Source organism: Hyaena hyaena, unplaced genomic scaffold (genome assembly GCF_003009895.1).
Source record: "Hyaena hyaena isolate Hyena2069 unplaced genomic scaffold, ASM300989v1 scaffold_1114, whole genome shotgun sequence".
Taxonomy (NCBI): Eukaryota; Metazoa; Chordata; class Mammalia; order Carnivora; family Hyaenidae; genus Hyaena; species Hyaena hyaena.
This window is the reverse complement of record NW_024081733.1, coordinates 60,875-132,963: the sequence shown is the minus strand read 5'-3', so window position 1 is coordinate 132,963 and position 72,089 is coordinate 60,875. Positions and strand designations below refer to the sequence as shown.

General features: G+C 43.3%; 2 protein-coding genes across 2 annotated transcripts; both read left to right on the top strand.

The window, feature by feature from the left end:
• Positions 1-6,357: 6,357 nt before the first annotated feature.
• ASB12 (ankyrin repeat and SOCS box containing 12) lies at positions 6,358-8,989 on the top strand. The gene is made up of 3 exons (XM_039222304.1): positions 6,358-6,419; positions 7,481-8,330; positions 8,760-8,989. Exons 1-3 carry the CDS (start codon positions 6,402-6,404, stop codon positions 8,891-8,893), a joined length of 1,002 nt encoding a protein of 333 aa, XP_039078235.1. The 5' UTR covers positions 6,358-6,401; the 3' UTR covers positions 8,894-8,989.
• An 18,126-nt stretch (positions 8,990-27,115) lies between these two features.
• On the top strand, positions 27,116-42,863 carry AMER1 (APC membrane recruitment protein 1). The gene is made up of 2 exons (XM_039222300.1): positions 27,116-27,192; positions 39,328-42,863. Exon 2 carries the CDS (start codon positions 39,427-39,429, stop codon positions 42,829-42,831), a length of 3,405 nt encoding a protein of 1,134 aa, XP_039078231.1. The 5' UTR covers positions 27,116-27,192; positions 39,328-39,426; the 3' UTR covers positions 42,832-42,863.
• Positions 42,864-72,089: the final 29,226 nt, after the last annotated feature.

Here is a 72,089-nt window from a genome sequence, read left to right as displayed (position 1 = left end):
AATCCATGCACAGATTTTTATCACAGTAGTTATGTTTTAGGGTTTATTATTGGGAAGAATGTAATTAGCTACTTTATAGTGATAAATATATATCTATGTATATATATATATATTTTTTTGTTATATAACAAAATTTGCCATTTGAAACATTTTTTTTTTTTAATTTAGGGAAGTTTAGGTCTACAGAAAAATTGAGAGGAGGGGCGCCTGGGTGGCTTAGTCGGTTAAGCGTCCGACTTTCGCTTGGGTCATGATCTCGAGGTTCATGGATTCGAGCCCCACGCCAGGCTCTGTGCTGACTGCCAGCTCAGAGCCTGGAGCCTATTTCAGAATCTGTATCTCCCTCTCTCTCTGACCCTCCCCTGCTAATGCTGTCTCTCTCTCTCTCCTAGAAATAAATAAAAATATTTTTTTAAAAAAGAATAATACTCTACTCTTTCATCTTTAGCATCATAATAGCTTATTTATTGGCTGCTAATAAGGTTTGCACAAGGTCTCAGATAATGAATAGCTGAGGCTCCTAGGTAGCTCAGTCAATTAAGTGTCCAACCTCAGCTCAGATCATGATCTCACAGTTTGCATGCTCAAGCCCTGTGTTGGGCTCTGTGCTGACAGCTCAGAGCCTGGAGCCTGCTTTGGATTCTGTGTCTCCCTCTCTCTTTCCCCTCCCGCGCTCATGCTCTGTCTCTCTCAAAAATAAAGAAACATTAGAAAATTGTTTTTAATGATAATGAATAGCTATAGGCCACTGGCTCAAACTAAGCTGAAGCAGATAATTTTTTTTTTTGATGTTTCTGATATTCATTGATCACACTGGGACACTCTTACACTTTTCTAAGAAATCATCTGACATCCTGTAATTCCTTGGTACTGTCAACTTGTTAGCAGGCTTCATGATCACTTTATAAGTGGCAGACAGGGCTGGGGAAGGGACTGGGTAAATACCAGCTTGAAAGAAATAATTGAAAGAGTTGGACTGTTTTCCCTGAAATAAGGTGACACAAAGGTCACCTGAGTTCGGATCCCTAAAGTGCTGTTTGGGGGCAAAGAAAGTGATCGTGTTCTCTGAGGTTTTCACGGTGAGCAAAGATAGGCTCAGCAGTCAGCCTCAGGGGTTGCAAATGCAAATATTGATTTAGCAGAAAGAAAAACTAGCTGAGCTGCCAAGTAATTAGATTTGCAGTTTCTGGATGTAGAAAGTGTCCTATTATTGGAAGCATTTAAGCAGAGGCAATTGAACATCTCTCAGAAATGTGGCAATTTCTTTTCAATGTGTAGATTCTAACACCAAAGTAATCATGTGAAACTGGGTTGCTAGTACTTTATCTCAACACAGCTCTAGTCCCCTCACTGACTTTTGTTTTTTTCTAATTGAAACTCTCTCTTCCTTGGTGATTGGAAGGGAAGTGGACTCTGAGGTCTGAGGATCCAGGTTCTGTGTAGACTGGAAATGTTTGCAGAAAAATTCAAGTTATTATTGTTTGTGGGAGGATGTAGGGAGACAGAACCTCGCAGTAACCTCCTTAACTCCCCTTGGGAGATTGACATGGATGCAGGATAACCATAGGCAGCTTTTAGTTCTGGAATTTTTGCATTATGTGAGGTATAATCATTTCTATGTCTGATTTTCCTAATAGATTGTGAGCTCTTTTAGGGACACAATGTCTTACTTTTCCATGTGTTCTTACTGCATCTAGAACATTACACATAGTGGCTACTTGATAGCTTCTCAATAAAGAGTTTCTTGGCATGATCAGATTTTTTGTGGTGCAGTTTGTATACCAAACACTAGGCTGGCATTTTTTCCCAGAGTGAAGATGGAGCTGGGTCCGATTCTCTTTGAGTGACACCTAAAAGAGATAATGTGACTATTTCTAAAAGTATATCCCTAGCACTGCCTTCATTTAAAGGAAACCAGGGAGATAAAATGATACTCTTTTTTTTTTTTTAATTTTTTTAAATGTTTTTATTTCTAGGAGAGAGAGAGAGAGAGAGAGAGAGCATGAGCAGGGGAGGGTCAGAGAGAGAGGGAGTCACAGACTGAAACAGGCTCCAGGCTCTGAGCTGGCAGTCAGCACAGAGCCCGACGCGGGGCTCGAACCCACGAACCGCGAGATCATGACCTAAGCGAAAGTCTGACGCTTAACCGACTAAGCCACCCAGGTGCCCCAAAATGATACTCTTAAGAGAGGAGCTTTTGACAGTTTCTAGTGCTGACCATATTTGGTTTGATGCCTTAGGTATGAGAAGAATTGTGGGTATTTTCTTCAGGCAGAGTTGAGGTTACTGGATTGGGGAGGCCTTTATAAATAAGCAAGATTTTCTCAAACTTCTTTTAAAAACTTTTTAAACTTTACTGATACATGTTCCAGTATGGAAATCTCTGCTTCCCACTGTCCTCCTGACTCTTTGGAGTGAGTGGAGAGCAATGTGTTGCTGAACCTTCAAAAATGGAAATAGGAAATTCAGAGAGGCTAAGTTAGGGAGAGAGAGAAAAGAGTCATTGGCCAGAGGGAGATGTGCTAGATGAGGCTGGGCCTTCTTAAGCCCCTTGGTGAATAGGTGAGAATACTCGCAGTGCAGGGAGCTGGTTGTGTTGCCTGTTTCAATGATGGGGAGGAGTAAGTGAGGACATGCTAGAAGCCTGAGCCCTGGCCTCAACAAGCACCTGTCTATCTGTCAGTCAGACCTTCCAGGACTTCCCCACAGATGCTCTCCACCCCCCCCCCCTTGCTGGGATTGCTCCCAGAAAGGCTAAAATAAAACACCCCTTGGAAGGGGGTGGAGGTTGAGGGTAGCCTAAAATTAGCCCATGGACCTGATGCCTAGCCTTTAGGCGGTGTTGTTAACAGTAGAAACCAAGGGCCTCGCCTGCTTAGGCCCCAGGGCAGATAGAGGCTCCCTGCAGAGGGGCCACCAGGTCCCAGTTCTTCACAGAGGGGCAGCAGTGGCAGCGACCCTTGGCAGTGTGGCCTCAGGCAGAAGCTCTGTGAGTATCTGGAGCCAAGAACTCAATTATGCTGCCAGGGAGAAATGAACCCTTAGGATTGCAGGCCCATGGACCTGTAACCACCACAATTCATAGGTTTTTCCCACTGGATCTGGTTTCTGGAGGTGCTTGGGAGGTTATTAGGGAAATTTGCCCTCAGAGGGAAGGAGGGTTATAATGGCTTCCTGCTGTCTGTGTCCCAAGAGAGTATGTGTACCTAGGCTCTGGTGTCCAAATGGATCTACTTCTTGAGGGAAATTGCTGCTATACAAAACAGAGAAGATAATGATTTCTCTTTGTGTCCATGTGTGTTATTTGTCTTTTTTGGGGGGGTGCATCTGGGTGGGCTCAAGGGCAGAAAGGCAGAGCTCCTCAGGTTGTGGGGAGGAAGATGAAGCTTAAAAATAATCTACTAATGCCTAGAGGACTATTCTAGGGCCCACTGAAACCAGAAACTCCTCTGTAGGAGTTCTTAACTTGTATTCTTTGACCCATAAAAGAACCTTAGATAGAATTCAAAGGGTGAAAAAACATGGATGGAGCAAAGAATTATCTTTTTTCACCCCTAATCTCTATCTGAAATTTACTTTCCTTTCAAGGATGAATGCATGCAGCAAATGTTACTAGCATTACCAGTTCCTATAATTTAGTCACCAGAAAAATTCAGACATATCATATTACAGTTGTGGAAGAGATCTAAAATGTCATTTATGTTCATCGTCACTTATAAATTATTAATAGATGTTTGTATTTAATGTGTTAACAAAGAACATTTGTTACTATATCATGCAGTTTTTAAAAACAGCTGTATTTCAATATAATTGGTTCCCTTTATTATTATATGTTTTATTTTATGTAGTAAAAAACATTCTGAGAGGGGACAAGAGACTTAACCAGAATGCCATAGGGGTCAATGTCATAAAAATGTTTAAAACCCCTGCACTTTTGGGATCAGCAAGGGGATCCTTGCATAGAATTGTCACGTAATGACTCTTAGCTTAATAAACCACAGCAAGGTGAAGTTAGACAATAGACCAATTAGATTTTCTTATCCTGTCTAATAATGCACAGCTCACCAAACCCCTAAGTCAGCTGGGGTCCACGGCTTTATCTCCCTATGGAGGCTCATTAGATGGGCCCTGCTATAGGCTCCTGCTATGACCTTGATGAGAGCTTCAGCATTTCCCTCTACACTCCCTTCCTTCTTCATCTTCCTTGAACCAGTCTCCACTTCCTCTACCAAATAGTAAAGGAATCCCCATTTGCTGTCAAAAGAAATGATCTATAAAAGAAACCTTCCCGGGGCGCCTGGGTGGCTTAGTCGGTTAAGTGTCCGGCTTTCGCTTAGGTCATGATCTCGCGGTTCGTGGGTTCGAGCCCCGCGTCGGGCTCTGTGCTGACTGCCAGCTCGGAGCCTGGAGCCTGTTTCAGAGTCTGTGACTCCCTCTCTCTCTGACCCTCCCCTGCTCTCTCTCTCTCTCTCTCTCCTAGAAATAAATAAAACATTAAAAAAAATTAAAAAAAAAAAACAAAAAACTTCCGTTACTGAAGTCCCTGGAATTCAGCATGAGCCTCAAAGCTGAGGATTTGGGGAGATGCAATGTGACTGTTTCAGGCAAGGGAGAGGGGCATGTGTTTGTTTTTCAGGTTGCAATAGAAAGAACAGGATGACCAATAGGGAAACATGGATTCTATTTCTGGCTCTGCTATTACCTTGATGTAAGGCACCTGGCAAATCCTTGCTCTCTCAGACCTCAGTGTTCTTCATCCACAAAAGGGGGATGATATTGCCTACTCCACTATGTGAAATTTCTTTGAAAAGCACAAGATTATAGGTGTGTTCTGGTTTCCTGCTAATGAGACAACTGATAATAACAGCTATATGACCTTAGAAAAAAGTCCCTGCTCTCCATTGATCCTTGGGTTTAAACTAAGAATTAAATTAAATGATTTATTTTGTGCATTCCAGATCTGAGGTTAAAGAAAGGGGAGCCATTAAGGGATTTAAAACTGAAGTGGCACGGACCAGATTTGTATTTTTAAACAATCGTTTCAGCTATAATGTGAAGAAAAAGGGGAAACTAGTTAGGAAATTATTACAACAGTTCACACACACACACACACACACACACACACACACACACACACACAAATGATTTACCTAAGACAGGGCTTAGGTAAAGCCCTGGCAATGGGAATAAGTATGAGGGATAAGGGAGGTGGCCTGTAGAGGTCTCTAGGAAGTAAAATCTATAGGACTTGATTAGCAATTAAATGAAAGTGGAACAACGAGATAAGTGGACTAAGTCTTAGGTTTCTGGTTTGGTTTACCAGGTAGATAGTGAGAAATAGATATGGATTAAATTTGGTGATGGTGGTGATGATAGTGGTGGTGTGATACTGCTGACTTTGAAGGACCTGAAGAAATTTAGTGAATAGATACTTTTTGCTGAAAATAGAGCTAGCTAGGGGGCTTGGAGTGATAAACTTGAAATCATCAGAATTAAGGTGAGAACTACATATCTAGGAATAGAAAGAAGATCAAGGAGACAACAAAAGGGAACATAACTATTTCAGGGTAGAACATAGGGGAGAAATATCAGGAGAGTGTGCTGGTCAGAAAGCCATTGGAAGAGTATGTAGAAGGTGGTAAGTGGGGAGAGATATGCCAGAAAGATCACAGAAGGAAAGATAAGAGAAGGAGCCAGCAAATTTAACCACAAGGATGACTGTTTAAAGAACTATTTTATTGTGTTTGAGGAAAGGTAGGGCCAGATTGCAGGGGCTGAAGAAATGAGTGAAAGGTAGAGAAGTAGAAAGTAGACAACTCTTTGCTTTGTTTGGTGAAAAAGAGAGACATGAAGAGAAAGGTAGCTAGAGTGAGACAAAGAACCATAGAAGTGTTTTGTTTCCTTAGATGGTTGAGGGGAAGGAGCCAGTGAGGAGGTTGAAGGGGCAGAGAGAGGAAGCTCACCTTTAAAGGCCTAGTATTTTGTAGCTCCATAAGTCAGGGACTATCATTTCTGTCTTATAGATGAGGAACTGAGTCCCAAAGAAGAGAAGAGACTTGTCCAAGTCTTCTCAGCTAGGAACTGGGGGTGCTGAATTGCAAACTTAGATCTACCTGATTTCCAAAACCCTCTATTTATTATTGCACACCTCAAATGAATAAGTAATAAGACCATATATGGAGTTGATGTTAGTGGGTGAGGAGGGGCCTAAAGTTGAGGGAGACCCCACCCACCCACCTCACAATTTTTTTTCTATGAGGTATGTACCTGAGGTCCCAGGCTAACAAAGAGGGACGGAGGTATACAGTAAATAAAAGGAGGCGTATTGCCCTTAGACCATGGCTGCAGGGTATGGGAAAGAAGGAAGACTTGAGCTCTGAAAAACCTACCAGCTTACCCTGATGACATTACAAACTGAGGTGGGTAACTTTGGCTTTGGAGAACTAGGAACAAGGCAGTTAAGGTCAAGGGGTTAAGTCAGTTACTGGGCCATAGGTAATTTTGTAAGGCCTGGAGATAATGGTAAAAGAAGAGTTGAGGGTTGAGACAAGGCTCTAAACTGGATATGACAGGATGGAAAAAGGTTTGACCCAAAGGGGTGGGAGTCCATAGGTTTCAAGGAGGTACTTGGAATCAAAGTGACTTATGTATTAAAGCAGTCTTTGTGGATAAACTAATTATCCACCAAAGAGGAGGACTTACCCTGGAAATGACTATTTTCTGCCATCTCTTTGACTTCATTTTACTTGAAATTTGTTCTTTGTAGTGACATCTCTTTATTTAATTAGTAAATTTCATTTAACACCTATATCCTATGTAACTCTTTTGCCTGAAGCATGGGGCCCGAGTCTGAGTGGAGGTCACATATGGAGGACTGTGAGGAGGTTGAACTTCATCTAAAAGGCTGACAGGTGGAATTGAGGGCCTGCCTCATTAGACTGATGTCAGAATGATCTGAGATGACAATTTGACACCACAAAAAAACATTCTGTTGACTAGCAACTGCCATACTAGAGCCATTTCATTAGTCCACACTTTCTGATCTAAGGAAGAGGTCTCTATCAAATCCCAGTAATGATGTAGGCCCTACTGGAAATGGAGGAATACAAGATGGATACAGGTTCCTTTCCCTGGAGTTTACAGAAGCACAGATACGTGCAAATGTGGTGTGGAGGTTCATAGCTAAAGTCTAGTGTGATCCTTTGGAATCCCTGAGCAAGGGGAGGAGGAGATTAGGGAAGGCTTCCCAGAAGTAGGAGTTTGAAGGTCAAGCAAAATAGCATATGCAAAGGCATCAAGCTATGAAGTGGCCTTATCTGTTTGGGAAGCCATATCTGAGCCTTAAAGTAAGATGGAGTAGGAATTAGAAGCAAGTGACACATGAGTGAAGAGCTGGATGGTGAAGGGTTGGGAGGTAAGTTTTGGCATCCAGGATTTTGGCGTGGGCTCTCATTCTCTCTCCAATATTTGTCACCCACAGATCTGGCATATCCTTATGCTCATAATGAGAATAGTTCTTCTCCAATCAATCAAGATGAACCTCATGGACATCACCAAGATTTTCTCCCTCCTGCAGCCTGACAAGGAGGAGGAGGACACCGACACGGGGGAGAAACAGGCTCTCAATCAAGCAGTGTATGACAACGACTCCTATACCTTGGATCAGCTTTTGTGCCAGGAGCGTTACAAACGTTTCATCAACAGTAGAAGTGGCTGGGGTGTTCCTGGGACACCCTTGCGCTTGGCTGCTTCTTATGGCCACCTCAGTTGTTTGCAGGTCCTCCTGGCACATGGTGCTGATGTTGACAGCTTAGATGTCAAGGCACAGACACCACTTTTTACTGCTGTCAGTCATGGCCATCTGGACTGTGTGCGTGTGCTTTTGGAAGCTGGTGCTTGTCCTGGTGGTAGTATCTACAACAACTGTTCTCCCGTGCTCACAGCTGCCCGTGATGGTGCTACTGCAATCCTTCAGGAACTCTTGGGCCATGGTGCAGAGGCCAATGTCAAGGCTAAACTACCAGTCTGGGCATCAAACATAGCTTCATGTTCTGGCCCCCTCTATTTGGCTGCAGTCTATGGGCATCTTGACTGTTTCCGCTTGCTTTTGCTCCATGGGGCAGACCCCAACTACAACTGTACTGACCAGCACCTATTGGCTCGTGTCCCACGGCCCCGCACCCTCCTTGAAATCTGCCTCTACCATAATTGTGAGCCAGAGTACATCCAGCTATTAATTGATTTTGGTGCTAACATCTACCTTCCATCTCTCTCCCTGGACGTGAAATTGCAAGATGATAAAGGCACTGCATTGCTGCTACAGGCCCGAGGTAAGTGTCAAGCAGATTAGCTTTATAGACCTTCTGGCTTGGAGGTTCAAGGGCCACAAATCACGCCCGAAGCCAATCCTGGGATGAATTGAAGAAAATACCATCTTCTCCCTCTCCTGGGACCCCAGTGGAGAAATTAAAGATTCATTATTAGAGAAAGGATCACTAAGATAGGTGGGAGATATCACTAGTAGAATTTCTGGTTTTGGCCCTGCCAATGACTATTTTTGTGGCCTTGAGCATGTCCTCTGTAGGCTTCACTGTGTTCCTATTGGTACTATTCATTGAGGACAGACTGAGGGGTGGGGGAGATTTCTTAGAAGGGAGAAAGCAATTGGGGCTGCAGGATCCAGGGCATGGTGGATGCATGCTTGGGTGGGAGAATAACACTGAGAATTGCTTCTTATGACCTGTTTCTCCTTGCTATAGCCACTCCACGGTCACTATTGTCACAGGCCCGTTTAGTCATCCGCAGAGCCCTGCGCCAGGCCAGCCAGCCACAAGCCATTGACAAGCTGGATATTCCCCCTGTGTTGATTAGCTACCTCAAACACCAACTGTAATCTTGCAGCCTTAACAGAAACACACAATTCCTACAAAAACCACCTGGGGACCCAGGTAGCTGAAGGGCACCACAGCTCCACCCATTCACCTAGAGCTGCACCATATCCTCCACAATAAGATACTAATCAAAATAAATCCTGTTGGCTGCTCTTCTATATTATCCTCCACAATAAAATCCTCATCAAAATAAATCCTGGTGGATGTTATGTCTGCTATGTGTGTGTGTGGGTGAGGGGGGTTTACTGGGGGAAGAGGTCTGGTTGGTCAAGGGGAAGGATAGTAATTATCTGGCAATTGACAGACATAGGAGTGCTGGCCACTGACGGAGGGAAAAGGTAATCCAATGGCTCACTCCTCCTCCAAGATCCCCAAGAAAATTTAGAGCTGTATTGTCCTTAGAAGCAAGGTCAAAGAATTCAAGTGGTAGACTGGAAGGGTAGCATCAATTTGCTCAGCTTTGTATCCCCCTTCACTTTTCTGTCTGCTACAAGGCACTCTCTCTGGGGCTGTCACCCAACTTCCTATTACTCTGAGTCAAGTAACTAAGGATCTTCCCATTAATTCACCTTGAATCATAGACTGAATTCCCACTAGTCCAGTTTATATTCAAGATCTAATTGGGAAATCAAACTACCAAATATTTATGGCAGAGAATTTAATGCAGAAAAAAATTGGTTGCATAGATGATAGGTTGAGATACCAAGCAGGACAGGAAGGTAACCTAGAGATTAATGACAGCAGGATGCCAACACCACCCCTAGGCTGCATGGCTGAGAGAGGAAGTATGTCTAGATTTCAGGGACAAGGGTCACTTGATGCAAGTGGAATCACAAGCTTGTCCATGGGTGCTAAAAGGGAGACACTATTTAAATGAGAAGAAAAGAAGAAACATCCTTTCGTTTTCCTTATTGGTGCCCTTGAGTCCGCCTCCAATGTCTCTCTTATTGGAGGAAATTAGAAGTCAACTAATATGAGAGCCTGGAAAACAGGGTCCAGACTTCTTGCTGCATAGGGCAGAACAGGTAAAGGTGAATAATGGAAGAGTAGTGGGAGAAAGTGGTGTTATCTGATTCAGGAGCTGGTATCACACAACAGAATTGGAAGTATATTGACATTGGGAGCCACAAAAGAAATACAGCAGAGACACCATAAGAGGCACAAAAGGCAGAGACTAAGTACCATGGTTTCTCCATTAAAAAACAAAATTTCACCAATGCTTCCCATTGGTTGAACCCAGCAAGATGAATGATGATGGAGCCTGAGAAAGGCATCCTGAACCCTCTAGGATATGGAGGAGAGCAGGGTAAGGAGGCAAACATGCTTTGGACCAGCACAGATAACCACCCAAATTTAAATCTAATCACCTTTATTTTGCTAAAATCTTCTATAGTACCTTCTTGTATTTCTCCTGCACAACTGTGGGTGGGGATGCGGACAAATAGTGAAAGAGACACAAGATGAAGGAGTTAAGGAGGACGGACCAGGTAATCTTTAGATATTTAGATCTATATCATGATCTCATATTATGAGGAAAAGGAGGCAAGGAATAAGGTTTTGAGCTTAGTTGCCTCTCCCCTTCTAACCTCCTCACTCTCCCTAGTTCCTAGTGCCTGAGAGACTTTAGGAAGGCAAGAAAATTGGTCATCTATCTCCATGGTCCTGCCCTACTCAGCTTCCAGATTTTCATTCTTGTTTTGGAGAACAATGCAACTGTTTAACTCTAAGAAGTAAGAGAACTGAAGGATTTGGCTACAAGCACAGACAGGGCTTCAGGGCAGTTGGCTCTAGCTTTCTTGTACCTTTTTTTTCAATCTAGGCTCCTGAGGAATGAGTTGTCCATGGGTCTGGCTCTGCCCCTTATCTCCTTAAGGCTCTTGGGGATTAGGAGTCAACTTCAGCAGCTCTATCTGCTATAGTTCCCCTCAGAATGTACACCCTTCAAATGTGGTCTGGCCAGTGTGGCCTCTCCATGCCATCTGGAACATAGATTCTCTGGCTGGCCCATGAAAGCATGTAGATACTCTGGGCTTTTCAAAGGAATTTCATTTAAGTAGGATGTAAGAACATAGCAAATTCTAGGTAGAAAAGAAGGGCTGGGGCTCTCAGCCCCATTTCTCATATGAGCAGACTGAGAACCTGACAAAGATCAGTGTCCATGTTATTGGTGGCCCAGCTCTCCAGAATACCTCTAGCTGTTATTTTTCCAGCTTCCTGTGTTGCTGGTGAGCAGAGACAATTTCAAGACCTGGTGCTTAGTTTCTTCCCCTCCCCAGGCCTAACCATTCCTATTTGGATAATAGGCCAGGGGTTGGAATGGGTCATCTGAAATTCTGATGATGAATCTTCCTAGGCAACTTTCCCTAGGAGCCCTGAGGAAGAGAAGGAGGCATGTGATATCTCTGTTACTGGAGTGAAATCTCCCACCTTGGCCTTTAGTTTCTTGTTGGCATTGGTCCCATAAGATAACCCAGTCTCCTCACTGTCACCATACTCCCACCTCCCCTGACAACAACCATCAGTTTCCAGGAAGCCATATCTTAATCCTTTCAAGTGAGCCAGGCCACTCCCCTCCCTCATTCTCTCCCTCTCTCCCTGTCACTTGACCTCCCTTTCTTTCCCTCCTTCCCTACTTTCTTCTTTCTCTCTTTTCCTCCCTTCCTGGCATTGCCATGAACCTGGGGATGGCTCAGCTATGAACTATCATTGATAAGTTAGTATTCTCTCCTGAAATGAGAAAATTCTTTTGCTTCATTCAGAAATATGGCCCTCAAAGACTAGATCCAAAGTGCAAAATGTCCCACTGGACTTCAGACACCAAAGAGATCCCCTTCAACTGCTAACTTGAGGGAAAGCCTGATGGAAGAGGTTGTACGTGATCTTGGCTTTGTATGGTGGAAAGGGTTTTAATCATAGAGAGAGAAAAAAGAGGAAGGAACTCAGTGAGCAAATATATAGAAGTGGGAAAAAGCAGGCAGTTTGGGTAACCAGTTTAGTTTGATTCGAGTTCAATGTATGTGAACCAGAGCTAGGCTGGGGACTAGATTGGAGAGAGCCCTGAATGCTCTGGTCTTTTGGACTTAATGATTTCAATTCTTAAAATGTGGTATGCACAGTCATAGGAATGATTTATTGAATATATGAAGAACATGTTCCCTGATTTCCCAGGGAAAATCTGGCTCCATTTTATATATATATAAACAACTTTTATATATATATAACAAACTTTTATATATATATAAATCTTTATTTTTTCTTGACAGAGAGAGAGACAGAGTGTGAGTGGCGGAGGGGGAAAGAGAGGGAGACACAGAACATGAAGCAGGCTCCGGGTTCTGAGCTGTCAGCAAAGAACCGAATGTGGGACTAGAACCCACGAGTCATGAGATTATGATCTGAGCCAAAGTCGGACCTTTAACTGACTGAGCCACTCAGGCGCCCTTATTTTCATATTTTTTTAATTTATCTATTTTTTGTGTGTATTTTTGAGAGAGACAGAGACAAAGTGCAATGAGGGGAGGGGCAGAGAGAAAGAGAGAGGGAGGGAGACACAGAACCCCAAACAGGCTAAAGGCTCTGAGCTGTCAGCACAGACCCTGACATGGGGCTCGAACTCACAAACTTTGAGATCATGTCCTGAGCTGAAGTCAGGAGCTTAAGCGACTGAGTCACCCAGGCACCCCTAGCATCATTATATTTTTAAATTGAGATATAATTGACAAATAACATTTTATTAGTTTCAGGTGTACAACATTGCTTCAATATTTGTATATATTATGAAATGATCACAATATCTAGTTCACATCCATCACCACACATAGTGACAAAATCTTTTCTTGTGATAAGAACTTTTAAGATCTACTCTCTTAACAACTTTCAAATATACAATACAGTATTATTAACTATAGTCACCATGCTGTATATTATAACCCCTATGAATTATTTATTTTATAACTGGAAGTTTGTACCTTTGACCTCTTCACCCGCTTCAATCACCCCATACTTCACACCTCTGGCAACCACTGATCTGTCTTCTGTACATATGATTTAATTTAAAACTTTTAGATTCGGCACATAAAGAAGATCATTTGGTATTTGTATTTTTGTATCTAACTTATTTTACTTAGCATAATGCCTTTAAGGTCCATTCATGTTGCTCCAAATAAGACAGTATTTTTTTATAGCTAATTCAGCTTTATGTATAGGTATAGGTATTGGTATACATTTACTTTATTCACCCATAAGTGGACATTTAGATTGCTTCTGTGACTTGTCCATTGAAAATAATGCTGCAGTGAATATAGGGGTGTATATATATTTTCAAGTTTGCATCATCTTTTTCTTTGGATAAACACCCAGAATTCCAATTTCTAGATCATGTGGTAGTTTTATTTTTAATTTTTTGAGGAAAGTATATAATATTTTCCATATTGGCCACAGCACTTTACATTACCACCAACAATGCACAAATTTCCTTTTCCCTACATTTTTACCAATATTTTTATTTCATAGCTTTTTAATAATAGCCAGGGGGAAGTGGGAAGTTATATCTTATTTTGGTTTTGATTTTCATTTCCATGATGATTTGTGATGTTGAACACCTTTTCATGTACCTGTTGGCCATCTGTACGTTTTCTTTGAAATAATGTCTATTCAGAGCCTCTTCCTATTTTTTAATCAGATTGTTTTCTTTGTTGCTACTAAGTTGTACGAGTTCTTTATATATTTTGGATATTTTTAAAAATAGGTTTTGTCAAGTTGGTTTCCATATAACAACACCCAGTTCTCATCCCCACAAGTACCCTCCTCCATGTCCATCATCCCCCCTTCCCCTCCCTCCCCCACCCCCATCAGCATTCAGTTTGTTCTTGGCATTCAAGAGTCTCTCATGGTTTGCCTCTCTCCATCTCCCCCACTATTTTTCCCCTTCTTCTCCCCCATGGTCCTCCGTTAAATTCCTCCTAATCCTCCTATACGTGCAAACATATGGTATCTGTCCTTCTCTGCCTGACTTATTTCGCTCAGCATAACACCCTCGAGGTCCATCCATGTTGCTACACATGGCCAGATTTCATTCTTTCTCATTCCCATGTAGTATTCCATTGTATAGATAAACCACTTCTTCTTGATTCATTCGTCCGTTGAGGGACACTTAGGCTCTTTCCATGTTTTAGCTATTGTTGAGAGTGCTGCTATGAACATTCGGGAACATGTGGCCCCTATGCATCAGCACTCCTGTATCCCTTGGGTAAATTCCCAGCAGTGCTATTGCTAGGTCATAGGGGAGTTCTATTGTTAGTTTTTTGAGGAATCTCCACACTGTTTCCCAGAAGGACTGCAACAGTTTACATTCCCACCAACAGTGTAGGAGGGTGCCCGTTTCTCAACATCCTCGCCAGCATCTACAGTCCTCTGATTTGCTCATTTTAGCCACTCTGACCAGCGTGAGGTGGTATCTCAGTGTGGTTTTGATTTGTATTTCCCTGATGAGGAGGGATGCTGAACATCATTTCATGTGTCTGTTGGCCATCTGGATGTCCTCTTTGGAGAAGTGTCTGTTCATATCTTCTGCCAAGTTCTTCACTGGATTGTTTGTTTTTCAGGCGTGGAGTTTGGTGAGTTCCTTACAGATTTCAGATACTAGCCCTTTAACTGATATGTCATTTTCAACTATCTTTTCCCATTCCAGCAGTTGCCTATTAGTTTTATGGATTGTTTCCTTTGCCCTGCAGAAGATTTTTATCTTGATGAGGTGCCAATAGTTCATTTTTGCTCTTGATTCCCCTTCTTTTGGGGATGTGTCAAGTAAGAAATTGCTGTGGTTGAGGCCAGGAAGGTGGTTTCCTGCTTTCTCCTCTACAGTTTTGATGGTTTCCTGTCTCACATTCAGGTCCTTTATCCATTTTGAGTTTATTTTTGTGAATGGTGTGAGAAAATGACCTAGTTTCATTCTTCTGCGTGTTGCTATCCAGTTTTCCCAGCACCATATGTTAAAGGGGCTGTCTTTTTTCCATTGTATACTCTTTCCCACTTTGCAAAGATTAGTTGGCTGTATGTTTTGGATCAAATTCTGATTTCTCTCTTCTATTCCACTGGTTAATGTGTCTGTTTTTGTGCTAATAACATACTGTCTTGATGATTACAGCTTTATAGTAGAGGCAGCTCCTATGGAAAACAGTGTGAGGTTCCTCAAAAAATTAACAATAGAATTCCTCTATGACCCAGCAATAGCACTGCTAGGAATTTACCCAAGGGATACAGGAGTGCTGATGCATAGGGGCACATATACCCCAATGTTCATAGCAGCACTCTCAACAATAGCCAAAACATGGAAAAAGCCTAAGTGTCCATCAACAGATGAATGAATCAAGAAGAAGTGGTTTATCTATACAATGGAATACTACATGGCAATGAGAAAGAATGATATCTGGCTATGTGTAGTAACATGGATGGAATTTGATGGTGTTATGCTGAGCGAAATAAGTCAGACAGAGAAGGACAGATACCATATGTTTGAACGTATAGGAAGATTAGGAGGAATTTAATGGAGGACCATGGGGGAGAAGAAGGGGAAAAATGGTGGGGGAGATGGAGAGAGGCAAACCATGAGAGACTCTTGAATTTCTAGAACAAACTGAGTGCTGATGGGGGTAGGGGGAGGAGGAGTAGGGGGTGATGGACATGGAGGAGGGTACTTGTGGGGATGAGCACTGGGTGTTATGTGGAAACCAACTTGACAATAAACTATTTAGAAAATTTAATGCTTATTTATTTCTTAGAGAGAGAGAGAGAGAGCGAGCATGAGCGGGGGAGGGCCAAAGAGAGAGGGACACACAGCATCTGAAGAAGGCTCCAGGCTCTAAGCTGTCAGCCGAGGGATCGATGCAGAGCTCGAACCCACGAACTGCAAGATCATGACCTGAGGCAAAGTCGGGCGTTTAACCGACTGAGCCACCCAGGCGCCCCTAAATTAACTAATTTTTAAAAAAGTATATTAACAGTCATATTAGTTTCAAGTGTGAAATATTATGATTCAACAATTCAATACATTACTTAGTGTTCATGCCATTAACTGTACTCTTAAAACATGGATGGACCTACTTAATTTATGCTAAGGCAAACAAATCAGACAAAGACAAATACCAAATGATTTCAATTATACGTAAAATCTAAAGAAACAAAACAAATGAACAAACAAAACAGAAACAGACTCATAAATGTAGAAAACTGCTGGTTGACATAAGGGAGGTGGGTTAGGCGATGGGTGAAATAGGTGAAGGGGATTAAGAAGTACAAATTTCCAGTTATAATATAAACAAGTTGGGGCATCTGGGTGGCTCAGTTTCCTGAGTGATGGACTCTTCATTTCACCTCAAGTCATGATTCCAGTGTAGGGCTCTGCACTGAACATGGAGTCTACATAAGATTCCCTCTCTCACTCTTCCCCTATCCCCTGCTGCTGCTCTCTCTTTCTCTAAAAAATAAAAATAATAAAATAAAATAAAATAAAATAGTCACCAGAATAACTGGATCATAAGGAATATATGGTCAATAATATTATAATGAGTTTGTATGGTGACAGATACTAACTAGATTTATCATGGTGATCATTTTGTAATGTAATGTATATAAATGTTGAATTACTATGTTGTGTACCTGAAACTAATATTTTATGTCAACTCTACTTCAATTAAAAAATAAAATATGCATTTATTATTAATAAACTGCTTGCTTCAGAGCTTAGACCATTTTCTTATGGGGGAAAAAAGAAAAACAAACTAGAGAGCAAGCAAGGTGGCGGAGACGTAGGGAGCTCCGTGCATTTTGCTTGCACCAATCTCTCAAACAGAGAAGGGTTAAAGTCATAGACACGGAGCCACAGGAGTTAGGGAAGAGAAAGAGACAGAATACACTGTGAAGGAAATCTCACAAGTGTGGCTACCTCAAGAAACAAGACTAAGTATACAAGGTGTAAGTACCAAATACCACTACGAGTAGAGAAACAAAATAATCAAACTCTCAACAAAAGAAACCAAGAGACACCATTCAAAGAACACTTCCTGAATGGACAGGCCCTGAACAGTCAAAGAGCCCTCTTTAATACAGCAGAACTCGAAGGTGCAGAGTGTACAACAAGCTTTTAAAATTAACAAGAGATAGAAAGCTAACCAAAATGATGAAACGGAAGAACTCTCCTCCAAAGAAATTTCAGGAAGAAATGACAGCTAAAAAACTTCTCAAAACAGACATAAACAACACAACTGAACAAAAATTTAGAAAAATAGTCATAAAATTAATCACTGGGCTTGAAAATGGCATGGGAGACATCAGAGAAACAATTGCTATAAACACTATGGAGATTAAAAATAGTTACGATGAATTAAAAAGTGCTATAAATGAGATACATAATAAAATGGAGGCGTCCAATACACAGATTGAAGAGGGAGAAAGGAGAATAAGTGACTTAGAAGACACAATTATAGAAAAAGAGGAAGCTGAGAAAAAGAGATAAACTGATCCAGGAACATGAAAGAAGAGTTCGAGAGCTCAGAGATACACTCAAACGGAACAATACCCATATCATAGGAATCCCAGAAGAGGAAGAGAGAGGGAAAGGTGCTGAAGGAGTCCATGAACAAATTATAGCAAGAATTTCCTCAACCTGGGGAGGGAAATAGATGTTGAAATTCAAAAGGCACAGAGAACTCCCCACAGATGTAACTTGAATCAATCTTCTGCATGACATATCATAGTGAAACTGGCCAAATATAAGGACAAAGAATTTTGAAAGCAGCTAGGGAGAAAAGGACCCTAACATACAAAGGGAAACCTATCAGACTGGTGACAACCTATCTACTGACACTTGGCAGGCCAGAAAGGAATGGCAGGAGATCTTCAATTTGATGAATAGAGAAAATATGCAGCCAAGAATCCTCTATCCAGTAAGCCTGTCATTCAGAATAAAAGGAGAGATAAAACTCTTTCCAAATAAACAAAACTTGAAAGAATTCGTCACCACTAAACCAGCCCTACAAGAAATCCTAAGGGGTACTCTCTGAGGGAAATGTTGCAAGGAACGCAAGATACTAGAGATACCACCACAAGCATGAATCCCACAAGTGACACAATACTCTAAATCCATATATTTCAATAATAACATTAAATGTAAATGAGTTGAATGCTCCAATAAAAAAATATGGTAGGAAAATGGATATAAAACCAAAATCCATCTGTTTGCTGTCTATAAGAAACACATTTTAGACTGGAGGACACCTTCAGATTAAAAGTAAGGGGATGGAGTAATATCTATCATGCTCCTGGAAGTCAAAAGAAAGCTGGAGTAGCTATACTTATATCAGACAAACTGGACTTTAAATTAAGGTGATAAAGAAGGGCATTATATAATAATTATAGGGTCTACTCATCAGGAAGAACTAACAATTATAAATGTCCACACACTGAATACAGAAGTGCCATAATACATAAAACAATTAATCACAAACAGAAACAATCTTATAGATAAGAATGTGCTAATAGCAGGGGACTTTAATACTCCGCTTACAGCTATGGATAGATCAATTAGACAGAAAATCACTAAAGAAACAATGGACTTGAATGACACATTGGACCAGATGGATTTGACAGATATATTTAGAACTCTACATCCTGAGGCCATGAAATTCACTTTCTTCTCAAGTGCACATGGCACATTCTCCAAGAGAGATCACATACTGGGACATAAAGCAGCCCTCCATAAATATAAAAGAATTAAGATCACACCATGTACACCTTCATACCACAATGCTATGAACCTCGAAATGAATCACAGGAAGAAGTCTGGAAAACCTCCAAAAACATGGAGTTTAAAGAACACCCTACTAAATAATGACTGGGCCAATCAGGCAATTAGAGAAGAAATTAAAAAATATATGGAAACATATGAAAATGTAAATACAACGATCCAAACTCTATGGGATGCAGTAAAGCACTCCTATAAGGAAAGTACATTGCACTCCAGGACTATTTCAAGGAATTAGAAAAAGTGCAAGCAAAAAATTAACAGCTCAACTAAAGGAACTAGAAGGAGAGCAACAAAGGCACCCCACACCGAGTAGATGAAGAGAAACAGTAAAAATCAGAGCAGAAATAAACAACATAGAAACCAAAAAAATTGTTGAACAGATCAAACAAACCAAGAGTTGGGTTTTTTGAAAAAATAAACAAAACTGACAAAACTCTAGCAAGGCATCTCAAAAAGAAAAGAGAAAGCACTCCAATAGACAAAATCATGAATGAAAATGGACTTATTACAACCATCCCCTCAAATATACAAGCAATTATCAGGGAATACTATGGAAAATTATATGCTAACAAACTGGACAACTTTGAAGAAATGGACAGATTCCTAAACACACACTCACTACCAAAATTCACACGGGAAGAGATAGAAAATCTGAAAAGACTGATAACAAGTGAGGAAATCGAATCAGTTATCAAAAATCTCCCAACACATAAGAGCCCTGGACCTGATGGCTTCCATGGGGAATTCTACCAGACATTTAAAACAGAATTAATACCTATTCTTCTCAAGCTATTTCAAAAATTAGAAATCGAAGGAAAACTCCCAGACTCATTTTATGAAGCCAGCATCCCTCTGATTCCCAAGCCAGACAGAGACCCAGCAAAAAAAAAAGAGAACTACAGGACAATATCCTTGATGAATACAGATGAAAAAATCCTCAACAAGATACTTGCAAATCGAATCCAAAAGCACACAAAAAGAATTATCCATCAAGATCAAGTGGGATTCATTCCTGGGTTACAGGGCTGGCTCAACATTCGCAAATCAATCAATGGGATACATCACATCAACAAAAGAAAAGATAAAAACCACATGATCCTGTCGATAGATGCAAAAAAAGCATTTGACAAAATACAACATCCCTTCTTAATAAAGACTCTAGAGAAACTTGGGATAGAAGGAACTTAGTTTAACATCATAAAAGCCATCTATGAGAAGCCCTCAGCTAACATCATCGTCAACGGGGAAAAAATGAGAACTTTCCCTCTGAGATCCGGAACATGACAGGATGTCCACTCCCACCACTATTGTTTAACATAGTGCTGGAAGTCCTAGCATCAGCAATCAGACAACAAAAGGAAATAAAAGCATCAGAATTGGTAAAGAAGAAGTCAAACTTTCACTTTTCGCAGACGACATGATACTCTACATAGAAAACCTGACAGACTCCACCAGAAGCCTACTAGAACTGATCCATGAATTCAGCAATGTTGCAGGATACAAAATCAACGTACAGAAATCGGTTGCATTTTTATACACCAACAATGATGCAACAGAAAGAGAAATAAAAAAACTGATCTCATTCACAATTGCACAAAAAACCATAAAATACCTAGGAATAAACCTAACCAAAGATACAGGGGATCTGTATGATGAAAACTATACAAAACTTACGACGGAAATTGAAGAAGACACAAAGAACTGAAAAACATTCCATGTTCATGGATTGGAAGAATAAATATAGGTAAAATGTCATTACTACCCAAAGCAATCTACACATTCAATGCAATCCCAATCAAAATTGCACCAGCATTCCTCTCAAATCTAGTCAAACTATCATAAAATTTGTATGGAACCACAAAAGACTCTGAATAGCCAAAGTAATCTTGAAGAAGAAAACCAAAACGGGAGACATCACCATCCCAGACTTTAGCCTCTACTACAAAGTTGTCATTATCAAGACAGTATGGTATTGGCACATAAACAGACACATAGACCAATGGACTAGAATAGATAACTCAGATTTGGACTGAAAAATGTACAGCCAACTAATCTTTGACAAATCAGGAAAGAGTATCCAATGGAAAAAGACAGCCTCTTTAACAGATTGTGCTGGGAGAACTGGACAGCAACATGCCGAAGAATGAAACTAGATCATTTTCTCATACCATACACAAAAATAAACTGAACATGGGTAAAGGACCTGAATGTGAGACAGGAAACCATCAAAACTGTAGAGGAGAAAGCAGGAAACAATCTCCTTGACCTCCACCGCAGCAATTTCTTACTGACACATCCCGAAAGGAAAGGGAATGAAGAGCAAAAATGAACTATTGGGACCTCATCAAGATAAAAACTTTTGCACGGCAAAGGATGCTATCCATAAAACTAATAGGCAACTGATAGAATGGGAAAAGATAGTTGCAAATGACATATCAGATAAAGGGCTAGTAACCAAAATCTATAAGGAACTCACCAAACTCCACACCTGAAAAACAAACAATCTAGTGAAGAAATGCGTAGAAGATATGAACAGACACTTCTCCAAAGAGGACATCCAGATGGCCAACAGACACATGAAACGATGCTCAGCGTCCCTCCTCTTCAGGGAAATACAAAGCAAAACCATACTGGAATACCATCTCACGCTGGTCAGAGTGGCTAACATGAGCAAATCAGAGGACTGTAGATGCTGGCGAGGATGTGGAGAAATGGGTACCCTCTTACACTGTTGGTGGGAATGTAAACTGGTGTAGGATCTGTGGGGAACAGTGTGGAGATTCCTCAAAAAATTAACAATAGAACCCCCCTATGACCCAGCAATAGCACTGCTAGGAATTTACCCAAGGGATATAGGAGTGCTGATGCATAAGGGCACATGTACCCGAATGTTCATAGTAGCACTCTCAACAATAGCCAAAACATCGTTAAGAGTCTAAGTGTCCATCAACGGACGAATGGATCAAGAAGATGTGGTTTAATTAGAAACTCTTGAATGCTGAGAACAAACTGAGGACTTTTGGGTGTGGGGGGGAAGGGGAGAGGTGGGCATGGAGGATGGCACTTGTGGGGATGAGCACTGGGTGTTATATGGAAACCAACTTGAGAATAAACTGTTTGTAAAAAAAATAAAAATTAAATTAAATTAAATTAATAAAATAGAAAAGAAAAGAAGATGTGGTTTATCTATATAATGGAATCCTACATGGCAATGAGAAAGAATTAAATCTAGCCATGTGTAGCAACATGGATGGAACTAGGGTGTTATGCCGAGTGAAATAGGTAAGGCAGAGATAGACAGATACCATATGTTTGCACGTATAGCAGGATTAGTAGGAACTTAACGGAGGACCACGGGGGAGAAGAAGGGGGGAAATGGTGGGGGAAAGGGAGAGAGGCAAACCATGAGCGACACTTGAATGCTGAGAACAAACTGAGAGCTGATGGGGGTGGGGGTGAGGGGAAGGGTGGTGATGTGCATGGAGGAGGGCACTAGTGGGGATGAGAACTGGGTGTTATATGGAAACCATCTTGACAATAAACTAATTTAAAAAATTTTTAAAAATAATATAAATAAAAACTGACAAAAATAAATAAATGAATTAGAGAATGAATGAAAAATAAATAAATAAATAAATAAATAAATAAATAAATAGTAAAAACTCATCTCATACCAGGAGATGGTATATGTGATGGTTAAGTAAAACGGCCAGTTAAGGAATGGAGGGTGAAGTCGGGCAGATATGGGGTTTCCTATTTTATATTTTCCAGTGAAGGCCTCACTAATAATGTGCCATTTGAGCAGACATCTGAACAAAATGAGGTACAAACCATGTCATTATTCAGAGAACAAACATTGCAAGCAGAGGGAACAGCAAATACAAACCCTTGGATGTGAGATTTCATATAAGTCAACCTTAGAATGTCCTAAACAGAATCATTACATTTTCCTTAATTCTGTTCCTGTATTTCTCAGTCTTGCCCAAGTCAGAAGCCACAGGGAATTGGTCTGATGGGTTGTGGTTCTCCTCCACTATATGGTGCCCTGAATCCAGAATCTGTGTCTAGTTCATCATAATGGGTGTGGCACCAAAAAGAAAACCTGACACAGATGTGCTCAGAGAGTGGCAAAATCACTCTGGTGGATGATAGCAACTAAGCTTAAGATTAGAGTCGAAGATGCTTCATTTGACTATGTTCAACAAACATATGTTGAATATTAAGTTTGTACTACACTCTCTATTGGGTGCTAAAGATACAAAGATGAACAGAGACCCTCTGTCCTGGAAAATTTTGTCTGGCTCTGCATTATTCAAAGAAACTCTGTTTAAGGAATCACAGACTCATGTGTGCTTATATCAAAAAGTGGTTTCAAAGTCATATTGTAAGTTCTATAACTCCGGTGATCTACACATTGGATCAACAAAAATAATAACAATAAGCAGCAGTACCCAGCACTTAATTGAGGGCTTTGACTGTAGCAGGCTCTGTGCTAAGTACTTATATGAAATAATGAAATACTTCTCTTTTTTTACTTTTTTAATGTTTTTATTTATTTCTGAGAGAGAGAGACAGCGAGAGCAGGGGAGGGCAAGAGAGAGAGGGAGACACAGAATCCGAAACAGGTTCCAGGCTCTGAGCTATCAGCACAGAGCCCGACGCGGGGCTCGAACTCACAAACTGCGAGATCATGACCTAAGCCGAAGTCGGACGCTTAACCGACTGAGCCACCCAGGTGCCCCACCTAATTATTTTTTTTTAAGTTTATTTCTCAGAGAGAGAGCATAAATGGAGGTGGGGGGGGGAGAGAGAGAGAGAGAGAGAGAGAGAGAGAGAGAGAGAGAGAGAGAGAGACAAGCAGTCTCTGCACTGTCAGCGCAAGGCCCAATGCAGGGCTTGATCCCATGAACTGCGAGATCATGACCTGAGCCAAAATCAAGAGCCAAACTTTCAACCTACTGAGCCACACAGGTACCCCAATATTCACTTACCACAATACTGTGGCATTAGTACTATTATTATTACCATTATGTAGAGGAGAAAATGGAGATTTAGAGAGGTGAAATAACTTGCCCAGAACACACCACTCCTAAGTGGTGCGGCCAGAATCCCAATCCAGGCAGTCTGGTAGCAAAGTCACTATACTATACTGCTTGCTTTCCTGGGAAAGACAAACTTAGCTAGCTGAGCCTCAATCTTTTAGCCAGACAGTCATGGTCTTATACACTTTGTCCATAGACCTATATTTTAGCCTAATTTTCAGCTCTTTCTCTCCTCCTATACCAATATGCACTAGCACCATGTGTCCAGAATGTTAGCTCTTGCCCTACCTACCACACCTGCACACCTGATGGGGTTTGGATTGGGCAGGAATCCTTTTCCTGCTTTTCTGACTTGACATAATCATCAAGGTCATCCTTCCATGGAACGTTTCTCTGATACTCTTCCCCACCATGGGAGAAAGGAAGCTCTTCATCTACAATGCTCCAGATCACTTGTGCCAGACTTCTAGTCTAGCTTTCAGCTCCTCTCAGAACTCCATCCACAGAGCACCTATTCTCCCAGAATGTTACCATTGTACCCACTCTTCCCAATGACTAACACAAGGCCTGCCATAGAGGAGGTACCTATGGCATATTTATTAAAGAAAGAAAGAAAGAAACACTACAGACTAGACCAGTCTGTCTACCTGAGTTTATGGAATTGCCTCCACACAGCCTGCACATCTGTTCCCATAAGCTTTTCACTGCAGCCATATGACACTGGACAGCAGAGAGGTTATCTCCATTGTGTAGATAAAGAAATTTAAGGCAAAGTATTCTTGCTCCCCCATGATGACCCCCTGTAGTGATCAAACAAGCTGATCATGTGTATGTCAGCATGTGCAATCAGGGCCTAGGGGACTCCCTCTTTGAGAAGCCATCTTGAGGTACACGTTTATGCCTACACTTGGTCTTTCCATTCACTATCCCTGGAGAGGAGTGGACCATACAAATCAGAAGTTGTGCCACCCCACCACCACCCTTTCCTCCTTAATTCACATTAACACGATCTGTTCCTGAGACTTAGAAATATTCTGAGGACCAAGAAGAAGGGCACACAGCTGGGAGACTACATTTGTTTTTTTAAAACACTATTTCTTTTGGACTCAGTCCAATGTTCAATATCTGTCTATCCCAAAGCTAACTGGTATGGTAGAATGTTTGGCAGGTGGGAAGAGGACACGGAGGACTAACTCCTGTGGCAGGAGTAGCACAGCAGTACCTCCTTACCTCATGGTTATTTCAAGCTCACTACTTGATTGTCTTGCAGAGCTCCTCTCTCCTTATTCCCAGATCTGAGACTGCCCTGGCCCTGTGTTTCCCTAGGCTTCAGATTTGGAAACTGTATTTTCAAACTGTACTATTTAGGCTACTTCAAATAATCAAGGTTCTGGGTAAAACATGAACAAATGATAGGCAACCAGAGGCATAAGGCAGTTGCAGAAGCCTATAAATGAGGTGGCGGGAGGTGAAAAATACCTCCAAAATCAGGTCCAACAAATGAGAATCAGGACTTAGCAAAGCAGGAAAGCACAGTTTCAAGGAATATTGTACTTCAGCCATCCAGATGGGGAAACTAAGGCTAGGGATGAGAAGGTACTTGCTCAACAAAGTCACACAGTGAGCCAATCGCTCCCTACTCCCTAACATTTATCTAGAGCTGGAACAAGAATAGAAAGTCTGATGTTTAACATGTGATTTTTGTTGTAAATGAATAGAATGTCATGGAACATCATGGAATATTATAGAAAGGATTGAGTTCAACTGTCAGAGTTGGAAGAGATCAAGGAACTTGATGAATCTTATACCCTGCTTTTGGGGATGAGATGATAGGCTGGCCCCGAGAGGAAAATGGACTGGCCAGGCTCATACAGCAAATCTGAGGCAGAGCTGGAGCCAAATCCAAGCCCTAGCAGCCATGTCAGTTTCTGTGCTTCATACATACAAAGAAAACAGTTCTTCTCTTACCACTCTAGCAGCTGGATCTTTTCAAGGCAGACAGGATTCCATACAGCAGCAGAGAATACTTCCCTGCAATGCAAAAATGGCAGACATTGTTCTCTAATCCCGTCCCTCTCCTCAACTTGAATCCCCTACCCTTTTTCAGATATTCACAGAGTTTTGGGGTAGGGTCCTCTAGATCTTCTTGAGCTAGTGGTAGAACTGGATTTTTCCTTGCTGTAGCTCACTTGTCCTTGGCTGCCATTAGTCCCACTTAATGCCCTTAGGGTAGTTAAGGACCCAAGCTCAGGCTGGCCACCTGCCACATCCCAAACACAGAAGCCAGCAAGGCTGGTACAGGCCTCCTTTCTCCACCCTCAGCCTTGACTTCCAGTCTGGGCCTAGACGTGATTTTTCTCTCAATATCTAGACTTTTCAGGGACAGGGAACTACACAAAGTCTGCCTTACCTTTAAAAGGTTGGGGGGTCCTCTAGAGGCCTTGGAGATTCCCTCGTGTTCCATGAAAGGTGGGAAACTTGGGTGAGGGTCAAACTACAGAAACAGGTCTCTCCAAAGTGAAAGGAGCCTGGGTTCGGAATTCCAAATCTGCCACTGTCACTGTCAGTCTTGGTGACCTCAGGGAAGTGCCTTCCCTTCTCACAGCAACAGCAGACTCTTTGGTAATGGGTGCAAACTGACCTCGATGGTCCCTAAGGGCCCTGTTGTGCCAGACCGGCGGAAGAAGCTGGGGCATGGACGCTGCAATTGGCTTTCCAGGCAGGGGAGTCCCTCCTCTGGGGCGCCCGCCATGGGGCCCTATCTTTATACCTAAAGTTGGGCCCTGCAAGGCGCCAAAGGGCTTTGCAGTCCCCTAGGTTTCTCAGCCTCTCTGCCCCGCCTCTCCTCGCCCGCCTTTCGCTCTGGAATGAACTGCCGGGTGGCTGCCAGGGCGCCTCAGCACAATTGCACTGCGTTCACGGAAATGGGAGCATATGCAAAACTGAAACCGAGCTCCAGGGTTCCAGCGAGCCCCGTCCCGAGCCCCATCCGGGCGGGACCGGCCCAGCGAGCTTGCCGTGTTGCCAAACCATTACTCGCCCAGTGTGCTTGCGTGTGTTGTGGGGGGGGGTGGAATGGGGAGTCCCAACTAGGGGTTCTTCACTCTCTCCGCCTCCAGCCAATACCACGCCCGCGGTTATTTGCATTTAAAGGGAAACACACCAAGGAAAACAGTGGGCGGAGTGGGGCCCGCCTTCCCACCGTGACGATTGGACCACATGCCTGCCTATCAGGGCGCGGACGCCCCACCCTGTGGCTATGGAGTCTGCGGGGAGAGGGTATGGGGGAGCTGCCCTAAGCCTGGGTTAGGGGAGGTAGTGCAGGAGGTGACGAGCAGCGGCGGTGGCGGCGGCAGGAACAGCAGTCGCGGCGGTCTCAGCCACAACAGCCTAGACTCCAGCCCCAGCCAGGGTGGCGCAGTAGACAATAACCGGGCTGGAAACCGGACCGGGCCCGGTAAGTATTGGGTGCTGCCGGTAGCCTCCGCCTGCCCGCCGTCCTGTACAGTCCCGCGTGCTCCGCTCTGACTGCCTTCAGGGTTCCAAGGACTGGGCCAATCCAATCGGCGTCTGGGCCGCCTTCCACTCTCCCTCGGAACCAGCTCTGAAGACTGGTTGGTGAGGGGCAGAATCCCCTGGGCGCGGGCAACCGCGGCTAGAGGGGGTGCAGATGGCGGGCAGGCTAGCCTGGGCCATGCCTCCAGGCTCTCGGGGGGAGGAGGGGATGGGGCCCGCACGTGCTGCTTCACCGATCCGGGGAGGGGAAGCCGCCAGCCAGCACCCCCAGCGGTGCTTTTGTAGGCCTGGAGCTTCGCAGCTTTGTTGTAGCACGTTAGCTGAAACAGCTGTGTTACGTGGATATTGCTTACCCTAGCGGCCCAGCTGCCACTCTTTCCCTCCCCTGCTCATCCCCTGCCTCCTTCTCCCCTCTGCGGATGGAGCCGGCGCGCTGACCTGGGCCCGACTGATACTGGCTTTGGCTTGGATTGGGCTATATACACTGTGTGCCTCCTTTCCCAAAGAGCTCAGCTGGGCCTGTGGGCTGCCCACTTAGGAACCTCGGCCTTGCAGCCCCAACCAGCCGCACCCCCTGCTGCTGGGCCTCCGGGCGCATCTGGCGCCCGCCCCCGCGGACAGGCGGGCTGGCGACGGAGTTCTTGCTGGACCTTAGGTTAGAGCTGCAGCTCAAACTAGTCCTTGGGTTAGATCTGCAAGGCCTCTTTGTCTCCCCCCCCCCCCCCCCCCGCCTCACCTCCTATCCCCTAAGAGAGAACTGGTCGCTTTTTTTTCTCTCTCCTGCTGCCCATTTAAAAATAGCGATAAGCGTGGTGTTAGCAGGGTATTTCTGTGCCAGAGGCCAAGGGAGCAATTACTGTAGTAGAGAACGTACCGTCTGAGTCTGTGTGAGAAAGCTAGAGAGACAGCCAAACCCTCCAACTTCGCAGTTACTTAAAATACCCAGCCTGCTGAGCTGCTGTCAGTCTGTTGCAGACACCTCTGACACTGGTGACCACCTGACTGCAGGACTTTGCCTAGGCTCCCTGGCAAAGAGGAGCTGTGCCATCCAGGCACTTCACAGCCTATGTGCCCAGGTTGCCACTGGACTGGCCCTGCAAAGCAGACCTCGTTTGGTCAGGCTTATCTTGTCAGTAGGCCCATATGGTCAAGGGGAGCCTTCTCCAGCACCTAAACATTTCATTCTTTGGTTCTGCCGGCCTGCTGCATTGGCATGGGTATGGGCTAGGTGAAGGGCACTGTGCTTTTGGACTCCCCACCCCACCCGAGGGCATTTTAGCAGAGTCTTCTCCCCCAGTGCAGCTCCCCTCATTCTGCCCCACCCACAGCGCAGTCACTGTACCAGGGTATGCCTCTGGCAATAAACTATAGGCCTTTTTGAAGAACTGAATGGAGGGAGTGACCAAGAGGCCTGGCAGGCTCTTCTAGGACCTTTGACCAGCCTCTAAGGGTGGAGAACATTGTGGGCTGCAAAGCCTGGGTATTTGAGAGGAGTAAATCCCTCACTTTGAGGAAGCCTAGCTGGGGAAATGTGTGACACCTGCTAGGACTGCAGATACCACACTAGAGTCACTTCTTCCCACTTTGACCAGGCACCAATAGAAACCAACCCTCTATTTGCAGCTGGGCATCTCCAGCTCAGGCCTGGACATGATCTCTGCCTTACCTAAAACCAACAGCCACCTAATATATCTTCCCTATATAATTTCCCTCCTCATACCCAAACCCACTCAATCTACACTGCACAAATTCTTTTCCCTCTCAGGCCCCAGCTCTGGGCCCATCTTCTCCTGCATGTCTTTTCTACCTGTCTCTTGCAACCCATGATGACCTCTTCTTTCTCAGAGCTCCTCCATGCTGCCTGCATCCTTTGGCTATTTGGGGACTTAAATTAGAGTAAGAGGCAAATTATAATTAAGTTTCCCTGCCTTTACTTTGTCTCCCTGATATCACGGATGTCTGGATTATCTCAGAACCCCTGGGAGGGGTAAATGAAACCTTGAAATCAGCCATAACCCCCTCAAAGCCTAGCCATGCATACCAGCTTATGAATTCTCCAGAAGGATTTGCTGTCTTTGTTGAGCTTTCAAGAAGACTTTTACCTCTTTACAGGATAAGATGTACTTGTCCTGATCCATATGAACGTGATTAGAAAAATGATACTTCCTGATCATGGTGTCTCCCCTGCCAGGCCATTTGTAGCAACATTTATGGAACTAGAGGGTGTTGTGCTGAGGGAAATAAGCCAGGCAGAGAAGGACAGATACCATATGTTTGCACGTATAGGTGGATTAGGAGGAAGCCAACGAAGGACCATGAGAGAGAAATAGGGGAAAAATAGTGGGGGAGAGGGAGGGAGGCAAACCATGAGAGACTCTTGGATGCTGAGAACAAACTGAGGGCTGATGGAGGTGGGGGAGAGGGGAAGGGGGGTGATGGGCATTGGGAGGACACTTGTTGGGATGAGCACTCAGTGTTATATGGAAACCAACTTGACAATAAACTAAGAAAAAAAAGAAAAAATGATACTTAAGGATCAGATATTTATTGAGTATGCCTAATGAGAATGGAGAAAGGGCAATGGGTTGCAACTACAAGGAAAAAAAAATAACACTGATGTTTCCCTTCAACAAGTTCAAGATCTGCACTGCGCAGACCCCAGATTGCACATATCTTTGATTGCTGATTCATGAGCCTAGAGGCAAAGTACTATGGAGAGAGATGAGAAATCTTTATATGTAGGGGGAAGCTTTCAGAAAGTAGAGGGGTTTGGCTAGGCGAAGGGTAGTGGTAAAAGCAAAATTAGGAATGAGAGTGGGTGTGTGGTAGGCAGGCTCAGAGATGTGATGTAGTCTTTTCTGGTTGAGGTTGTATGGCTTTAAGGTAGAGACAAGGTTAGTGCCCAGTGATGGAGATTCGGAGACTCCCAAATGCCAGACTGTGGAATGAGGATCTGTTGTTGGGAGAATATGGGAAGGGACCATTAAAGAATGGAACATTGGGAGGTTTTGATATTTGTGTGTACGTGTGTGTGTGTGTAAATATGCCATAATAAAATGGGATTTTAGAAAGGGGTCTTAGAAAGAGATTGGAAGCATGCTGTAAATTGGGACTGTAAGGGGTCACCTTTGGATCTGGACACAGAACTGAGGAGCAGGCTATCTCTAGAGGAAAGTTGTATCATGTTGGCTTCCCTTCAGCCTTGCAGGGGGTGAAATTGACGGAGGATGCCTAGAGCTTACATACCAATGTAGTGGAGGCTAAGTATCCCCTAGGTCTCTGCTGATGCCCAACCTTCCAACTGGACAGGCCTTCAGGGAGCATCAGTTTTCACTCCTGTGCTTACAAGATGGGAATCCTGAGTCCTGGAAAGCAATAAGGACTTCCCTAAGGTCAAACAGCATTTAGGGATAGGCTGCTGCCTCCTGTACAGGGACTCTTAGACTATATCCCACTGTCTCCAGTGGCTTCTATTCCACAAAAATGTCATTAACCAACCTCTAATCTCACCTCACCCATTCCTCAAGAGTGAGAAGGTGCTGAGTTTAGCTTGGGGGCCCTCTCTGAAGAACTCTACCTCCCCTTTCATGTATATTTTGCATCTTAGTCTTGGTCTGGAGCCTGTTGGGGGCTGAAAATTTCAGAAGGAGGAGGGGTAGTTGGAAGTCCAATGATTCTCTCCTAGTATGTGGAAACATTCCTTAAGAAATATTACACTTACACTCTCTGAAAGTATGTGTGTAGAAGGGGTGGGAGCAGCCCTGTTTTGCTGGTTCAGGGGAATAAGGAAATGAGATAAATAACAGCTAGCCTGGCAGGTCACTGGGTTGCTTGTGGAATCAAGGAGGGAAAAGGGGCTTCCAGCCCCCTCACTTAGAGATAGGCTACTGGAGACTAAAAGAGGGTATGCTCAGTGTTATTCCAGCAGTTCCTCTGCCTTGAATACAGTCCAGGCAGATAAACTAGGTGATAAAGGTAAAGCCTCCAAAGGAGGTATTTCCTCCCTGTGTCACTCATTCCTGGGTCATGCATCTCACACTGCTAGGAAGTTTTTGTTTTTGTTTTTCAAAGCTAATCCGAGCCTCTCATGCTATACATAAACGTGTGTGTGTGTGTGTGTGTGTGTGTGTGTGTGTGTGTGTGTGTTGGGGGGTGAGGTTGGGGGCAGCTGACCATCATTGCTTCTGCTTAACAAACCATTGGAGATTTCATGGGCATTAAACCGTCTCTCCTATCCCCAACTTCTTTTCTCTGAATTAAATAATCACAGAGCTTTTTATCTCCTCTCCTTGGTCTTACTTCTCAAACCTGTGCATGTGTAAATGTATCTCTAGTAAGAAAGTCAGGGAAACCAGAATCGCTGTGGAGGTACAGGTGCCAACTGAGTGAAGGCACATTGCTTTCCCATACCTTCCTTTTTGGGATTAGGCGATAATAAGGACAATGAAGAAAATAGTACAAGGGGGCTTGGTGGCAGCACAGGCAGGCATAGTGGTGCTGCAGGGACATTTGTGACCTTTTGATCTGCAGTTCTTATTGTAGAGCCTCAATGCTTTCATCTCCTACAGGTTGTTTTTTCCCCCCTGCTGGGTGTCAAAGCAGATACAAGACAGCTTCTTCAGACAGCAGTCCTCAGCCCTCCCTGCTCAGGGTTGCAAATCTCAGGGGAGAGAGGGCTGGGGCAGATCAGTTCTGTCCCCCTCCTTTCTGGACATATAGGAAATATTTGCAGGCCAGGCCTAGTGCATCTTGAAAAAGTAAAATGTTGGGTGGGATTCTGTAGAGGGAGGCATGAGAAATGAGGCTGGGCTATAGGGCAGTGATGGACTGAGCCCAACCAACTAGGCATGCAGGCCTCCCACTGAAGCCTAGGACCCCCCAAAGCACATGCTCCCACCATGCTTCCTCTTCAGCCACTAGAAAACTTGTCACAGGATTACGCTTCTCCCGGCTTCTTGTACAACCTGGGGCAAGCAGACCCCTAGTTCAATCTCTCATTTTCATATGGGGAAACTGAAGCCCAGAACAGGGAAGGAGTTTGCTCAAGGTTACACAGGAGCATAAAACCCTCAGTTCAAGGTTTCTTCCTCTAAGTACACTGATTCTGATCCTCTCCCAAGCCTCAGTTTTCGTTATCTGGACTCTCACCTAGGGTATGATATATATAGGGTAGTGGACACATGGGAAAGCCAGGGGTCTCCATTGTTCATTTGCCCCAGCTGTTCCTCTGTATGCTTTGGTTGCTTTGTTACATCAGTTTCCCTGGAGTTAGCTCCTCTTATTCTTCATCTGAACTAGGTGGGGGGAGGTGGCGCCTGTCTCTAATGTCACCCTTGCTGGATTAGTACTGACATAAGTAGAAGCCTTACTTTGCAGGCATGGCACCCACTTCAGATATATTCCTCTCTAAGGAAGTTTGGGAGCCTGAGAGGGGAGTAGCAAGTACATGGCTTGGCTCCCAGAGACCCCATAATTCTAGGCAAGCTGGCCAGGGAATCTCAGCAGCCTGAGGAGAAAGTAGGGCATCAAGAAGGCTCACTGGGAAAACCAGTTTCTAAGGAGAAGTAGTGTCTGGGTGACCATATCTCCCAGACTAGAGAAGTCCCTATGTATTTGGGGCTAAGGGATAGAGAAGTGAGACTAGGAGACTGCAAGGGGCATGCAGGGAGAATGAGTCTTGAAGATCAGGTTTGGCCCTGATCCTGTAGGCAGTGTGGAATAATTGGTAAGTAGAGGAGTGGTGCTCTGAAGTCAGGGTTGCAGAAATAAATCTGGCAAGTGTGTGGAGGAGATAGAAGAAGGGGAGGCAAGGAGTGAGATTTCCGCGTTGTGGCAGGGAGGGACCAGACGGAGCTCAGCTAAGAGGTTTGTGTCATCTTCAGTGGACATGGGCTGGAAGCCAAGGAGCTGGAGTGGAGAAGGTTGCTGCAAGTGGGCTTTTACTGAATATCTGCCAGTAACTAGAGAGCAATTTACCCTTTCCATTTATCATCTCTAATCCTTACAGTAATCCTGCATCATAGGTAGCATTTTCTTCATTTTCCAGGTAAGGCATTTGAGTCTCAGGGACATTAGGCCAATTTCTCAAACCCCACCACCTGTAAGGGATGAAGCTGGCATTTTAGTTCTGGGCTGAAAACCTCCAGCTGAATTAGATTTCAGCTGAACCAATGTTTTTTGAGCTTCTGCTTGGTGCTACATGTAGGGATTATAAAATGAAGGAGGGTCCATTTGAGAGAAATGAACAGATACACTGAGGTCTCCCCCAATGAATTACCCTATGCTGAGTATGTTAACTTATTAATTCATTTGAGGGGCTGGTAGTGGGCAAATGAGAGCCAAGGTGAGAGGGCCCATTTTGGAGTCTGTGCTGCAACTAGAGGTTATGGAATACCTTCTTGAGAGGAGGTGCTAAGGAATGGTAACAGAATTTTTGAGAGTGGACCTCAGCTGTGGGGTTTAGAAATGGGTGATTCAAGTTCCAGATCATCTCATATGTCATTTCCTTTAAACCATAGCTCAAATTCTGCATCTTTGTCCCCAATGGCATGCTTCTGTTTGAACCATTTTTGGCCCGTCAAACTTATCTTCAAAGGAAAAGGAGACTAAAAGAGCATGTTCCACAGTTTGGGAGTGGTGGTGGTGGAGTTGCTGATGAGGAGAGCAGAAACAGGCTGGGTTGGCAGTCCTTGGATTTCTGAAGTCAGAAGGCTTTCTGGAATGTGCTAGGTGGGGCCAAAACAGTAGCAGCCAAGTGAGGACTGGAAAAGCTTCAGAGAAAGCGCAGCTGGGATGGGACAGAAGATGGGAGGAAGAAATGATGGCTTTCAGGTATGAAGGGAACCTGCACAGTCCTTGCACTCAGTCTTCCCCCTTCTATTGGGAGCTAGCACAGTGCAGTTGAATGGCATTGGAATAGGGATTGCAGAAGTCTAGGAGCTGGTGTGGCTCTGTCACCATCCCACTGTGTGAACTTAGGCAAGGCTTTTCCCAAGCCTAGGCAATTTCTTTCTCTGTGACAAGGAGTTACCACCTCCTACCTGGACTGATTAATAGATTGCTGGGAAGGGCCAAGGTGTGGGTGAGGGAGTGGGAAGTGCTTTGTAAACTGGTAAGTGCCCTGATTGGTTGAAGGCTGGTGGTTTGCATTTCCTTTGATGTTGGTACTTTTAGCTGAGCTTGAATTGTTGACCTTTCTGGCCTGTGCTATGGAACCTAACTAGTTGATTTTTTTTAATGTTTTATTTATTTCTGAGAGAGAGAGAGAGAGACAGTGTGAACAAGGGAGGGTCAGAGAGAGAGGGAGACACAGAATCTGAAACAGGCTCCAGTCTCTGAGCTAGCTGTCAGCATAGAGCCCAACGTGGGGCTTGAACCCAGAACCGTGAGATCATGACCTGAGCCGAAGTTGGCTGCTCAACCGACTGAGCCACCCAGGTGCCCCAAGAACCTAGCTAGTTGAAATTTCCAGATAATCCAGACCTACTAGCCAGTAGCTGACTTGAGGCAATGGTTTGGGTCCCTGAATATAAAAGTTTGGCTAAAAGAGCACCTAAAGCCTCCTGTGAGATAACTACATAGTCACCCTCATTTACCATTTGGGGCAACTGAGGCCCAAGGAGTTTTGGTGACTTACCCATAAAGGCCTGATGTGTACCCTTCACAATCCTGACTGAGGTAGTTTTGCTAGAAATAGTCCAACTATAGTTTAAAGAAAATATTTTAAAAATTAATGGCTATGGTTTTGAGCCTCTGCTATATAATGAATTTTATTTGGTACTTTATATACATTGATTTTGTTTCTTACAGTAGTTTCAAGAGGTAGACACTCTCAGTAGCCTCATTTTCCAGTTGAGGAAACTGAAGGAATTTGCTAGATTTCCCCCTGATAGACAGAACTGATTATAGTGCAGAACTGGCTGACTCCTGGGGGGATGCTCCCTATCCTCATCACTCCCTCCTTAGTTACCCCTCCAAACACACATGCATACAAGGGCAAGATGGGCCCAGAATAGGCTTGCCCCCAGGTAAACTGCTTGGTGGAGGTCTTGAGAAATATGATTGGTTGAGGCCATGCCTCTGGAACTACAGCATGAATCCACACACTTCCTCCTGAACTTTAAGTTGGCTAAACTGGCCCCAGGAAGCTGAGCTGGGAGCAAAGTATGTAGGGCTCAGGCCACAGCTGTTTCCTCCTTGCTAAGAGTGTTCCTGGGGCAAGTTTGTGGCTAGTATCCTGCCTGTGTTTTGAGAGGAAGGGAAAAGAAAGAAGCTCTGCCCTAATAGTCAAACTTCCACTGGTCCAGCATGGCCTGAGGGTGGCCCTAAGAGCAGAGATGACCACAGCCCACTCCCTGCCAATGATAGTAGCAGCTGCAATAAACAGCCCGTGCCAGAGACCACAGAGTAGTCTTAGAGTGTTCCCTTACCCATCATTTCACCTGATATTTAGCCACACAGGTTGTGAAACCTAAGGGTTGAGGGGCCCTGAATTTGGCAGGACCACTTTCTTGGCAGGAACCATGAAGGGAGTCAGCTCCAACCTGAAATGGCTGCAGAGGCTGTCCCTTGCTGTCCCCTTTGCCTTCTGCCCCACCTCACTCTTCTGGCCAGTCAACTCTATGGTCCCACGTAAAGTAAAGTCACATAGCCCATTAGGAAAGGACAGCATTGGGACCAGGTAGGGTAGCAAGGAGTATGGAGGAGGGATCTGGGCCAGGGGTGGCTAGTTAGGGCTGGACTAGGGAGATATCCACTACCAGTGATCCCTGCTACCTCCTGTTCTACTGTCTTGAGAGGACATAGGCATGGACATTATGGGTATCTGTGGGGAGGTATGTGGCCCTGGGAGGGACAAAGAAGGGAAATGGGAGGCAGCACAATTTTAAGACTGGTCCTTTCCAGCAAAGATGACCCTGGTCCTAGTTAGGAGGAGAGCCTGAAGCTGGGGGGAGAGAATCCAGGTCCCAGAGACATCCCTGCCTAGTTCACCTACTCCCACCACACATACACAGAGGACTTTGTATAAATCCACACTCATGTCTTTAAAATCCCTCACACTTGGCTCCTCCTTAGCATGGCCAAGGCAACTTGGTCCCTAAGGCTCCCCACAGTCAATGCCTTACCCAAATAAGTGCCCTTTTACATATGGTCTGCTACTTCCGAAGAAAGTGGGTTCTGACCTAGAAGGTAGTAATAATAACAGTAATGTCAATCTTTCTCATTTGCATTGCACTTTTCAGTTTACAAAATGTGTGTGATGCCCATTATTCCATCTAATTCTCATGCCACTATAGTGATATCCATTTCACAGTTGTCCAAGCCTAAGAGAGGTGCCTTGGCCTGCTCAAAGTCCTCTGGCATGGCCTGGAACCCAGCCCTGCAGTCCATGACTTCTTCCACAGCACATTCAAGATTCCTGTGCCAGGGAAGGGAATGATGGAGAAAGTAGTGCACTGGCATTTACCCCAGAGAAGCACAGTAGCAAAAGTAAGAGAAGGCTGTAGGAATTGCTCTCAATCCAGGGCATCAGGGTTCTGAAAAGCAGCTCTCTTTAAGATTCAATTTGCCAAATCTCTCTGTTCATAGGAATTTCATCCTCAAATCCAGCAGGACAATTCAGCCTTTTATCCAAATGGATATTTAGACCCATGAGGTTTTCCATTTGGCCCTTGGTCTTCATTTATGCCCAGCCACACTTACTAATCTCCTTCATCCCTTCCCCTAAATCATTGCCATTTCTACTTACTCCTGACTGAGAAAGCCTAGATTGAATGCCTCATCCTCAACACAGCTTTTCTGAACCCAGGGGGATGTCTTTCTGCTTTTTCAGATTTATACAGGGATATGATAACAAGATATAAAGAATTATACTCCATCATGCATCTTAAGCAATAATGGGAGCTCTTCTTTAAGGCTTGTATTATGTTGGGCCTTCAGACTATTACATATAGTATCCTCTCCCTGTTAGCCTAGGAACTCTCCCAAAAGCTCTGGCTACCTTGTAGAACTGAGCTTAATGTCTATCACTTACCAAATGTTCAGGAGAGGTTTGTTTCATAAATTCCACAGAGGGGAATACAACTTCATAAACAACTCCACTACTGCTATTCCATCTCTCCCATGTCTATCACCATAATGACAACACTGTCAATAATTTCAGAGCTGAAGTAAAAACATCTGTGATTTGAAAAGTGAGGAATTCACATAAGTGATAGGGCCCCTGTTCCCATGTGACCCCTGAGGAGAGGACTCTGAGTGGTTGTGTGTGTATGCATGATTGTATATTTGTAGGGGATGGCACTGTCTATTGTAAGGCTATCAGTTGCAGGGCTGAGCTAAAATAATATCATGTAAAAATATGTCATTCAGAAAGAAAAAAAACACTCAGCAAATGACATTACACATCTCAGCAGAGAAAGGATTAGATATTTTTTCTCTTTTATTTTCTGGATAACCAGCCATTTTCTTGCTCCAAATTTAATATTTCAGTTATTCAGAGTGCTCCTGATGGAAGCTTAGATCACACCAATGATTCAAGTGTCAAGTCAAGCAAGGCACAGTGAACAAAATTAATATTTTAAGGACAGGATCAGGGCTCCAGGAGTGTTCCTCCAATGAGTTCAGGGGCTATTTAGCTACCAGTTTTTCTTCACCCCCAATGCTGGTCCCTAGTCTTCTACTACAGGTAAATGTGTGAGTCTTATTACTGTTGCAATCAATTACAGGGCTGATGTGCTGGCAAACTATTCCAGGGACACCATCAGTGCTTTTCTGTCTCCTTCTGGCTCCCAGCAGTTGCTCTGCCTCCCCTCTTTACCCTAGCTCCCTGTCTACTCGTGGCTACCCTACAGAGAGGGACACAGTGGTAAGGAACTTTCCAAAAGGGAAAGGTCATCGGGTTTTAGCAGGCCGGTCACTGATCATCTGTCAACCAGCTGCAGTCACTAGAATGAATATATCAGACTTGGGATGGGGGACATGTGTTGGGAGGTGTGTGATGGATAGTCCTTTTTATTCCATCTCTATGGCATTTGGATATTGGGAGGATTGGCAGCCTAGACAAGAAGGGTGTGCCTTGTACCAGGTTTATTTATTTAATAGGTTACTTCCAGGCCAGGAACGTGAATCACGTGGAGTTATGTCTTCAAGGAGTTCCCTTTCTAAATAGGAAACTAAATGGGGGACAAAATAATGAATGGAGAAAACATAGTTTGCCTCATGGTTCTAAAATGGAACTTGAGGGTTCAGTTGCCAAGAATCACATTAATTTTTTTTCCCAATAGGACAGTCAGCAGAGAGTCTGACCTACACCTACCCTTCACATAACCACTATGAGGGGGAAGTATTGCTAGGCCTTTTGGATCAAGGGTACTGAAGTCTAGAGAGTGACTTGCCCTGAGGCCACCATGCCCTTTTAGCAGATCCTGGATTATAGCTCTGGAATGTGGGCCTGTGACGCTTCTACTCTGGGTTTCTGAGAGTCTGAGCATGGGAATGCTGACAATTTAGGAAGCCTATGGGGAAGAAGTGCAACTTTAGGTCTACTTTTCTTTCTACCCCCAAGAAAAATGTCAGTGAGAATCCAGACTATGTGAAATTGAGGCCTGGATCTTGCAGAGCCCAGTAAGGACTCAATGGGCTGTTTTGCCAGATGCTTTCCAAAAATTCTGTGTTATCTTAGCTGACCTTCCTGTTGCCTTTCCTTCCTCCCCCTTCCTACCCTCTTTGATAATTACTCCTTGCAGTCAATAGCACAACTGGAAATTTCCCACAACTGCAGTTCCCCCTTCCCAGTGCTCTCCTCAGCTTAGGGTGGCCTGAAGGGAGTGGACCCAGTGAGAGGTTGGGGTGATGGCTGCCTATTGTTCAGTGTAGGGTTTTATTGCCTTGGGGCTCAGAGGAGCCGGGCCCAGCAAGCCAACCATATGGATTGCTTTAAGGTTTTTCCTACACTTTCTTTTACTTTCTTTCTGGTTCCACCAAAGCCTGAAATAAAAGACACCTGTGAAAACAAACACAGCCTGGACGCTTGCTTACCAGTACACTCTATCTTTGTTTCTCTCATCTCCTCTAGGCCCAACTGCAATGCTTCCTGACTGATGATGTTATAACAGTGCCTGGAAACCAGAAGGCTGCTTTTTTAGCTGAACATACCTGAGTTGTCCCCACCACCATGGAGACCAGAAAGGATGAAGCTTCTCAGGCCAAGGGAGCAACAGCCTCTATGGACACCCAGGACCAACGGGCAGAAAAAGGAGCCAAGAACAAGGCAGCTGAGATGACAGAAGAACCAGTGTCAGAGCCACCCCCATCTGGCCCAGGTAGGCTGAAGAAAACTGCCATGAAACTTTTTGGTGGCAGGAAGGGCATCTGTACCCTGCCTAGTTTCTTTGGAGGGGGGCGAAGCAAAGGTTCTGGGAAAGGCATCACTAAGAAGGGTCTTAGCAAGAGCAAGACCCATGATGGCCTGACTGAAGCAGCCCATGGCCCTGAAGACATTGTCAGTGAAGGAACCAGATTTGCCTTACCTTTTCCTGAATCACCTTGCCAACTTCCCGGTTCCCAGAGTGTCCATGGGGTTTTGGAGACAGGCTCCAGATGCAAAATGTCTGTGGCTGGAGCCACAGACAAAACTGGGGCTGAGAAGGTTCCCTCTGTGCCCAAGCCAAAGAAAGGCTTGAAAGGTTTCTTCAGCAGTATCCGCCGTCACCGGAAAAGCAAGGTCTCTGAGGTGGAACAAAGTAAGCTAGGGGCCAAGGGGCCTGAAGGTTCCACAGCCAGGCCTCATGAACATGTAAGCTCAGCCCTTCTTCCCCATGCTGAGGATATCCTCCAAGCCCCCAGAAAGGAAAATGCCAAAGCTCAAGATGCCCCTGGACCAAAAATTTCTTTAGTACCAGAGTCTTCTCCAGCAGTCACCGAGAAAACATCCTGTAAAGATCCAGAAAAACCCATGGAGGTCTGTGCCTCAGCACTTCTGCAGCCCAAGCCTGCTTCTGAAGCCAGTGGCTCAGAGGAGTGCCACAGTCCAGAAACAGGGGAGAAGATGGTGGAAGAAGAGGTAAATCCACCAAATGGCCCTGTCGGGGACCAGCTGAGCCTCCTGTTTGGGGATGTCACATCCCTGAAAAGTTTTGACTCACTGACAGGTTGTGGTGACATTATAGCAGAGCAGGACATGGACAGTATGACAGACAGCATGGCCTCTGGAGGCCAGAGGGCCAATCGAGATGGGACCAAACGAAGTTCCTGCCTGGTGACCTACCAAGGAGGTGGGGAGGAGATGGCCTTGCCAGATGATGATGATGAGGAAGACGAAGAGGATGAGGAGGTGGAATTAGAGGAAGAAGAAGAGGATGTCAAGGAGGAAGAAGATTATGACTTAGAATATCTGTGGGCAAGTGCACAGATGTACCCAAGACCCAATCTGAATTTGGGATACCATCCCATCACATCTCAAGGAGATCATGGCTACATACTCCTTGACTCAGTTCAATCTTATCCTGGCTTAGCCCCTGGGGACCTTTTGACTCCTCAGAGTGACCAGCAAGAGTCTGCCCCCAATAGTGATGAGGGTTATTATGATTCCACAACACCTGGATTTGAGGATGATTCAGGTGAGACCTTGGGGCTTATCCGCAGGGATTGCCTGCCCCGAGACAGCTACAGTGGAGATGCTCTGTATGAGTTCTATGAGCCAGATGATAGTCTTGAGACCACCCCACCTATGGATGACTGTCTTTATGACCTCCATGGTCGCAGCTCTGAGATATTTGACCCCTTCTTGAGCTTTGAGCCCTTTTCTTCTTCTCGGCCATCTGGGGCAATGGAGACAGAGGAAGAACGGCTAGTGACCATCCAGAAACAGTTATTGTATTGGGAGCTTCGACGAGAACAACTCGAGGCCCGAGAGGCTCAGGAGGCACGTGTCCAAGAGGCTCACACCAGAGAAGCCTATACCCAAGAAACTCATGCCAGGGAGACCCATGCCCAAGAAGCTCATATTAGAGAGGCCCAAGCCCGAGATACCTATGCCAGGGAGGTCTGTGCTAGGGAGGCCCAATCCCGAGAGGCCCATTCTCAAGAGACTCAAGTCCAAGAGGTTCAGACACGGCAAGAGAAGCCCATCATGGAATATCAGATAAGGCCCTTAGGCCCATCAGTGATGGGCCTAGTGGCAGGGGCACCAGGGGCCTCTCAGACTTCCCATCGGGGAACCACCTCAGCTTTCCCTGCCACTGCAAGCAGTGAGCCAGACTGGAGGGACTTCCGTCCTCTAGAGAAACGTTTTGAGAGAATCTGCTCCAAGAAAGATCAAAGTACCTGTCTGATGCAGCTCTTCCAAAGTGATGCTATGTTTGAGCCAGACATGCAAGAAGCAAACTTTGGAGGATCTCCTAGGAAGGCCTACCCTACTTATTCACCCCCTGAAGAGCCAGAGGAAGAAGAGGTTGAGAAGGAAGGGAATGCCACTGTGAGTTTCTCACAGGCCCTTGTGGAGTTCACCAGCAGTGGGAACCTCTTCTCCAGCATGTCCTGCAGCTCTGACTCTGACTCATCCTTTACTCAAAATCTCCCTGAGCTGCCCCCTATGGTGACCTTTGACATCGCTGACGTGGAACGGGATGGGGAAGGCAAGTGTGAAGAGAATCCTGAGTTCCACAATGATGAAGACCTCGCAGCCTCCTTGGAAGCTTTTGAGCTGGGCTACTACCAGAAACACACATTCACCAACTACCACAGCCGATTCTACCAAGGTCTGCCCTGGGGTGTGAGCAGTCTCCCTCGGTACTTGGGACTGCCTGGCATGCACCCTCGACCTCCACCTGCTGCCATGGCCCTCAACAGGAGAAGCCGCTCCCTAGACACTGCAGAGACCCTGGAGCTGGAGCTCTCAAATTCCCACCTAGCCCAGGGATACACGGTGTCTGATGAGCTTCAGGTTCAGCAGGAAGATTCAAATGAGGAAGAAGAGGAAGAATGGGAACGAGACAGTCCTTTGTCCCTTTATACTGAACCACCAGGGGCCTATGACTGGCCTGCCTGGGCTCCCTGTCCTCTCCCAATGGGGCCAGGCCCTGCCTGGATAAGTCCCAGCCAGTTGGATGAGTCTTCTGGCCCATCTCCATATGGGCAGACAGCCTGTTGCATACCTCCTATGGCCATGTCAATGTTGCTGTCAGTACCAGGGCCAGAGCCAAGGGTATCTGGGATATCCAGGCCTCAGCTAGCTCGGCCTTCACACCTACCCCTTCCCATGGTCTCTTGTTATAACCTGCAGCCACAGGCCTCTCAGAGTATGAGAGCCAGGCCTCAAGATATGCTGCTTCCTGTTGATGAGCCTAGTTGCTCCTCCAGTTCTGGAGGCTTACGCCCCAGCCCTCTGTCCCAGGCCAAGCCTGTAGGTATCACTCATGGCATCCCTCAGCTTCCCAGGGTCTGGCCTGAACCCCAACAGCCTCAACCCATTCACTACAGGGCTTCCAGCCTTGACCTGTCAAAGGAGAGGGCTGAGCAAGGTGCCTCTCTCTCCACCAGCTACTCCTCCACTGCTGTGAATGGAAACCTAGCTGAGTAGTCATCATCTATTCTGGAGTGGGGGCATTGGGCCTAAGCATGTGATTGGGGATCAAGGGTTGGGCAGAGGGGTGGGGGGTGGGGGGTGCTACTTAACTTGAAAATCCTTTTGACCAAGGAAAGCTCCTATGAGTATTTGCCTTTGTTTTCCCACTTCCCTCTTCTGTCAGTCTGTGGTCACATTCAGCTTGAGTACATCTGCCCTGGGAGGCTACTACTGCTCTGTGCTCCAGTTTTTCCTTTTGGGGTCTCTTGTTGCCCATGCAGGGTTTGGGATGCTGTGCTTTTGTGCCTATTCCAGTTGCCCAGTTAGTGATTATGTATACAGCATGCATCCTTGACACATGCTGAACCATTAGTATCCCTGTCACCCTTCTATACACAGTGAATGATGAACCACTGATGAGCATCCAGGTCTGCACTTCTTCCCACTTAAGGACAGAGGGCTTGTTTGCTATTAACAATGTGGAATAATGATACAGATCCTCTCCACCCCCACTCCATTCAGTCTTGGAATAGCTGCCACCATTACATCAGATGATTATAATCTATTCACCCCAGCTAGCTGTCCTTAGAGAGGATCAAGTAGCATGTGTCTCACTGCCTATTGCTGTGGACTTTGGCATCATAACCAGATAGGGGCCTTTTAACGTGGCCTACAATAGCTTGGGTTGAAGACAAAAATGCTAATCCCCTTAATAGAGTGATCAAATTTATCCAGTTGAAAACAGAAGACAAAATAGGGTTCTGTTGTAGATACTGCCATAAGTCTTGAGTTGTGGAATGATAGGATTTTTTTCCTTCTTCCTCTCTTAAGCTTGTGTCTGCCTGAGTTGCAGACACTTGAATTTTTTTTTACCCAAAGGAAATTTTCATAATCTCATCACAAGGGACATATTCTTTTAATTGAGATACAAGGAGAGAAGCAGCCTAAATTAAGCTTGACAATAGGGGGTCGGGGTTTTTGTGGGTTGCAGGGGAAGTATAGAAAAAGCAGTTCCCTTTGTCCCAGTTATCAGGAGAGAATTTTAGACATTTCAAAGCTCAAGGAAACCTAGCTTCTTAGAAGAAAAAAATCCTTCTCCACCAAAAAACAGAAGTTCCTTAAGCCTTGGCCACCCCTTCATTTGGTTGCTGTAAAGAGGCTTAGAGGCACCAGGCTAGCACTCCCAAGGGATGGGATACCAAAGGTATCTAGGCTGTTGTTCTGGTCTCTCTAAAGAGCTTTCATCTTCCAATTAGCCAAGTCCTTAGCATCCTCAAAGGACTAACCTTCTTGAGAGGAAAGACTGTGATCTGCCCTCACTCAGCCAAACTGCAGATTTCTTATTTGCATGGGAATTGCAGCCCTTTATGGAGTGAATGGTATACTCCCTTCTGCATCCACAGTTTTTATGTTTAACTAGCATGGAAATACTGGTGTGGAAGAGTTGCTGTCAGGAAGACATTGCAACAGACTAATCTAACCTGGCTCAACTTCTCATCAATCACCAGTAAGAGAGGGTTCCTTTTAATTTCTTTATTGAAACTAGAATAAGGAACATGTTTTGCCTGGATGTGTTGTCCCAAATTATAATACTTGCCTTCCAGCCCCTGTCCCTCCTCCCATTCCCCCCTCCCCCGGCTCTGCTTCAATCTCCATGCCTGTTAAGAAGTCAACAGGGCTCTTGGGAACAGAGGCTGTTGGCCCCCTGAGTCAAGGTGACTTTATGGTCAAACTTCCTCTTGGCAAGGGAATGTGTTTATGCTGGTCTTTATCACCATTTTGCAGATTGGGGTTGGTAGTGCTCCTTCCCACAGAGAGCAAACCTGTCTGATAGAAGCTGTACCCCTGGAAGAACCATAAGGGTTTGCATGGCACCAACAGCACTGCTCAAAGGACCCAGACCAGCTCTTCAGGATAACTCTGTCTGCATTGTGAAGAAATACATCACTCATGGAGTCGGAGAAAGAGCATGAGGAAGGTCCTCCTCACCCAAAGCACAGCATTACGGAAGAAAAGTGTCCAAATACCAACTGTCTGACTTCTTGCCAAAGTTGCCCTGGGAGGGTCGGGGTGAAGTAGGTCTGGCTGTTTTGCAGAAAGTACACCAAATGCCTTTACAACAAGGGAAACCCCACTACTTACCTACTCTCTCTCTGCTTGTCCTTCAGGGCAGTTCAAGCTCCTATCTGTATGTGGACTGTGCCAGCCATAGCAGGTAGTAGAGCCATCACCAGCCTCCAGAGCCTGCTGGGCCACCAGCCTGTGAAAAGAAGAAGTAGGTGGTCAGTCTTTGGCCAATGTCAGAGGGATACTCTCAGGGAGAAGAGGGCAACAAGACATGCTGCCCCTGAGGGAGTAGTCATAGTCCTGACATGCATTGCTTGGATTTCGAAAGTCACATAGCACAGAGTAGGGCCTAGAACTGAGCAACATCTCATGGTTTGGACAAGATTACTACCTTCAAGTCCTTTCAATGTCCTGGCCAGCCCAAGGACACAATCACCACCACCAGATGTGGGATAGTCAAGGTGCATGGCTGCAGAAGCATGCCCCTTTGACTCTCACTCTAGATTCAAGCAGTTCGTGGCCAAATACCAGCTTCAGCCTAGAAAAGAAAGATATGGCTGGGGAGTAGGAGAACTAATCAAACTCCAGGCATCTTCCTAAATATAGCCGTGCTTGCTTGGCTGGCAGCAAATATGCCCCGGACTACTAAAGATGTTGATGTCATGTCCACATCTCTTAGGCTGTAACCAGATGAATACCATGTCTGCACTGCAGGGTCCTGGGATAATGCTTGTGGATGTGATTTCAACGGAAGATATGACTTGAGAGGAGGTGTCTGCCATCATCTTGCTACTCAGCAGGCTTATCTAGTACCAGACAGCTCTGATCCTGAGAATTGTCAAATGAGACCAGTCCTCAGGGAAACAGTGATTGTGGATAGAGAAGGCCACCTAGCAGGCTTCCTTCAGGGTCACCAGTCTCTCGGTGCTTCATCTAGAGCCTTCAAGGAAGCCATGCCTTGGGGCACTCAGCTTGGGCACCTGTCCATGAGTCTTCTGGGCCAAAGGCTTTTGTCAACACCAGTCTGTCTCCCTCCTCAGTGTTGTAGCTAGCAGGGAAGTAGCTTCCTACACCCAGGGTGTGTTCCTCTCATCCTGCTGCCAGCAACTTTCCCACCCTTGCCAGTGCCACCACACCACCTGACCTTGGCCCCTGGGCTCAATAGCTAGAGGGAGGCATGGGGGATTTAGCAGGGAGACTTCAAGTTTACCCATGTGTACATTGCATCCAAGTTGTTTTAGTGTGTGTGTGTGTGTGTATATATATATATATATACATATATATATATATATAGTCAATTATCTATTTTTGTATTGTTTGCATTTTATATTCATGGAAAACAATGTTTATCAATTGTTCTTTTCTGATATATTTTATTTTTAAGCGGTGCTGTTTACAGTTTTAAACAAAACAAAGATGACACAAAAATTGCTGCTGCTTGTGCAGAGGGCTGGCATCTCAACCGCCTAGGGCCCTCCCTCATTCCCCTCTCTTTACCCCAATGTATCTTACTGTCCACCCCCTCCCTTCATGATAGGAACAGCAAAAGATGCCCAGGTACTGTGACAAATGTCAGGCATGGGGAACCCGGTAAATAGGATGTGGTTTTATGGCTTTATTTTTTTTCTTTTGGGCTCTACCCCTTCCCCATGTGTAGACCTTCTGGAAGTACCCATCTCACTCTCTCTCTCTCTCCCTCCTATTTTTATGTTTTGTGCTTTCATTTTGAAATCAGAGTGCCCATGTTGTGCTATTTGCCATGTTGAGTTTCTCCAAAGGAAGCATTTTGGGGGCATTCTCCACCCAGTGGGAAGGACATGGAGTTTCTATCATGTCCTGTCTCCCTAAGAAGTTGGGGAGACAGATGGCAATTATGCTTTAACCACCAGGAATTGGCCATCTCATTGAGGAAACCCTTGCATCGGACTTCCCAAGAGCTCAGTTGATTGTGACATTTGCCAGAAGAGATGTTGGGGAACTCCTTGACCCCTCTTGCTTCTTTGGGGGTATCTACCCCCTACCACCATTCCCCCTGCCCTGTCCTGCTCCAGTATACATACAAATGGTTTTTTGGGGGGACAATGACTAACAGGGTGATGGCTTGCTGGCCTGATTCCTACTTTTCTATCCTACAGTCACTCCAAAGAAGAAAATCCACATGGCATGTATATGTGTGACGGTTGGGCCTGCTGAGAGGCAGGGCTTTAATTAATTATTATTCTTGTTACTATTGGTGCTTATTTTACCTGCTGTTCATAAAGGTGGGGTGGAGAAGAAACCAGGAATGTATACTTAGGTCATGAAAATAAAATGGCTGGAGGACAGAGGGAAGAAATTGGGAACTACAGTACATTCCCACCCCATGTATGAGTTTTCTTTCTCCCAGTGTAAAATGGGGAGCATGGCCTCTAGGTATGTCCTCGCTTCCCCTTCCCTATTCCTTAAGACATCACAGAATCGTCTGGGTTGTGACCTCTACAATCCAAGCTCTCACTGACACCTGGATATCTTGATGCACTGCCTATTTGTAACAACATATATTTCTTTTGCTGAATGCAAATAAACTGGGTTCCAGAAGAACCCCTCCAGTCAAAAAAAAAAAAAAAGTGAATTCTTCTGGTTTGTTCCACAGCAGCATGCCATGACCCATGGCTGTTGGGTTTACACTTGAAATGAAATGAAGAAAGCAAGGAGGTTGATGGGGCAGAGATGGGAGTCACCCAGCAGGGGAAATAGAAGCGAGAGCTGAAACTAAAAGTAGAGGAAACTTCAGTTCTTTATCCAAGTCATACCTTATATCTGTCTGATGCTGTGTGGTAAACTCTCCATCACAATTTTCACATTTTGAGAACTTTCAGGGATTAACTAGCACTTCTAAAATTAGCCTCAGTTCATGCAAGTGTGCTGGCATCCCCACCAGCCAGGAGGTAGAGATATGTACCTTCTACTGATGGCTTCATGAAAAGGATGTGTCTAAATGGTGAGGTTCTCCAGCCAAGTTGCAGGAATGGCATTCTTCAACCAAGTTTATGGACAGAGATACTGGCTGGGAAGCTGCCTGTTCCACCTATTCAGCTGTGGGGCTGAGTGGGAAGCATGTGCCTCACCCTTGGCTCCTAATAAGAAAGGGCTTCTGACACCTGCTAGTGGACTCCCTTGAGTTCTTCCCAATTTCCATGTCCAAGCCAGAAGGCCTGAAATAGTAGCCCTTGAAGCTGCTATAGATTGTAGACAGTGCTGCCAAAGACACATAAGAAAGCTCCTTGGGGTCCTTTCCCAGACTAGCAAATAAGTTTGGTGGTCCCCAGTACCTCATGAATCAAGCAAAGCCAACACAAAAGCAATTTAACGAGAGAAAAGAGAGAAGCTCCTGGAATTAGTTAATTCATAGAAATTGAATTATCTGTCATAGAGTACTCATGGAAGGAAGAGGGTCATGGTTACTCAGAGAACTTTTGGAGCAAGACCTAGGAAGATCTTATTAATTCCATTGGAAATTCAAGGGGTTGTGTAGTATGGGAGGCCTAGATTTTCTGCCCTAATTTTCATTCCTCATCATTAGCTGGGCTTGGGCAAATCCCTTCTGAGTCTGTTTCTCATCAACAATATATGGGTGGCATGGGCATAGATTTGACTAGACTAGTTTCCATATGAAGGCCAGAAGATAGGGCTACCATAGAGGAACCCATGGAACTTTTTCAACTGTCTAAGTTCAGCACCTCCCATCCCCTTCTGACTCAGTTGTGCTGGAGTGGAGTTCTTTTCTGTGGTGCATTGCCCCACATGATTCTGGTGTGTTAAGTGGTAAGTGCTCCTGTTCTGCTGTAACTGATGGCTGCCTTAACTGTGATCCTCTGGGGAGTCCTTTGCAGTACTGGAAGAGGATGTTGGTTGAGGGAAACTCCTAATACCTTGATCAGCTCCAGTGCTGTTCTTTGGTCTGCTGAGGGGCCGGGGTTGTACCTAGTGAACAGGCTGCCTTTGTTCCTAGTTTCTGTTTAGAGTAGATGTTAACCTAACAGATATGATACTTTTGTACAAGCCTTTTGGAGTATGCTGCGGGCAAGCTGCTAGCTCCCCACTGTCCCCACCCACACTGGGCTTGGGCCTTACTGACCATGTTCTTTCTCTGGATAATTCCTGCACTTTGGCTAGGCTGCATGGCTTCTGGGATTCAGACCTAGCTAATAAAAGCAAGAAACCTGAAGGTAGCATTTTCTAGTCTGCAACCTCCTTCCATCTCCATTTTCTTTTTAAAAGGCCCCTGAAACAGGTGAGCAGAGCAGATGATCTCATCCCCACTTTACCAATGTAAGAATGGAGCCATAGACAAGTGAAATGACTTTCTCCTGGTAATACAGAACACTGGCTGCGAGTCAAGGTGAGAAAGAGAGCAGGTAGGGTGGAAGACATGGTGGAAGAGAACGATTACTACTAATAATTCCTCAAGCAATGAATTAATAATATCATGGATATGTGCTACACTATCCTGTGTAATCCTTAACTCCATGAGGTTGACATTATTGTTATGTACATTTTAAGACGGAAAAACTGAACCTCAGAAAGGTTAATACCCTTGCTAAATTTCACATGGCCAGGTAACTGGACTCTAAATATCCTGCATTTTCTATCACACTTGTAGTGAAGCTTCTGGTTAGCTGTACATCAGGGATGGCAATGGTAGATCCCAGAAATGCCCCCAGCATCAGGCCCAAAGTGAGAGCATCCTAAAGCTAAATGGGACCTCCGGATGCCTCCTTATTCCACTGTGTCCAGGCGGGTGTCCCATCTCCAAGCCCAGATAAGAGTCGCTTGTCAGCCCAGGGAGGGACTCCCTTCCCCCATTCCCACCCCTAGACTTGGATCTCTGAGAATTGTTCCCACCCAGGTAGGCCCACTTAAACCTGCTAATAAGAAGCCAGGAAAATGTGAATAGCAGAGTGAGTCAATAAATATGGGCACTTACATGCCCGGAGAATGGGCCTCCCACCACTCAGACCTCTACCATCAATTGAAGCACTGCCTCATGAAGAGTTACTTAATTGTAAATCACTTAATAGCCACAGTGGGAAATAGTTTTATTCTCTGGGAGGATAACTGCTGTCTGATGGTCTCTTGAAGGCTGTTCTACTCTGCTCCTTCAGTTTCTTTTTTGCTTTTCCACTTTCTCTCTCAGGACACCTGAGCACATTTCCTATGTTGTTCTCGCAGTACATGGAGCATCTGATGAGGTTTCCCAAGGGCTCCCGTGCAGTACCCATTGCTAACAAGAAATTGGTTCTCTGCCTGGCCACAAATGCCATGATTAAAAGTAATGTTATAGGGGCGCCTGGGTGGCTCAGTCGGTTAAGTGTCCGACTTCGGCTCAGGTCATGATCTCACAGTTCGTGGGTTCAAGCCCAGCGTCCGGCTCTGTGCTGACAGCTAGCTCAGAGCCTGGAGCCTGTCTTCCAATTCTGTATCTCCCTTTCTCTCTGACCCTCCCTTGATCACGCTCTCTCCATCTCTCTCTCAAAAATAAATATAAATAAATAAAAGTAATGTTATATTCTTCAAGAAAACAAAAATGGAATGAGCATCTATTTCTGTCTATAAGCTCAGATGTAGGTAGGCAATAAATATTCCTTTTATCTGGTTTCATTTTATTTTGTAACTAAATTCTGACTCCAAACTCCCCATCCCATCCTAACAGGGAAGCCTAAAATTCCATGCCAGTCATGACTGGGGGCCTATTCAAGGATGGCACTAGAATTCAGGGGGCACTTGTGGTACCAAGAAATTAGGGAAAGGGAAACTAATTTCTAGCCTATTCCAATCACCACTGACAGTATTATATTCCATGACAGCAGTGGGGAAGGGGAAGCTGAGAGCCCTTAGGGACTTAAGTTCTACCTCCCTCTGGGTACCTTAGAGGCATCTCCCTCTATCCTTGAGGAACTGCACTATGCAGCGCTTGAGTTCCTAGTGCTCCCAGACTCTTCCTTTCTAGGTAGGGCTGGGAGAGGTAGGGATCTCTCTTATTTTTTTTCTCTTTGGGTTTTCCAATGCCTATTCCTTCTCCTTTATGACAGTATGTTCTCAATGGGGTTTTTAGGCTTTTATAAAAGAATGATAGATTTGATTACTTCAGTCTGCTTCCGCTTTCTACACTGAAATCCCTCTTGCAAGAGGTTTGTCAAGGGACTGGTTACCACCAAGGAGCAGGAGAATGGGGATTGAGGACACAGAAGGACAACAAACACAAGCAAATGTGAATATTTCCAGAAACTACCTTGCCACAAAAATACTGCCTTATTGAAAAAAAAAATCACTATCCTAGAATTCAGGACAACAAGATATGAATCTCTGCTTTGTCTGAAACTTATGGAAGTTTGAGTGATTTCTCAGAGTTTTAGTTTATTCATCTGTAAATGAGTGGATTGGAGAACATAGAATCTCAAACTTCAGTCCTTTCTTTACCCTTACCTTTTTGATACTTAAATTCTTCCTATACCATCTGTCCTTTTCCTTGTCACCTCCACTGGCTTAGATTCCTGGGGTATTAGCCTAAGATGTAACTTATTTTTTAAATTAAATTTTCTTTATTTGAGTATAGTTGACACACAATGTTACATTAGTTTCAGGTGTACAACATAGTAATTCAACATCTTTATATGTTATGCTATGCTTACCACAATTATAACTACCATCTTTTACCATACAACACTATTACAATATCATTGACTATATTCCCTATGCTGTAACTTTTATTCCCATACCTTATTTATTCCATAACTCGAAGCCTTATCTGCCACTCCTCTTCATCCATTTTGCCCATTCTGCCACCTCGTTTCCCTCTTGCAACCATCAGTTTGTTCTCTATAGTTATAGGTCTGAATCTGCTTTTATGTTTTTATTCATTTGTTTTTCAGATTCCATATATAAGTAAAATCGTATGGTATTTGTCTTACTCAGTCTAACTTATTTCACTTAGCATAATACCTAGAAGGTCCATCCATGTTGTCACGAATGGCAAGAACTCACCCTTTTTTATGGGTGCATAATATTCCATTATACATATACACTACGTCTTTATCCATATATCTATAGTGAACACATAAGTTGCTTCAGTGTCTTGGCTATTGTAAATAATACTGCAATAAACATGGAGGTGCATATAACTTTTCAAATTCTTGTTTTTGTTTTCTTTGGATAAATATCTAGTAGTGAGATTACTGGATCATATGTATTTCTATTTTTAATTTTTTGAGGAACCTCCATACCATTCCCATAGTAGCTATATTAATTTATATTCCCACCAACAGTGCACAAGAGTTCCTTTTTCTCGATATCCTTGCCAATGTTTATTATTTCTTGTGTTGTTGACTTTAGTCATTCTCACAGGTGTGAGGTGATATCTCATTATGGTTTTGATTTGCATTTCCCTGATGACGAGTGATGTTGAGCATCTTTTCATGTGTATGTTTTCCATCTGTATGTCTTTGAAAAAATGTCTATTCGTGTCCTCTGCCCATTTTTTAATTGGATTGTTTGTTTTTTGGTGTTGAGTTATAAAAGTTCTTCATATTTTTGGGGTACTAACCCCTTATTGGATATATCATTTGAAAATATCCTCTCCCATTCAGTAGATTGCCTTTTGTTCTGTAGATGGATTCCTTCACTGTGCAAAAGATTTTATTTTGACATAGTCCTAATAGTTTAGTTTTTCTTTTGTTTCCCTTGCATTAAAAGACATATCTAGAGAAAGGTTGCTATGCTCAATGTCAGATAAATTACTACCTATGTTTTCTTCTAGGATTTTTATGGTTTCAGCTCTCATGTTTAGGTCTTTAATCAATTTTTAGCTTATTCTTGTGTGTGGTGTTAGAAAGAGCTCCAGTGTCATTCTTTTGTATGTAGCCATCCACTAAGATGTTCTTTCTTATACTGAGCTGCTATTGGCCTATGTTAGTTCTTTTGAATTACATGGATACTGTCTGCTATCTACTGTCTGTCCTTTAACAACCCTTACAGATCTGAAGGCAGAGATGCTGTTCTTTGGATCAACAAATATTGAGTATCTATTATATTCCAGGTTCTATTTTAGGTACTGAGTGTGCACCAGTGGACAAGAGAGCTAAACACCTCTCCCTTCATGGGGTTTATTTGTTTTTGCAGGAGGGTAGACATACAATAAACCAAATAAATGGACAAAACACAGTATGTCAGATGGTGATAGGTACAAGGGAAAAAAATAAAGTATAGGGGGAAAGACAGGAGGTTGAGGTTGCAATTTAAATAGAATTGTCAAGAAAGACTCAGCGAGTAGATCACATTTGAGAAAGGGGCTAAATAAAGCCCTGGGACAAGAGCAGATAATATATACCAGGAACAACCAGGAGTACAGTGTGGATAAAGTAGAATTAGTGAGGAGAACGTCATGGGAGATAAGGTCATAGAGGTAATGTTGGGATTAGGGAGATGGAAAAGGGCCTGCAAGACCATTGTAAAGACTTTGTCTCTTGTTCTGAATTAGATGGGAGCAGAGAATGATATGACCTGTCTTATGTCACCCGAAGTCATCTCATTCCAGGCTAAACAGTGATAGGCCCTTCCAACTTTCCTCATGTGTCTGGGATCTCAGCCCTCTCCTCAGCCTTCTCTTCTCCCTCCTGAACACACTCCAGTGTTTGTGGACCTTTTCAAGTGTGGGTCCCAGAACAAGACACAATCATTCAAGGGTGACCTAACCTAGGCAGAGGGGTGTGGGGAGATTGCTTTCTTTGATGTCCTCTAATATCCTTTTATCACTGAAAATATTTTAGGAATAGAATCTTTGTTCAAAAACATTAAAACTTCATTTTAGTGTGCTAAGTGTGAACACTTTGAACAAATTCACAGGCTCTTTGTCATTACTACTGGAAATCTGTTAGAGTCTGAGTGGTATAAAGAATTTTATAGTCAATGGGGTGCCTGAGTAGCTCAGTCTTTTAAGCTTCCAACTCTTGATTTCAGTTTGGATCATGATCTCATGGTTTGTGGGTTTGAGCCCTGCGTTGGGCTCTGCACTAACAACATGGAGCCTGCTTGGAATTTTCTCTCTCCCTCTCTGTCTAACCCTCCCGTGCTCTCTCTTTCTTTCAAAAATAAATGAACTAAAGAAAATTTAAAAATATTTGATGTCAAACAGCCCTGGGTCCCATTCTTGGCTCTAGATCTATCAGTTATATGGCCATCGATGAATGAGACCTTCTCACAGCCTCAGCATCTTTATCTGTAAAATGGGAGAAATATTCTATACATGTGGGAATTAACAATGTTATGTATAAAGCCTCTCTGCCCGGTGTCTGACCCATGCAGCCCTGCCCAGATGATGTACAATCTTAGCTCTCATTGTGCGTTGTATCCCTGACATATAGGCAGCCTCACTTTGGACTCTTAGTAGGTGTGGACCTTGTAGTGGGAGAGAATCCAGTTAACCTGGTCACCATGTGTGGAGACCTCAGCAACTGGGAAAGTAAAAGTATGGGACCCATCATGCTTTTCCATTGAGCTCTGTGAGTTCCTGTTAGTGGCTACACACGAGTCCCAGATGAGCCAAGGCTGTCAGAATCCAAGCTCATGGTCCAATGTCTCACCTCAAGAAGAGGTGGGAATGAAGACTTCAAAGAAAATGGGTGGCCAGTGTTTCTTTAACTAGAAATTTTAAACACCTGGAACCAGGATACCTGCATGTGGCTGTACCTGAACAAGCAGGTTAAGGTCTAAGATGCATAATCAGGAGTAAAACCATCATCCAAGTAAGGAGCCTAAAGTGCCATGAGAAGCCCAGGTGCAAAATGAGCAGGAAAGTGAGAAACAGTAGGATCAAATAGATGAGTGGGAAGGAGGTAACTCTGGCGGTTCTTGGTGCCTGGCTGGGCTTTTGTGAGTTTACAGCAGATTTTTGTGCTGGCAACTGAGCCGTATCTGCATACAAGGTGCAAACAGAGGACTCACCAAATTCTCTCCTCAGGGTCCCTACCTTGAGGGCTGCTTTCAGGGTAGCCCAGCCTTAAAGCCAAGCATTTCTAGGTATTTATAACTGTCCCTTTTGGTGTTGGGTTTAGCTAGGCTAAGCTAAAGAGGGACTCTGCTTACCTGGAAGTTGAAAAATGGCTTGGGGTAGGCCTGTGCTGAGAGCAGCCAGTATGTAAAGTGCAAGTCTTGAGAACATGGATAGGTCTCTCCCCAACATTAAGCATGTTTTCTTACCTGCTATTTGGGACCAGTAATATCTACACAACCTCTCTCCCACCAATCCTGTGCTCCAATGAGGACCATTTTCATTTCTCCTACTGGAAAATGCAGTAGATGCTAGATGTTAGAAAACTTTTTAGAATTTGTAAAAGGCTATAGAAATGAAAAGTGGTAATATTATTAAAATGCTTTGGCACTGATTGTCTGTGAGGACCCTGTGAAAAGACATTTGTACTTGCCAGCAGCAAGACCTTACACTGTGACAAACCAGTCATTAGACACGGTGACTTAAGAGTTTTATTTTTGATATGTGTTTATGCCTTAGAATTAAAAAAAATTAATATTTATTCTTGAGAGAGAGAGAGAGAGAGACAGAGCATGATCAGGAGAGGGGCAGAGACAGAGGGAGACACAGAATCTGAAGCAGGCTCCAGACTCTGAGCTGTCAGCGCAGAGCCTGACACGGGGCTTGAACACAAACCATGAGATCGTGACCTGAGCCGAAGCTGGACGCTCAGCCGACTGAGCCACCCAGGCGCCCCAGTGTTTAGAATTTTTAAAATTTTTCATGCTTAAAGGAATTCACTCTCTTGATCCTCTCAATTCCTCAATCTCAGTTTCTCTGCCTGAATCTCTCAATCTTTTGAACTCTCTCTGTCTAATGGCCTTTCTCTCTCCTTCTCTCTCCCTGTCTCTCTCTGTCTGTTTCTTAATACCATGTTCCTGGCCTTGGCAGAATACATATGGCTTCATGTGACTTCATTCTTATCTGATTATGCTCATGGCAGCCACTACTCAGAGTGATTGTGGGAAGTTTATAGAAATACTCCGTAGCCTCCCATCCTCTGGCTTGAGAATCAGGGAGTATCATCTCCATTGGTAAACGTGGACCTGAGTTTCAGTGAGTAGAGCCCATCAGTAGAAGGAGTCTCTGTCTGCTCTCCTGGAAGTTACATCAGAGACCTGCCTTAGAGAGAGAGAGAGAGAGAGAGAGACCTGCCTTCCTGGCTTTGGTTTGTGTATGATTGTGTGACCTTGGGCAATCTCTTCATTTCTATGGCCTCAACTTTTTTTTTTTCTCTTAATTTAGTTAGTTAACATATTGTGCAATATTGACTTCAGGAGAAGAATTCAGTGATTCCTCTCTTATAAAAACACGGAGTGTTCCTACATATCATATTGAAACTGGCAAAATATAAAGAAAAAGAACTTTGAAAGCAGCTAGGGATTAAAAGGTCTTGACATACAAAGGGAGACCATTCAGAGTGGTTACAGACCTAGGTACTGAAACTTGGCAGGCCAGAAAGGAATGACAGGAAATCTTCAAAGTGATGAACAGAAAAAATATGCATCCAAGAATCTCTATCCGCAAGCCTGTCATTCAGAATAGAAGGAGAGATAAAAGTCTTCCCAAATAAATAAAAATTGAAAGAATTCATCACCACTAAACCAGCCCTACAAGAAATCCTAAAGGAGAACTCTATGAGGGAAATGTTGCAAGGAACAAAGATACCAGAGACACCACCACAAACATGAACCTTACAAAATATACAAAGGCTCTAAACCCACATATTTCAATAATAACACTGAGTGTAGATGGGCTGAATGCTCCAATCAAAAGACATAGGGTAGCAGAATGGATAAAAAAACAAAATCCATCTATTTGCTGTCTGCAAGACATGCATTTTAGACTGGAGGACACCTTCAGATTGAAAGTAAGGGGATGAAGAAATATCTATCATGCTACTGGAAGCCAAAAGAAAGCTGGAGTAGCCATACTCATATCAGACAAACTGGACTTTAAAGTAAGGGAGTAAGAAGGGATAAAGAAGGGCATTATATAATAATTACAGTGTCTATCCATCAGTAAGAGATAACAATTATAGATATCTATGCACCGAATATGGTAGCACCCAAATACATAAAACAATCACAAACAGAAACAATTTTATGGGTAAGAATGTGTTAATAGCAGGGGACTTTAATACTCCACTTAGAGTAATGGATAGATCAACTAGACAGAAAACCACTTAAGACACATGGACTTGAATGACACATTGGACCAGATGGATTGGACAGATATATTTAGAACTCTAAACCTTGGGGCTATGGAATTCACTTTCTTCTCATGTACGCAGGACACATTCTCCAAAATAGATCACATATTGAGTCATAAAATAGCCCTCAAGAAATATAAAAGGAATGAGATCATACCATGCACATTTTCAGATCACAATGCTATGAAAATTGAAGTAAGCTACAGGAAAAAGTCTGGAAAACCTCCAAAAAAAGGAAGGTTAAAGAACACCCTACTAAAGAACGAAGGGGCGAATCAGGCAATTAGAGAAGAAATATAAAAATATATGGAAACAAATAAAAATGAAAATACAACAATCCAAACTCTTTGGTATGCAGCAAAGGCAGTCCTAAGAGGAAAGTACATTGCACTCCAGGCCTATTTCAATAAAGTAGAAAAAGAGCAAATACAAAATCTAACAACACATGTAAAGGAACTAAAAGGAGAGCAACAGAAGCACCCAAAACCCAGCAGGAGAAGAGAAACAATAAAAATCAGGGCAGAAACACACAATATAGAAACCATAAACACAGTTGAACAGATTAATGAAATCAAGGATGGTTATTTGAAAAAAATAAACAAATTTGACAAAACTTTAGCCAGGCTTCTCAAAAAGAATAGAGAGAGCACCCAAAGAGACAAAACCATGAAAGCAAATGGATTTATTACAACCAATCTGTCATAAATACAAGCAATCATCAGGGAATACTACGAAAAACTATATGCTAACAAACTGGACAACTTAAAAGAAATGGACAAATTCCTAAACACACACACACTACCAAAATTCAAAAGGAAGAGAGAAAATCTGAACATACTCATAAGTAGTGAAGAAATTGAATCAGTTATCAAAAATCTAGCAACAAATAAGAGCCCTGGGCCAGATGGCTTCCCTGGGGAATTCTACCAGACAATAAATCAGAGTTAATACCCATTCTTCTCAAGCTATACAAAAACTAGAAATCAAAGGAAAATTTCTGGACACATTCTACGAAGCCAACATCTCTTTGATTCCCTAGCCAGAGACCCCGTCAAAAAAGAGAACTACAAGCCAATATTGTTGATGAATACGGATGCAAAAATCCTCAACAAAATACTTGCAAATCTAATCCAGCAACACATAAAAAGAATAATCCACCATGATCAAGCGGGATTCATTCCTTGGTTACAGGGCTGATTCAATATTCACGAACCAATCAAAGGGATATATCACATTAACAAAAGAAAATATAAAAAGCATATGATCTTATCAATAGATGCAGATAAAGCATTTGACAAAATACAGCATCATTTCTTAATAAAGACCCTCGAGAAAGTGGGGATAGAAGGAACTTATTTAAACATCATAAAAGCCATCTATGAGGAGCCTTCAGCTAACATCATCCTCAACGGGGAAAAACTGAGAGCTTTCCCCATGAGATCAGGAACACAACAGGGATGTCCACTCTCACCACTGTTGTTTCACATAGTGCTGGAAGTCCTAGCATCAGCCATCAGACAACAAAAGAAAATCAAAGGCATCAGAATTGGCAAAGAAGAAGTCAAACTTTCACTTTTTGCAGACAACATGATACTCTACATAGAAAACCCAACAGACTCCACCAGAAGCCTACTAGAACTGATCCATGAAGTCAGCAAAGTTGCAGGGTACAAAATCAACGTACAGAAATCGGTTGCATTTTTGTACACCAACAGTGTAGCAACAGAAAGAGAAATCAAGAAACTGATCCCATTCACAATAGCACAAAAAAACTCATAAAATACCTAGGAATAAGCCTAACCAAGGATATAAGAATTCTGTATGATGAAAACTATAGAAAACTTATGAAGGAAATTGAAGAAGACACAAAGAAATGGAAAAACATTCCATTCTCATGGATTGGGAGAATAAATATTGTTAAAATGTCATTACTACCCTAAACAATCTACACATTCCAAGCAATCCCAATCAAAATTGCACCAGCATTCTTCTCAAAACTAGAAAAAACTATCCTAACATTTGTATGGAATTACAAAAGACCCCGCATAGCGAAAGTAATCTTGAAGAAGAAAACCAAAACGGGAGGCATCACCATCCCAGACTTTAGCCTCTACTACAAAGCTGTCATCATCAAGACAGTATAGTATTGGCACAAAAACAGACACATAGACCCTTGGAATAGAATAGAGAACTCGGAAGTGGACCCTCAAACACGGCCGATTAACCTTTGACAAATCAGGAAAGAGTATCCAATGGAAAAAAGACAGCCTCTTTAACAGATGGTGCTGGGAGAACTGGACAGCAACATGCAGGAGAATGAAACTGGCCCACTGTCTCACACTATACACAAAAATAAACTTGAAACGGATAAAGGACCTGAATGTGAGACAGGAAACCATTAAAACCCTAGAGGAGAAGGGGCGCCTGGGTGGCTTAGTCGGTTAAGCGTCCGACTTTCGCTTAGGTCATGATCTCGTGGTTCGTGGGTTCGAGCCCCGCGTCGGGCTCTGTGCTGACTGCCAGCTCAGAGCCTGGAGCCTGTTTCAGAGTCTGTGACTCCCTCTCTCTCTGGCCCTCCCCTGCTCACGCTGTCTCTCTCTCTCCTAGAAATAAATAAAACATTAAAAAAATTCTTTAAAAAAAAAAAAAAACCCTAGAGGAGAAAACAGGAAACAACCTCCTTGACCTCCACCGCAGCAATCTCTTACTTGACACATCCCCAACGGCAAGGGAATCAAGAGCAAAAATGAACTATTGGAACCTCATCAAGAAAAAAAACTTCTGCACGGCAAGGGAAACAATCCATAAAACTAATAGGGAACTGATGGAATGGGAAAAGATAGTTGCAAATGACATATCAGATAAAGAGCTAGTATCCAAAATCTATAAGGAACCCACCAAACTCCACACCTGAAAAGCAAATAATCCAGTGAATAAATGGGCAAAAGAAATGAACAGACACTTCTCCAAAGAGAACATCCAGATGGTCAACAGACACATGAAATGATGCTCAGCTTCTCTTTTCTTCATGGAAATACAAATCAAAACCACACTGAGATACCACCTCACGCTGGTCAGAGTGGCTAAAATTATCAAATCAGTATACTCTAGATGCTGGCAAGGATGTGGAGAAACGGGCACCCTCCTACACTGTTGGTGGGAATGTAAACTGGTACAGCCCCTCTGGAAAACAGTGCGGAGGTTCCTCAGAAAACTAACAATCGATCTCCTCTATGACAGCAATAGCACTGCTAGGAATTTATCCAAGGGATACAGAAGTGCTGTTTCATAGGGGCACATGTACCCGAATGTTCATAGCAGCACTCTCAACAATAGCCAAATAATGGAAAGAGCCCAAGTGTCCAATAACTGAGGAATGGATCAAGATGTGGTTTATCTATACAATGGAATACTACATGGCAATGAGAAAGAATGAAATCTGGCCATTTGTAGCAACGTGGATGGAACTTGAGATTGTTATGCTGATCGAAATAAGTCAGACAGAGGAAGACAGATACTATATGCTTCCACTTATATGAGAAATAGAAACTTAATAGAGGACCATGGGGGAGGAGAAGGTGAAAAATAATTGGGGAGAGGGAGCAAGGGAAACTGCTGAGAACAAACTGAGGGCTAATGGGGGGGAGAGTGGAAGGGGTGATGGGCATGGAGGAGGGCACTTGTTGGGATGAGCACTGGGTGTTATATGGAATCCAACTTGGCAATAAACTACAAAAGAAAAAAAAAAACACGCAGTTCTCATCACAAGTGCCCTCCTTACTACCCATCACCCATCTAGCCCATCTGCTATCCACATTCCTCTGGCAACCCATAGTTTATTCTTTATCATTAAGGGTCTCATGTGGTTTGTTTCCTACTCCTCTTCCCCCCACTCACATATGATCATCTATTTTTTTCTTGAATTCCATATATGGGTAAAATCATATGGCATTTGTCTTTGCTGGATTGACTTATTTTCCTTACCATAATACATTCTAGCTCCCATGTCATGGGAAATGGCAAGATCACATTCCTTTGGATGACTGAGTAATATTTATCTCTCTCTCTCTCTCTCTCCTCTCTCTCTCTCTCTCTCTCATCTATCTATTATCCATCCCACTTCTTTGTCCATTCATCAGTAGATGTGTATTTGGGCTCTCTCCATAGCTTGACTATTGTTGATAATGCTGCTATAAACATAGAAGTGGATATACCCCTTCAATTCTGCACTTTTCTATCTTTTGGATAAATACTTAATAGTTCAATTTCTGGGTCGTAGGGTAGTTCTATTTTTAGTAGGTTTTTTTTTTTTTTGGAACCTCCATATTGTTCTCCAGAGTGCCTGCACCAGTTTGCATTGCCGCCAAAAGAGCAAGAGGGTTCCCCTTTCTCCACATCCTCGTCACACCTGTTGTTTCTTGTGTTGTTAATTGTAGCGATTCTGACAAGTGTGAGGTGGTGCCTCTAAATGGTTTTGACTTGTATTTCCCTGATAATGAGTGATGTGGAGCATCCTTTCATGTGTCTGTTAGACATCTGAATGTCTTCTTTGGATAAGTGTCTATTCGTGTCTTCTTCCCATTTCTGAACTAGGTTGTTTTCTGGGTGTTGAGTTTGATAGGTTCTTTATAGACTTTGGATACTAACCCTTTATCTGATATGTCATTTACAAATATCTTCTCCCACTCCATAGGCTGCCTTTTAGTTTTGTTGATTATTTCCTTTGCTGTGCAGAACTTTTTATGTTGGTAAAATCCCAATAGTTCATGTTGGTTTTTCTTTCCCTTGCCTTCAGGAACATATCTAATAAGATGTTGATGCAGCTATGGTCAAACAGCTTGCTGCCTGTATTCTCCTCTAGGATTTGATGGTTTCCTGTTTCACATTTAGATCTTTCCTCCATTTTGAATTTATTTTTGTGTGTAGTTTAAGAAAGTCCATTTCTTGGGGTGCCTGGGTGGCTCAGTCAGTTAAGTGTCCAACTATGGCTCAGCTCATGATCTCAGGGTTCGTGGGTTCGAGCCCCGCATCGGGCTCTGTGCTGACAGCTAGCTCAGATCCTGGAGCCTGTCTTCGGATTCTTTATCTCCTTCTCTCTCTGACCCTCCCTTACTCATGCTTTCTCTCTTTCTCTGTCTCTCTCTGTCTCTGTCTCTCTCAAAAATAAATAAAACATTAAAAAGTTAAAAAAAAAAAAAAAGTCCATGTCTTCTTTTGTATGTTGCTGTCCAGTTTTCCCAACACCATTTGTTGAAGAGACTATCTTTTTTCCACTGGGTATTCTTTGCTGCTTTGTCAAAAATGAGTTGACCATATAGCTGCGGGTCCTTTCCTGGATTCTATGTTCTATTCCATTGATCTATGTGTCTGTTTTTGTGCCAGTATCATACTGACTGTCTTGAAGACTACAGCTTTGTAATATAGCTTTATATCCAGAATTGTGATTCCTCAAGTTTTCTTTTTATTTTGTAGAATTTCTTAGGCTATTTTGAGTCCTTGTGGTTCCCTACAAATTTTAGGATTGTTCATTCTAGCTCTGAAAAATATGCTGGTGGTATTTTGATAGGGATTGCATTAAATGTGTAGATTACTTTGGGTGGTATAGACATTTTAGCAATGTTTATTCTTCCAATCCATGAGCATGGAATACTTTTCCATTTCTTTGTTTCCTCTTCAGTTTCTTTCATTAGTGTTTTATAGTTTTCAGAGTATAGTTATTTTCCCTCTTTATTTACATTTATTCCTAGTTATGATTTGGGGTGCGATTGCAAATGGAATCGATTCCTTGATTTCTCTTTCTGCAGCTTCATTATTTGTGTATAGAAATGCAACAGATTTGCATATGTTGATTTGTGCCATGTGACTTTGCTGAATTAATGTGTTAGTTCTAGCAATTTTTTTGTGGAGTCTTTCTGATTTTGTACATAGAATATCATGGTGTCCATGAAGAGTGAAAATTTGACTTCTTAATTGAAAATTTGAATTCCTTTTATTTCCTTTTGTTGTCTGATTGCCGAAGCTAAGACTTCCAGTACTCTGTTAAATAGTAATGGTGACAGTGGGCATCCTTGTTTTGTTTTTGACCATAGGGTAAAGGCTCTCAATTTTCTCCCATTAATGATGATATTAGCTGTAGGTCTTTCATATATGGCTTTTATGATGTTGAGGTATGTTCCATCTATCCCTACTTTGTTGAGAGTTTTTATCAAGAAAGGATGCTGTATTTTGTCAAATGCTTTATTTATTTATTTATTTATTTATTTATTTTGCGTCTAACAGGATCATATGGTTCTTATCCTTTCTTTTTATTAATGTGGTGTAACACATTGATTGATTTGGGAATGTTGAACCACCCATACAGCCCAGAAATAAATCCAACTTGATTATGGTGAGTAATTCTTTTAGTGAACTATTGAATTCTATTTGTTAATAACTTGTTGAGAATTACTGCATCCAGTTTCATCAATGATATTGTTCTCTAATTCTCCTTTTTGGTGGGGTCTTTGTCTGCTTTTGGAATAAAGGTAATGCTGGCTTCATAGAATGAGTTTGGAACATTTCCTTCTATTTCTAATTGTTGGAACAGTTTGAGAAGAATAGGTATTAGCCCTTCTTTAAATGTCTGGTACAATTCTGCTGGGAAGACATCTGGGCAAGGACTCTTTTGTTGGGGGATTTTTTATTACTATTCAATTTCCTTGCTGGTATGGGTCTGTCCAAATTTTGTATTTCTTCCTGTTTCCCTTGGTAGTTTGTCAGTTTCTAGGAATTTATTCATTTCTTCCACATTACCTGATTTGTTGGCATATATTTTTTTCATAATATTCTCTTATGATTATTTGTATTCCCGTGGTGTTGGTTGTGATCTCTCCTCTTTCAATTCTGATTGTATCTATTTGGGTCCTCTCTTTTTTTGGTAAGTCTGGCTAGGGCCTTACTAATTTTTTTTTTAATTCTTTCAAAAAACCAGCTTTTAGTTTCCTTTATGTATTCTACTGCTATTGTTGTTGTTGTTGTAATTGTTGTTATTTCTATATACTTTATTTCTGCTCAAATCTTTATTATTTACCTCTTCGGCTGACTTAGGTTTTGTTTTCTGTTACTTTTCTAGTTCCCTTAGGTATAAGGTTAGGTTTTGTATTTGCTTCTTGAGATAGGCCTGAATTGCAAAACTGTCGTGTTTTCATTTGCTTCCATATATATTTTTCTTTGTTCTTTAATTTCCTGGTTAACCCATTTATTATTTGGTAGAATGTTCTTTAACCTCCATGTATTTCAGGGCTTTCCACTTTTTTCTTCTGGTTGACTTTAAGCTTCATTGCATTCTGATCTGAAAATAAGAATGGCATGATCTCAATATTTTTGTAATTTTTTTTCTTAAATAGTTTATTGTCAAGTTAGCTTCCATATAAAAAGCAGAGGCCAACAAGTGCTCTCCTCCATGCCCATCATCCCACTTCACCCCCCCATCATCCCTCAGTTTGTTCTCAGCATTCAAGAATCTCTCATGGTTTGCCTCCCTAAATCTCCACAACGATTCCCCCCCCCTTTTTCCCATGGTCCTCCGATAAATTACTCCTAATTCACGTATACGTGCAAATATGTAGTATCTTTCTCTGTCTGACATATCTCGCTCAACATAACAACCTCAAGTTCCATCCACATATCCACATTGCTGCAAATGGCCAGATTTCATTCTTTCTCATTGCCATGTAGTATTCCATTGTATAGATAAACCACATCATTTTTTAAAAATTTTTTTAAATATCTTTTCTTTTTTTTTTTTTTTACAAAAAGTTTATAGTCAAGTTGGTTTCCATATAGCACCCAGTGCTCATCCCCACAATTGCCCTCCTCCATACCCATCTCCCCCTTCCTCCCCCCATACCCATTAGAACTCAGTATGTTCTCAGTATTCAAGAGTCTTTCATGGTTTGCCTCTCTCCCTCTCCCCCACTATTTCCACCCTTCTTCTCCCCCATGGTCCTCCGTTATGTTGCTCCTAATCCTCCTATACGTGCAAACATATGGTATCTGTCCTTCTCTGCCTGACTTATTTCGCTCAGCAGAACACCCTCAAGGTCCATCCATGTTGCTACACATGGCCAGATTTCATTCTTGCTCATTGTCATGTAATATTCCATCGTATAGATAAACCACATCTTCTTGATCCATTTGTCTGTTGATGGACACTTAGGCTCTTTCCATGTCTTGGCTATTGTTGAGAGTGCTGCTATGAACATTGGGGACGTGCTCCTATGCATCAGCATTTCTGTATCCCTGGGGTAAATTCCTAGCAGTGCTATTGCTGGGTCATAGGGGAGTTCTAGTGTTAGTTTCCTGAGGAACCTCCACACTGTTTTCCAGAGGGGCTGTATCAGTTTACATTCCCACCAACAGTGTAGGAGGGTGCCCTTCTCCACATCCTCGCCAGCATCTAAAGTTCTCTGATTTCCTCATTTTAGCGACTCTGACTGGCATGAGGTGGTATCTCAGTGTGGTTTTGATTTGTATTTCGCTGATGAACAGGGATGCTGAGCATCGTTTCATGTGTCTGTAGCCCATCTGGATATCCTCATTGGAGAAGTGTCTGTTCATATTTTCTGCCCATTTCTTCAAAGGGTTGTTTGTTTCTTGGGTGTGGAGTTTGGTGAGTTCCTTAGAGATTTTGGATATTAACCCTTTATCTGATATGTCATTTGCAACTATCTTTTCCCATTCTGTTGGTTGTCTATTAGTTTTGTGGGTTGTTTCCTTTCCGTGCAGAAGCTTTTAATCTTGATGAGGTCCCAATCATTTATTTTTGCTCTTGATTCCCTTGTTTTGGGGGATGTGTCAAGTAAGAAGTTGCTGCGGTAGAGGTCAAGGAGGTTGTTTCCTGCTTTCTCCTCTAGGGTGTTGATGGATTCCTGGCTCACATTCAGGTCCTTTATCCATTTTGAGTTTATTTTTGTGTATGGTGTGAGAAAATAATCTAGTTTCATTCTTCTGCATGTTGCTGGCCAGTTCTCCCAACACCATCTGTTAAAGAGGCTGTTTTTTTTCCATTGAATACTCTTTCCTGCTTTGTCAAAGATTAGTTGGCTGTATACTTTTGGGTCCACTTCTGAGTTCTCAATTCTGTTCCATTGGTCAATGTGTCTGTTTTTGTGCCAATACCATACTGTCTTGATGATGACAGCTTTGTAGTAGAGGCTAAAGTCTGGGAGGGTGATACCTCCTGTTTTGGTTTTATTCTTTAGTATTACTTTGGCTACTCAGGATCTTTTGTGTTTCCATACAAATTTTAGGCTAGTTTGTTCTAGTTTTGAGGAGTATTCTGGTGCGATTTTGATTGGGATTGCATTGAATGTGTAGATTGCTTTGGGTAGTAATGACATTTTAACTATATTTATTCTTCCAATCCATGAACATGGAATGTTTTTCCATTTCTTTGTGTCTTCTTCAATTTCCTTCATAAGTTTTCTGTAATTTTCATCATACAGATCTCTTGTATCCTTGGTTAGGTTTATTCCTAGGTACTTTATGGTTTTTTGTGCAATTGTGAATGGGATCAGTTTCTTGATTTCTCTTTCTGTTGCTTCATTGTTGGTGTATAAAAATGCAACTGAGGGAGAGGGGCAAGATGGCAGAGAAGTAAGGAGCTCAGTACTTGCACTCGCGCTCATACCTCACACGGAAAAGATCTGAAGCCATTGGAAACCTTACAAAACCTGAGAGATTGGGAGAAAAAAGATGCAGAATCCACTGAGAAAACCTTCTGACGTGAGTGCGAACTTGGGAAGATAAAATCGGGCTGGGATCGGAGACTCCAGGGTCGGAGGCGATCCCCCTCTGCGGGGAGTGAGGAGAAAAAGAGAGAGTCAGAAACAGAAAAACCACTGCTCGGGGGAAAAACCTCTGCTCGGGGCATAGAAACACCCTGCGCGCCAAATACCTGCACGCCAGGTCCCCTCGCGCCAACTGGTCCCGGAGGGGCTGAGCTCACAGACTGCTTCTTTGTGCTGGATCCTGGCAGCTGGACTTCTAGAGTAGCGGCGTGCCTGCCGCCATTGTCCTCCCAGCTGGCTTGGACCTCTGGAGGAGCCGCGCGTGGACACCGGCGCCCTTGGCGGGCTGGAACTCTAGAGGGAAGGCAAAGAGCTAAAACCTGACAGATTTGTCTGTGAGTTCGCGTTTCGGGTGACGAGACACAGAGGGACCTGGTTTTCCTCACTCCAGCGGGCTAGGCGCACCCAGCAGGCAAGCCCCGCTCATGCTCCCCAGCCCGACCCAGAGAAGGAATCAGCAATTCTGACTCCACCCCCAGAGCTGGGCAGGAGGCCTGGAATTGCCCCGAGGGGATTGCCTGGGAAGTTGTGTCTAAGGCAGTTTCATCAGGGCGCTCGGACTGGGATTTGTAGACTGGGACTGGCCTGAGTTGAAGACTACAACCAACTTTGGCTGTGCCCCCAGTACAGGAAGTTTACATGCCCCAAAAAAGCGAGGTGCAGCGGTTGGTTCAAGAAGGGACTGGAGCACCGCCACTCTCCTCCCCACAACCGCCAAGGCAGAACTCCTGCCTGATGCATTGGATCAAACCATGTCTATCCCTGCTTGAGAGATGCCCTCCTCCTTTTTTTTTGTTTTTTCTTTTCTTTCTTTTTTCCCCAGAACACTGACTGGATTAACTACGGTCACAGGCTTGCTTAAATAATCACAACTAGTCCATTCTGTAGATGTAAATTCTACACCTACCGAGATATTCATCTCTTTCTCTCAGGAGTAATTAGACTATATAGTCTCTCTGGATAATACCAGCGTCCATCTCTCACCTATCCAACCATATTCTACCCTTTACCTCTTTGAAAAAAGCTTCTTATCCCTTCTGCCTGTTCATTCTATTTCCAATTTTGCCTCATCCCTGCCCTGTCTTCTCTCTCTTACTCTGTGCTCTTCAACCAGCACTGCATACACACGGCTATTTAACTGTAGCTGGGAAATCCAGTTATATGCTTTAAACCATTTTTTCCCATAGGTTTTCTTCTTTTTTCCTTTTCTTTTCTCCTTTTTGACCCTTTGATGTATTTTATACTCCCTATTATTCGCCCTCCATCCTCTGTCTTTTCTCTTAACTTTTTCGTTCTCCCACTCGCTTTGCATGTTAGTTGAATTAGCCTGTGCGTTTGTGTGTTCCTGCACCCTGTGTGTTTGTCTGTCTGTTTAATTCTCCAGGGCTACCTCAAGAAACAAGCTAGAGTACACAAGGTGGAGAGTCCCAAATATCACTATGAAGAGGAATATAAAATAACCAAGGTCCCAACAAGAGAGACCAAGAGATACCATTCAAAAAAGACTCTCTGAAAGGATAGGCCCTGAACAGTCAAAGAGTCTTCTTGGATATAGCAGCGCTCATAGATACAGAGATAATTAACAGGTCTTTAAAACTAACAAGAGCCGGAAAGCTAACTAAAATGATGAAACGAAAGAGCTCTCCTCCAAAAAACTCCAAGAAGAAATGACAGCTAATGAACTGCTCAAAACAGATATCAGCAGCATCACTGAAAAAGATTTTAGAATAATAATGGCAAAATTAATAGCTGGGCTTGAAAAAAACATAGGGGACATCAAAGAAACTATGGCTACAGACAGAATGGAAAATAAAAATAGGCATGAAGAATTTAAAAATGCGATAAATGAGATACATAATAAATTAGAGGCCTCCAATGCACAGATTGAAGAGGCAGAAAGGAGAATAAGTGACTTAGAAGACACCATTATAGAACAACAAGAAGCTGACAAAAAAAGAGACAAACTGATCCGGGAACATAAAAGAAGAGTTCGAGAGCTCAGCGATACTTTCAAACGCAACAATATCCATTTAATATGATTCACAGAAGAGAAACAGAGAGGGAAAGGTGCTGAAGGAGTCCTGGAACAAATTATAGCAGAGAACTTCCCCGACCTGGGGAAGGAAGTAAATGTGGAAATACAAGAGGCTCAGAGGACTCCCCTCAGACGTAACGTGAATCGATCTTCTGCACGGAATATCATAGTGAAACTGGCAAATTATAAGGACAAGGAGAGAATTTTGAAAGCAGCTAGGGAAAAAAGGGCCATAACATACAAAGGGAAACCTATCAGAGTGGTGACAGACCTATCTACTGAAACGTGGCAGGTCACAAAAAATGGCAGGAGATCTTCAATGTGATGGACAGTAAAAATATGCAGCCAAGAATCCTCTATCCAGCAAGCCTGTCATTCAAAATAGAAGGAAAGATAAAAACCGTTCCAAATAAACAGAAATTGAAAGAATTTGTCACCACTAAGCCAGCCCTACAAGAAATCCTGAGGGGGATGCTCTGAAGGAAAGGTTGCAAGGAACAAAGATACCAGAGACACCACCACAACCATGAACCCTACAAAAGACACAAAGACTCTAAACCCACATATTTCAATAATAACACTGAATGTAAATGGGCTGAATGCTCCAATCAAAAGACATAGGGAAGCAGAATGGATAAAAAACCAAAATCCTTCTATATGTTGTCTACAAGAAACTCATTTTAGACTGGATGATACCTTCAGATTAAAAGAAAGGGGATGGAGAAATATATATCAGGCTACAGAAAATCAAAAGAAAGCTGTAGTACCTGTAGTTATATCAGACAAACTGGACCTTAAATAAAAAACAATAACAAGGGATGAAGAAGGGCATTATATAATAATTACAGGTTCTATCCATCAGGAAGAGGTAACAATTAAAAATGTCTATGCACCAAATATGGAAGCACCTAAATATCTAAAACAATTAATCACAAACAGAAACAAGCTTATAGATAAGAATGTGCTAATAGCAGGGGAATTTAATACTCCGCTTACAGCAATGGATAGGTCTACCAGACAGAAAATCACTAAAGAAATAATGGACTTGAAAGACACATTGGACCAGATGGATCTGATGGATATATTTAGAACTTTACATCCTGAGGCCAGGGATTTTACTTTCTTCTCAAGTGTGCATGGCACATTCCCCAAGATAGATCACATACTGGGACATTAAGCAGCCCTCAATAAATACAAAAGAATTGAGATCATACCATGCACACTGTCAGATCATGATGCTTTGAAACTTGAAATCAATCCCAGGAATAAGTCTGGAAACCTCCAAAAACATGGAGGCTAAAGAACACCCTACTAAAAATTAATGGGCCAATCAGGCAATTAGAGATGAAATTTAAAAATTATGGAAACAAATGAAAATGAAAACAAAACAATCCAAAATCTATGGGATGTGGCACAGGCAGTCCTAAGAGGAAAGTACATCACTCTAAAGGCCTATTTCAAGATATTAGAAAAAGCACAGGTCCAAAATCTAACAGCTCCCCTAAAGGAACTAGAGGCAGAGCAACAAGAACGCCCTAAACCCAGTAGAAGAAGAGAAATAGTAAAAATTAGAGCAGAAATAAACAACATAGAGAGCAAAGAAACAATTGAACAGATCTATTAAACCAAGAGTTGGTTTTTTGAAAAAAATAAACAAATTGACAAACCTCTAGCCAGACTTATCAAAAAAAAAGAAAAAAAGAGAGAGAGCAGCCAAATAGACAAAATTATGAACGAAAAGTGAATTATTGCAACCAATCCCTCAGAAATACAAGCAATTATCAGGGAATACTATGAACAATTATATGCCAACAAATTGGAAAACATAGAAGAAATGGACAAATTCCTAAACACACACTCACTACCAAAATTCACACGGGAAGAAAGAGAAAACCTGAACAGACCCATAACGAGTGACGAAATCGAATCAGTTTTCAAAAATCTCCCAACAAATAAGAGCCCTGGACCTGAGGGCTTCTCTGGGGAATTCTACCAGACATTTAAAACGGAATTAATCCCAAGTCTTCTCAAGCTATTCCAAAAAATAGAAATCCAAGGAAAACTCCCGGATTCATTTTATGAAGCCAGCATCACTCTGATTCCCAAGACAGACAGAGATCCCCAAAAAAGAGAACTACGGGCCAATATCCTTGATGAATACGGATGCAAAAATCCTCAACAAGATCCTTGCAAATCGAATCCAGCAGCATATCAAAAGAATCATCCACCAAGATCAAGTGAGATTCATTCCTGGATTACAGGGCTGGTTCAACATTCGCAAATCAATCAATGTGATCCATCACATCAATAAAAGAAAAGATAAAAACCATATGATCCTGTCAATAGATGCAGAAAAAGCATTTGACAAAAACCAGCATCCCTTCTTAATAAAGACCCTCGAGACAGTAGGAATAGAAAGAACTTACTTAAACATCATAAAAGCCATCTATGAGAAGCCTTCAGCTAACATCATCCTCAACGGGGAAAAACTGAGAGCTCCCCCCCTGAGATCAGGAACACGACAGGGATGTCCACTCTCACCACTGTTGTTTCACATAGTGCTGGAAGTCCTAGCATCAGCCATCAGACAACAAAAGGAAATCAAAGGCATCAGAATTGGCAAAGAGGAAGTCAAACTTTCACTCTTCGCAGATGACATGATACTCTACATCGAAAACCCGACAGACTCCACCAGAAGCCTACTAGAACTGATGCAAGAATTCAGCCAAGTTGCACGGTACAAAATCAACGTACAGAAATCGGTTGGATTTTTTTTAATATTTTTTTTAAATTTATTTCTAGGCGAGAGAGAGAGACAGCGTGAGCAGGGGAGGGTCAGAGAGAGAGGGAGTCACAGACTGAAACAGGCTCCAGGCTCAGAGCTGGCAGCCAGCACAGAGCCCGACGCGGGGCTCGAACCCACGAACCGCGAGATCATGACCTAAGCGAAAGTCGGACGCTTAACCGACTAAGCCACCCAGGCGCCCCTAGTTTTCCAATAATATTAAACAATGTTTTTCATACCATCAGAAAGCCTACCTTGAATTAGTAATAATGACTACTTCG

What these genes read in the sequence shown, in the direction of transcription:
- ASB12 (XM_039222304.1), top strand. An exon ending in ATTGCTGCTACAGGCCCGAG is followed by an intron (nt 8,331 to 8,759) that starts GTAAGTGTCAAG and finishes TCCTTGCTATAG; the next exon opens with CCACTCCACGGTCACTATTG.
- AMER1 (XM_039222300.1), top strand. Translation starts at nt 39,427, where the DNA reads ATGGAGACCAGAAAGGATGAAGCTTCTCAGGCCAAGGGAGCAACAGCC.